General features: G+C 30.3%; 3 protein-coding genes across 3 annotated transcripts; 2 read left to right on the top strand and 1 right to left on the bottom strand.

Annotated features, from left to right (window-relative positions):
- Window positions 1-14,732: 14,732 nt before the first annotated feature.
- LOC136971484 (glutamate receptor ionotropic, delta-2-like) lies at window positions 14,733-15,409 on the top strand. The gene is made up of 4 exons (XM_067265943.1): window positions 14,733-14,744; window positions 14,809-14,967; window positions 15,034-15,181; window positions 15,246-15,409. The coding sequence occupies exons 1-4, from the start codon at window positions 14,733-14,735 to the stop codon at window positions 15,407-15,409; spliced, it is 483 nt and encodes a 160-aa protein (XP_067122044.1).
- A 19,694-nt stretch (window positions 15,410-35,103) lies between these two features.
- On the top strand, window positions 35,104-48,661 carry LOC136971483 (glutamate receptor ionotropic, delta-2-like). Its single transcript, XM_067265942.1, has 8 exons — window positions 35,104-35,189; window positions 35,269-35,359; window positions 37,690-37,848; window positions 37,913-38,060; window positions 38,129-38,358; window positions 42,688-42,944; window positions 43,014-43,136; window positions 48,292-48,661. The coding sequence occupies exons 1-8, from the start codon at window positions 35,104-35,106 to the stop codon at window positions 48,659-48,661; spliced, it is 1,464 nt and encodes a 487-aa protein (XP_067122043.1).
- A 1,734-nt stretch (window positions 48,662-50,395) lies between these two features.
- LOC136971482 (glutamate receptor U1-like) lies at window positions 50,396-65,078 on the bottom strand. The gene is made up of 7 exons (XM_067265941.1): window positions 64,999-65,078; window positions 63,879-63,969; window positions 63,263-63,421; window positions 63,033-63,180; window positions 62,739-62,968; window positions 51,681-51,943; window positions 50,396-50,591 (listed from the first exon to the last, which is right to left on the bottom strand). The coding sequence occupies exons 1-7, from the start codon at window positions 65,076-65,078 to the stop codon at window positions 50,396-50,398; spliced, it is 1,167 nt and encodes a 388-aa protein (XP_067122042.1).
- Between the last annotated feature and the right edge of the window lie 7,011 nt (window positions 65,079-72,089).

Raw genomic sequence — 72,089 nt, 5'->3', positions numbered from 1 at the left:
CACTTCTTTAATATTAAATTAAAATATTTTAAGTTATATTCTAGATTATATGACGAATTTTAATATCAGCTTATAATAAAAAATTTATATTTAATTCGTTTTTTTTCTCCTGTTAAAGTATTGTATGCTGTGTTATATATTTAAAAAATTGAGCTGTTATATCATAAACTATCGTATGTCGACCTTGGATTTTACCATTTTCTAAATCGAAATTTTATGACATATCTAATATTTGAAATGTTTATATCTATTTATACACAATTTTTGATTTTTTTTTTTAATTACAGAATTTACTATTAGAAAAATTTAGTTTAAAATAAATCATTATTAGCTTATTTATTTAAAATTTTGTAAAAATTCATTGTTTATCAGAAATAAATACCATTTATGCAATTTAGAAAATTAAAAGTAATGTAAGCAGAGTTTCTTTGGAAAACTGTAAAAAATAAGAATTTATTTTTAAATGTTTACTATTAAATGTATTTAAATGTTAAATGAATAATATTTAAGTAAAAAGAATAATTATTAATTCTCAAAATTAGTATTTTTAAAAATTTGTTTAAGATTTATCAAGAAAATATATTAAAAATCTTTAAGTTAGAAAAATAATTATTTGTACTTTACATTAATATTTATAAAATATAAAAGAATACGATAATTTTAATAAAATAAACTTATTTCCTAGTTTATTAAAACTATTAAATGCAGAAATAATTCTAAATAAATTGGAGTCGCAACTCGTAAAATAGAACAGCAATAAAACAAAAGTATTAAATATACATGAATGAATTAAATGAATTTTCAGTTAACAATAGAACAAATATTATATGCAAATTTACATCATTACATTTCAAAACGTCTTAAATTTAATATTTTAATTTATTTAGCCCATTTTTCAGGAAACAAGACTGCGCGAAGAGTCGATTTTGTGAAATTTATAAAAACTTTAATCTTAGTTTAACATGAAAGATAAAAGAAAAAGCTTTTGAGTTTTAAATTTGCTAACTTTCTTTGGTATATCATTTGTAAATTTTCTATAATATTTCAAGTTGTTTATGTAAAAATTAGACTAGAAAATAATTTTGTGATTAAATTAGAAAAAATCAGATAGAAATAAAAGTGTAACTTACAATTAAGTTTACACTTAATCTTATAATACCTTAACGGTACATAAATAATATTTAGACACCTAATTATAATCTATTAGTTACAAAAATTTACTATATACAACGAAAAAATATTTCTTTATTTAGCAAAACTTGTCGTAATGAAGCAATTTTAAATTTCAGAAAATAAAAAAAAAAGCATAATTTTATGTTGTATTATTTAATGTTTATTATCGGATATAAAAAATAAAATTTTCAAACCTTTTAAGATATGAATTCTTAATGTAAATATAGGGTAATTATATGTATTAATAATGTCACAAAGCATGCTTTAATTCAAAAGTCTGAATAAATTTCATATTAGTTAAAAATTAATTAAATATTTATAAATTATTACACGTAAATTACGAAAATTGAATAAATATTAATAATTCAACTATATTAAGATGTTTTTTATATCAGGTTTTTATTAATTAAATAATATTAAAATTTTTACTTATTGAATTCATTAAGCTTCCTAAATTAATTTTAAATAACATTACGACATCTGAATGCATTATCTAGTTTTTATTTAGCCTTATTTATTAGGCGAAGTTTCTTATTTAAGAGATATCACATAATTAATTAACTTTAATTAGTATTTCGGGCGTAGTAAATAATAGCTGATAATAAAGGAGAATAGAATATTGTCTACACTGAATTTATCTGTCAAAACATTTTTAAGTCAAAATGATTTCGAATAAGCATTCCATAGAATAAAATTCAAAGCATTTTAAAAACACGGAATTATATAAAAGCGAAGTCAGACATCGCTTTCTTACCTGTCTGTGTCGATCGCTACTGGATGCAACAATTGATTCTCAACCGAGTAAAATATCATGGGAGAGAAAGTAACTTTACTGGCAATTTTTCAAATGATCAGGCATTTAGACATGATGTTTCCATAGCAACGATGACGCTAGAGGAGAAAAAGTTACTTGGACTCATCATAAAAACCAACAGTTTATATTGAATAAAACTGCAATACTTAATAAATAGTAACGTTTATTACCGAGTTTCTTACTGTTAATAAATGTAATGCATTTATTTAAATTTAAAAAAATTTACAGTTAACATTTTCCCCGCTTAATTTAGACACAATATCACCTAATTTTAATATATATATATAGATATATTTATATGAGAATAATAATTTTGATTAATCGGATTCACTAAAAACATAAATTACTTTTTCCCGCTATTTCCTACTGATTTATACAGAGCAATTTTATCTATTCTTGTCTCGGCACAAAAGTAAATTTAAATTTATATATAAATTTAATTTGCTTCTTTAAAGCTTTATATATATTTATATTTATTATAACTTTTAAAGCAATGTTTAACTTATTCTTTATATTTTACGAAATATTTATATTTCCTAGTTTTTAAACAAAACATTATCCGTTTAAGCACATTTTTCAAATATAGAGAAATTTTAAAATTACAGAATGCTCTTCAAAAAATTGACGATAAAAATGGCAGGCAGTGAAGAGGGTTAGAAGAGCAACTCTACTTAGATATAATGATTGACTATAATAGCCCATTATGTTATTTCCATTTGCCATCCGATCTGTCGGTAGAATAGATGGCAATAAACTCATTTAACTCTGTTTACTATGTAGTTTCTTCCTTCCCCTTGAACTTTTCTGATGAAAGAAATAGATATCACATTATAAAATACTGTAGACTGGTTGAAATTATATAATTTGTTTTAACATTAGAATAACATATAATTCATAATTCTTAATAAAATTTTTTATTGATGTTCTAAACCTTTGTTAATTTGCAATGTATTATTTAATATAATATAACATAATTCAATAAAAGTGTAATTCTAATTTATGAAATTTCATATATTTTTCTGTTTATAAATTAAAAACGGACAGAATTTTAGCTGCTTTTTCTAAAAGGTTCACAATTTGTAGTATTACATTAATAGCATCCATGAAACCAAATGAAACTCTTAATAAACATTTGAGAAAAATTAAAAATTAAAATAACTAGTAATTAGATTTATGTCACTTAATTATATACAGTAAGTATGTTGGAAATATATTTATATTCAAATGCTATTATATTGAAAGTATATATGATTTTTTATATAACTTTTATATAAACTCGTAACAGAAAAATCAGGCGATGATGTTTTTGAAAAATATGATAAAATAATGTTTTTTACAGAAATCTTGAAATATTCATAAAAATTTTAAACGATTGATTTTTAAGTTTTAAGATATATTATTTCGACGCCAATATTATTTGGTTGCCTTTAATACATAAAAATAATACAATAGAATTTTATTTTAATGCGTAAAATACATGGAAAATATTAGGATTGAAGATTTTAAAACATCCAGAAATAGATTTAGAATCATTATTAGTCACAAATAATGTAGTTTTAAAAAATTTATAACGCGGGGAAAGAAAAGAAAGATCTATTATTTGCACCCACTGATTATTCATCATACAGGCCTATACACTATTCAACTAGTGGAATATAATGTTAGTAGGTGATTTTTCCATATCTGTTGTACGAAAAAAATATTTTATTAAATCTATTATGTTTTTTTGTAAGGTTAAATTATTATTTAATGCATAATCGATTATCAAATTCATGAAATTTATAATTGGTAAATTGACAATTAGAAAAACTAATTAAATTAAATTCACAAAGTAACCTAATAAAGAAAGGCTTATAATTTAAGATTATACGGATAACTATCAAACAAATGTATTTACTTAGTATATAATTTTGTTTTATTAGGATTATCGATCAAAAGAATACTTATTTCAAAACACAATTTTATCAGAATATCAAAATTATAACAACGATAAAAAGAAATAAAAATAGGAAAATAGCTTCTAAATGTAATTGCGAATATCAGAAGAAATTTATCGTTTTCATTAATGAAAATCGATTTTAAAAAACGAGCAATTATTTATTGTGACATGGTCACAATGCCGGGCTGCAATTTTTAATTATATTTTTAATTTATTTCATTTAAAATATACGCTCTCCACCTCAAATTAGTTACCTGTACATCATATTTTTCCTTTAATAATGAGTCGTGTCGGTCATCTACCTAACGCCTTTCAGGGGAAATTTTTGAATTAAAATAACGTGGCTTCTGGTTTTCATCGGAAGTTCATATATAGTTAATTTAATTGGAGCTTTCCACCCCTTAAGGTTTCCATATCTCTCTCTCATCTTTCATATTTCTAATCCCCATTCACGAGATTTAGAAAAGACAGCAAACAGACGAACGATAGTGAAATTTATAGGTTTACAATTTTTTCAAATAATTTTTTAAGTAGCTTTTGGATAAAAATAATATCGAGTAATCTGAAAGTATACTTAAATCAACTTTATGACTGTATTAAAAATATGATTTCTTTTGAGATTTTGCTCCTTATGCTTGTAATTGACACATTGGAATTAAATGTAGATTACTATTATTCTTCCGGCTGTTATGTATACACAATAAGGGAAAATAATAGTAATCTACATTTTTGCAAATCTCCATGTTTAGAGATTCCCTGAACCCAAAAAAGTTATTTAAAAAAAAAAACAGAAAAAAGTCCGTGGATGTGTGTGTGTGTGTGTGTGTGTATGCGTTGGCATCTATTTCGTCTAATATCTCACGATGGGATAATGATGAAGAAACAAAATTTGTCATAGTAGTGTAGTTTGTGTATAAGGGCATTAATGCTATTAAATTTGGGTGGTTAAAGGTTGAAGGGATGGAGAGATAGTGGGTTTAATGTGTCATGTCTCGAGAGAGATAGGACTTAATCAAGATTTTACTCGTTATTATCATTACAATTTTTTTAATATAAAACTCATCTCTATCCACAAAATTAAGAGTTTTGCCATTTTATAATAATTAATTAATAAATTTTTAAATAATATGTTTTAACAGCCGAGAAAGTTACGCAACTCGTTTTGCTGGAATTTGTTTTTATTTATAAAATGCTTTAAATTTATATTATTATAAATATTGTTTATCCTCTACTTTTAAATCAGTTTTCTTGTAATGATTATTAAAAAAGAAAAGGTTTTGATAGTAACATTAAGGCAGTAAACAAGGGAAAATAAGCAAATGGTGTTTCTAATGTGTGACAAAGGAATATGACAATAAAAACGTTGAGAAAATAGTAAGCCATTAAAATATTAGATATATATCCGATCAAAGTATTCAATTAGTTTATAAAAATTAGGCAAACCAAGGCAAAACAAAATGTGATATTTCCGGACAGTCTTTAGAAGGAAGATAAAAGTTTTCACTAGACTATAAATCATTATCTTAATGCCAGAGTGCTAGATTGGACATATACGGGAAATTATAGAAAAATATATAATCTTATAAAAACACATTTCAAATAATTTTAACATGGTCGGTGCTAAAGAAATTAGACGATAAGAATTGGACTCCCGTATTGGGACAACTGAAATGACAGACAGTGTCCACTGGGAAGGGATGTAACCAAGATCAAGGATCTGAAGGCGTAAATAAAGACCGATAGAGACCGATAAAAGCACCAACTTGTTATAAAAAATAGAAGGTACAGTACATTGTCTGGACTGTATGTAGATGAAGCCAATATATTCGTAGCGTCGCAAAGAGTAGAAAAATAAAATTAATGTCTAGAAGGAGTATAACAAGATAGGTTAATATTCTTATACCTTGAAATTAACGGTTTATACTGAGTATCGGGAAGTAAATCAAAATACCGTGATTTAATGTTATTAAATATATTATAATCATTATCAACATCAATCAGATGACGACGTTTTATTTTACTTTTAAAAAAATTTAGGAACAAATTGCTAAAAAGTTTAGCATCAGATGGGAAATTAGTAATATATATATATAATATATATATATATATATATATTTTTTGTAAATTTAAGTAGCGAAGATTACATTCCTTTTGGTAATGTTTAATAGAAACACGATATAGGTAAAGAGTTCTGGGATTTTCGTCTCTTTTCCATCGACGCCATATTCTTCTAGAATGATTTCGCAGCTTTTTCAAGAACCGAAAAGGCTATTTTTACTAGCGATATTAATTCTTTTATATGGTAAAAATTCTTTAGTGAAAATGAAAAAAAATATTATATGCCTTCTGCATTTAACGCTCTAAAAGTAGGGTCCGGCAGAAATGATCAATTGCAAGGACAAAGATAAGAGAAAAGTTTGTGCCATTTAACCGCTGACCAAATAGAGATATTAATACGTACAGTACAGTACATTATTGTACGAAGACGTAAATCTTAGAAATAATTATTTGGATAGCACAATGATCCGAAGGAAAATCCTTTTTCTTTTCATTCCCAAATTTTTACTTACTAAGAGTAGATAAAATTTGGGAGTGAAAAGAAAAAACCAAATCCAAAAAGCAGTACGGCGAGAAGGAAAATGAAAATGTTGTTTATAATGAAAGAAATAATAAATATTGTTAAAAAGAAATGTTTTCAGGCATCAAGAAGGGGCACATTATATTAATTATATTATAGTCTCCTCAAGAAATAGTTTCAGAATTTTGCTGACTGCTTTTAAACAAAATGAATCTATCATTACTTATTTACAAATAATAAACTTACTTCCAATGATAAAAATAATTGTAACTGAGATAGGATTAAATATGAGTTTTCTACATTAAATGACGTTGATGGTTAAATGTCAACTATTCATAACCTAATAATATGTCAACAATTACAGTTACGCTTCAAATTGTTTCAGAATAAATACTTATGTTATTAGCAGGAATAAAATATTTCTAAACTATTAATTATTAGTGCCTTTACCTTTCCTTGATAAAGAAAGGGCACTAATAATATTTTCAAACTTTGGTCGTCGGTGACATTATCTTGAAATGTATCTTGGCTCTCAAAAATACGTGTTCTACCCTATATATTTGCATTTTTCTCATTTTTACTAAACAATGCTGATGTTTTTAGTAATCGTTAAATTAATGTTATTAATTGCTAAATGGAAAAATGATGTGCACTTCTGCCATCTAGTGTTGAAAACTTGAAATCAACATTAGTGAAAATTTTAATACTGTATTAGTAATCCCATAGCGTATATGCAAATCATAAAATCTCATTTATATTTTTGACATGCGATAAGATTTCAAATTAATTAATGCAAACATTTTTCGTTTATTGATCTAAATTACACTACTCAAAAGTCAAATCGCAATACTACGATGGAATACCCATAGCCCATAGCCACATGAAAACTGCAGGACCGGTAAAGGGGACAGAGATATGCAAATGATGAAGTTTGCGTACGCGTCGGGTCATGTGATACCCCCAGTTTCAGGTTGTAAAACCCAGCAGCTGGCTCGAGCCGTGAATGTTGTCAGCGACTGTTCGCGACAGCCGAACATTCGAAGAAGCATAGGAAACGATAGACGAGATCGGGAACGAATCTCAGAGACGATAGCGAGCTGAATACCACCAGTTAGGGCTGGAAAACAACATCGTATCCTGCAGACAGAGAGACGATAGTGGGAAGTTATAGATCTACAATTTTTTTCAAATTGCAGCCCAATAAAATAATTTCTCATCTCACCCATCTGTAAAACAAGGGATATCGTATATATTTGATTGATATTTTATCGCGCATTCTACCGACTTGTTTTTTTAAAAAAAAAACATTGTTTTTCTCGTGAAATCTTTAATTTTCTTAAAAATTGTCTAGACAAATATGAAATTTTTCACATAAGAAATTATGATTAATGAAATAATTTGAAGCTGAATATTTTTGCTTTTACAACAATTTTCCTGAATTACACATTTTAAAGTTTATAATTATATTTTATAATTAGAAACTTATATTTTATAAAAAATATAATCATTTTTTAAACATAATTGCATAACATTATTTACGCTATACTTCCTGTTTATCTTATGCCGATGTTTTATCGATAAAATACACAAATTATTTAGACTTATACTGTATATCAATAACTCATATAACTTCTCTGGATCAATTTAAAATTTAATCAGTAAACTATCACGAAATTACCTAATTATATTTGATCTCCTTTTTATACTGAAGATTTTAATACCAGCGACATAATATATTCACAGAAGAAATCGTATAAGATCGAATTCATCTTGTTTATTTCAAGTTTATTACTGACTTGTCGAGTGGAAAGGTAGCGTATTTCTTGTTCGAAGAATTAAAGGTATCGAATTTTCATTGATAAAAAGCGTAACAAAATACATTTTGCTAAAATAATTTGTGTTTCTAATAACAGAAAAATTATATTTATAAATCGGTATAATTTTAATTCATTAAAATATTATTGATAAATGTTATTTTTTACAATAGTTGGGTTTAATGTAAATTAAATGATATATAAGTTGAATAAAGTTGGGCGAGGAGATAATAAACGAAATACGAGCAATTGCTTGTTGTGACATCTTCACAATATCGGGCTGCAATTTTTAATTATATTTTAATTTAAAAAATCACGTGACTTTCAATCCAGATAAGAAAATTGTATAGTTAATCGGGCCTTTATCTTTCCATATTTGGTCTCGATTTTTAACTATCTAACTCCATTCTTCAGATTAAAAATGGAAGGACAGACGAATGGACAAACAGTGGGAATCTATAAGTCTTCAATTTGAAAATTGTAGCTCGATAAGTGACAATCCAACTAATATACAATATATAAAAACTGAAATATTTATAAATAAACAGTTTTTATTTTCAGAATCATTTCTGAGATGATATACAAGATATTAAGAATATTTATAACTATTATAACTATTAAAACAGTGTTTGGTAAGAAACATATATATATATATTTATATTCATAAATTATTTGAATGATTAATTTAGTAAGATTTTGCCAATATTAAAATTTTCAAAACTTTCATTGAAATTTTAGGAAATGAAGTCAATGAAAATGTTTGGAAAATTGCTGTTTTTAATGTAACTATTTAATTTATTTTCCACATAAAAATGCGAAATTTAATATAAAATTGCTTTGTAAATACTAGATCTTCCTAGATTTTCTCAGAATATGATGTTGGGCTCATCTAGTAACCGTTTTCAATAAGATTTTCGAATATTCTTCGAAATATTTGATATTTTAAACCACAAATTTGACTTTCAGTAAATGTCTATTTTTATATGAATTTAGTTATATGTAAACTAAGAATTAAAATATAAATATTGTTTAAAAACAAAATTTATTTTTCTAGATTTGAAATTGTTTTTCCGAATATACCAATATTTGGTCGGAAGAATAAAAATGGTTCCTGGTCTGGAATGTTTGGATTAATAGCAGATAAAGTTAGCATATAATTATAACTCATTTTTAATTTTTAAATAATAACAAAAATACATTGACTGCAATACTGTGATGTTGTTATGATATTTTCTTAAACTATATACATTGGAACCTCACTTAACGAGCATAATTCGTTCCAGAATATTACTCGTAATGCGAGAAACAAGTTTTCCCATATGATAATGCGTTTCGTGCCGAAGAAAATACTCAAATATTTTATGTATAACGTTTATTCAAAGAAAATTATACAATGATGCTCCTTAACAATGTATAAATTCTTAAGAAGCGTGAATTATTATCATCTTTTCTTCTAGCGCGGAATGAACCAACCTGGAATGCGAATTCGATTTGCAGAAAAAATAAAATAAATCGAAATTTAATTTAGAATTGGTCATTAAATTTAATACGAGATTGGCAGCATAACTGCCTACCTCTAGTCAAGTTATTTAATTTCTACTATTTAATTATAACTTTTACATAGCCCAAGAATTTGGCATATCGCTTGGCGTGTTTATTATTGTTTGTTGATGTTTATTTGTAATATGTCTGAACACAAGTTTGGAAAAATGTGTGATTACAAGCAACACTAAGATGCTAGCCGAACGAGTGCTAAACACAAACTGATGTAACATGCTCACAGCCTGGGACTTCCCATCTCCTAGTCTCTCGTTAAGCGAATCATTTTTTACAATTTGTTTTGATCGTTAGGCGAATTGCTCGTTATGAGATGTGATCGTTAGGCGAATTGCTCGTTATGAGATGTGGCCGTTAAGCGAGGTTTCACAGTATTCTATCCTTATCTTTACACTATAATGAATAAGGAAGATGTTCAGGTGTGAAAGAAGTCTTGTAACATATAGAAGCCCCAGAATGTTATATAACACAGGTCTACAAGTAAAAAACTGCATAGGATTTTTATACATTTTCTTAAAGATTTCAACTTGGAAAAAACGAAAAAAATAGCAAAACAATTCCATCTCGTCAATTTTTTTGTTACACTCAGTTTTTGTTTGTATTTAGCGTAAAATTCCTAGTAAACTGAAAATTTAGTATTCTTTTTTTATTTAAAAAATGGCCTTAAAACGAAGACTTCTCACTTTGATTCTATCAATTATAGCTGGACTTGGCAATAAATAAATAAATAAATAAATGTTAATGGTTGAAGAGAGTAAAGTGACCAGATATGTTAGGTTGAAATGCGGACGCTTCTGTGTCGTGGGAGCTAAAAATGGGGTGGGCCTCCAACATATATATAATAATAATAACTAATTCATTAATAAATAATTCAGTAGGAAAATATATAAATACATAAATGCATAAATAAACTTAAAAATAACTCTTCATAGAAAAAAAAATTGTTTTTTTCACAACTTGATGGCGCTGTTTGCATATCTGTCATGGTATGTCTAGAACGGCCACTAGATATTATTTAAATTAATAATAAATTCAGTATATTATTATTGCAATAGGAATTTATTATTGAATTATTGATATGAATTTATTATTGAATTATTGATATGAATTTATTATTGAATTATTGATATGAATTTATTATTTATACCACGGAATGACACCGTTGCTGCTAGAACGCCCACTAGGGAGCGTCCCGGGCTACTAGTAGTAGAAGAAAGCGACAACTTTGTGCTTTTGACAACTTGCGAACGTGTTGAAAATGTTACATGACCAAATGCGGGACACTTTCCGGGACGGTATTCAATACGGGACTAACAATCCAAATTCGGGACAGTCCCGCACAATCCGGGACGTCTGGTCACCTAAGAGTAGTGGTAAGGGGGAGGTGGATTAAGTAGTTTTAGCGTTAGGAGGAAGCTTGCATGATCGCGTAGAAACAGCTTAAAAGTTGATAGTGAATAATATTACTGGTGAGGTTGAGCATGTTTCAACATGTTATCTGAGATACTAGGAATAAATATAAACAACCTGCTGTTGGATTAGATCATGTTTCAACAAGCTAAATGAGTTCAGTATCTCGCTGGTTATCTAATGCCACACTTAGTTTATATCCAGCATTCGAACGCTACTGTGCTTGTATTTTTATATCTGGAATATGGCTCGCGGAGGTTGTGTAATTACTCCCGACAGCTTCTGTTATGTTCGTGGTGAATACACTTTTACTGTGTATTCACCAAAAAAACATAAGTGAAACAAAGTCAACAAAGTCAACAAAGAAACATAAGTGAGTTTGTGAAGAAAGTTTATTTTGCGTATTTCAAATTGAAACTTGGAGATCAAGAAAAAGCATGGGCTCCGCATTAGATCTTCCTCGCATCTTCTTATGCGAGGAAGATCTTCGTTTGTGGTTTAAGGGTAAGAAAAACTCATTTCGTTTTGGCATTCCCATGATATGGCGTGAACAGAAAAATCACACAACCGACTGCTACTTCTGTTCGGTAGATGTTAAAGGATTTAATACAAAAAATAAAAATAAAATATTTTACCCTAATCTTGATTCAGCTATTCGTCCAGTGTCCCATGGTTCTGAAATACCAATTCCACAGCCATCTTCTAATTTAGATGACATCCTGAATGAGTCAAAGGACTCAGACACATTAGCTTCCCAGGACGAATCTAGCTCAGATTTTTCTGTTGACGAAGGACCTCAACTTTTTTCTCAGAATGAGCTCAACGACCTAGTAAGAGACTTAGGTCTTTCAAACGATGCAGCCGAAATGCTAGGATCAAGACTAAAAAACAAAAACCTACTATCATCTGGGACCTCATTTTCGTGGTACAGGCATCGAGAGAGAAAATTTACTCAGTTTTTCTTCAAAGAGGAAAATCTAGTTGATTGTAATGATATTCATGGGCTCATGAAGTGCACTGAAATAGAGTATGATTCATCAGAATGGTGCATATTCATTGATTCGTCTAAAACTAGCTTCAAAGCAGTCTTGCTGCATAATGTATTTGCATCTCTTCCTATGGGGCACTCGGTTCATATGGGAGAAAACTATACTGAATTGGCTACGATTCATGAGAAAATCAAATATCAAAAGCATCAATGAATGGTTTGTGGAGATTTCAAAATACTAACCATGTTGTTGGATCAGCAGGAAAGTTATACAAAGTATTCTTGCTTTCGTTGTTTATGGGATAGTAGAGCGAGACAGCTACACTGGACAAAAACTGACTGGCCACCACGAGACAGTTTAACTCCTAGCTAGAAAAACGTCATCAATACGACCTTGATTCCCCCCAAAAGTGTTATTATCACCTCTTCATATTAAATTGGGGCTCATAAAGCAGTTTGTCAAATCACTGCCAAGAGATGGGGATTGTTTCAGATATCTGTGTTCCAAGTTTCCGAAACTGCCTGAAGCCAAGTTAAAAGAGAGTTTTCACTGGCCCCGACATAAGAAAACTTTCATCTGATCCTCTCTTTTTGGAAACAGTGGGAGAAAAGGAAAAGGAAAAAGAAGCATGGGACTCTCTCAAGAATATAGGGCATAAGGTTTTGGGGAATACAAACTATCCTGACTACAAAACCATTGTACAACGCATGCTGGCAGCGAATAAAGCTCAAGGATGCAAGATGAGCTTAAAAGTTCATTTCTTACACTCCCATATTGACTATTTTCGCGAAAACTTGGGAGTCTACTAGCTAGGAGTTTTCCGGGTTTTTTCCTTGCAGATAACGCCTAAATAGGGACCAGCTCCCCATAAAAGTCCTCCCGGAAGGCATTCTATCTCCCCCGTACGTTAAGGCCGGATCGATCAACCAAGCTCGTCGGAGTATAGTGCCTAACTGTGCCATAAACACCCTGTCCAAAAAAGAAAGAATTAGAATAGAAAGAAAATGGGATGTCAATATGTTAGCTGACTACTGCTGGATGCTCAATCGAGAAATCAGAGGAAGAAATCGGAGATGAGTTCGAAGAAAAGGTTTCATAAGAAAAAAGAGTAGACCTAAAATTGTGTATAAATATAAGAAACAATTTTTTGATTAATTGTAAGAAAATATATATTTAGTTCATTGTAATAAATAAGAGTTTTATCAAAAACCAGCAAGTAGGCCCGGCGTTGCTCGGGCAAAAGTAACGATAGCGAAGATTATTACATTATAGTAAAAAAAAAAGAGTAATTTCATCAACGAACTAGGAGTTGAAAGTTGAAATTTGGTAGATAGTTAGGGTACGTCACGAGAACACACACTAAGAAGGGATTTTTCGAAATTCCTCTCCCACGGGGGAGAGGGACAGGATTAAGTCTTAACACTTCCATCAACGAATGGAAGTGTTAAGTAACAATGGAAGTTGTCGAAATGAACAATGTGTTACGTAACAATGGAAATGTTAAGAGCACAAACGGTTAGGAGTTGAAAGTTGAAATTTGGTAGATAGTTAGGGTACGTCACGAGAACACACACTAAGAAGGGATTTTTCGAAATTCCTCCCCACGTGGGAGAGGGACAGGAATAAGTCTTAACACTTCCATCAACGATGGAAGTGCAAGACGCAGATGCAGTTTTTTCGAAATCGAACATATTTTTAGACCTATCTAAAAATTCTCTAATTAGTCTGGAAACAGGGAGGACCAATTCTTGCATTCTGTGAAAACGGGTAAGGTTGACTATAACGTAATAATCTTAATATTCGCTAAAACGGTTAGGAGTTGAAAGTTGAAATTTGGTGCACAGTTAGGGTACCAGATATAAGTTACAAAGTGTTACCACTTTCATTGTTGATGGAAGTGTTAAGCCTTAATCCTGTCCTTCTCCCCGTGGGGAGGAATTTCGAAAAATTCCTTCTTAGTGTGTGTTCTCGTGACGTACCCTAACTATGTACCAAATTTCAACTTTCAACTCTTAACCGTTTAAGCACGTCTCGATAATGTATATAGAAGCTTTAATCCCGTCCCTCTCCCCCGTGGGGACGAATTTCGAAAAACCCCTTCTTAGTGTGCGTTCTCGTGACGTGCCCTAACTGTGTACCAAATTTCAACTTTCAACTCTTAACCGTTTGGGCTCTGCACTGATTAATATTATTATTATTATCAACTCGTCTCGATTATATATATAGATTTGCTTTTATTTTGCAAAAAACCTATTCGTGATGAGATGTTACGGAAGTCATTTTTAGCATCTCCGATCTTTAAAACATATAATTTAGCAAAAATATCTTATGCAGCTAGAAAAAAATTTTTTAGCAGATCTGTGTAATCTTTTGCCTGTTAAAATATTTGGAAGAAATTATGTAATAGAGTGTAATAGAGTTAATATATATTCTGATAATATTATTTATAAATTTCTAAATGAATGCCTATGTATTATATACTTTAAAATGTTAATAATATAAAATAGTTTTTATTTTTTCGTTTTATAATTTAGAAAGCTGATATTACGTTTTTTCCTCTTTCTATCACCTACGACCGATTTCTTGCTGCCGACTTTAATTTACCTACAATGTTCGATCAAATTGTATTTATAGTCAAATCTCCTTATCGCCATCCCAATTATTCAGCTATATACAAACCTTTTTCCTTAAAAGTAAGATAATCTGTGATAAATAAATATCTATTATGATAAAATTAATTTTATTTGTATTTAATTCAGTTATGGTTAGCAACAATGATCACTTCTATCGTTTTTGGATTAATTGCTTATTATATTCTGAACAAGGATTTGGCATTGCCAGGAAATAAGCAACAATGGTCGAGGAAGAAAGTATTTTGGTTTATCTTCGGGACGTTTACGGCTAAAGGTACTAGTTAATTTTTTCTTACGATAAAGTTTTCATAGTAACAGAAGACCTTTCTTTATTTTAGGAGACGACTTGTACATTTTTAAAAGATTTCCATCAAGGTTTTTACTGGGAATATGGATTTTAGGTATCATGATTCTTGTATGGAGTTACATGGGAAATTTGATATCTTTCATGTCGTGTCCGCTTATGAATCAAGTACCAAGAATTTTTTCACGAATTGATTAATTATGTCGAAAATGAAAAATACACCGTGGGGATTGATAAAAATCACGCTGCTTCATTGCAATTATTGCTCGTAAGTACTATCCGTCAGATAATCATTATCATGTTAAATTGTACTTTTTTACTTCTCAGATCTATCACAAAATTTGTTTAAAATTTAAGTCTGTATTTATTGGTAAAGAAAGACAAATTCTTTTTCCAGTAAAATAATAATTAATTATAAGTTTTATATTAAAACTTTTATACAAAAAAGACTGATTAAATAATATAATTTTTTCGTAAAAGTTCTTGATGCATTTATTGTTTATAAAAAAGAAAGTATTAATTTCAGGTAGTTTTATAATCAAATGAAATGTTATGATTTATATATGAAGATAATTTAACCATTTTTAAATTATTTCATAAGTAAAATATAGAAAAATGATTGAAATATAGCGATTACTTTAGAGATATTTTTCAAAATTTTTTAGGAAACTAAAACAAGCCGTCTACAGATACTCAGAGATGACATTACTACTCATAATAATTTTCTACCGGTTGAACAAGCGATGCTACGAATACAAAAAGATCCTCGTTTTGCGTTTATCGGTTCAAAAATAATCTTCCAGCACATCAAGTTTTCGATGAAATCAACAGTATTTTCTTATATCCAAAGACTCTGCAGGTATTTTTGCAACTGCATATGGAATGAGAAACGGGTTTCCGTACAAAAACAAAATTTCTGAAATGTAAGATATTTATTTATTTTTATCTTTAAACAAAATTTATATAATTTCAACTAAATTTTTAAAATTATTTTATAGATTAATTCGTGTGTTTGAATCAGGTATTATGTATAAACACATAGGTGTTGAATACTTTGAACAGCAAGAAAAGCATAAGGAATCAGCCGTGAAACCGTTAACATTAGAAGATCTCTTGAGTGCTTTAATGCTTCTTTGTATTGGATATATATTATCTACTGTAATATTTATAATTGAATTGTTATTATACCAAAGATTCGTAAAGAGAAATGTTGATTATACAGATGAAAAGATGTAGATCGTCACTGAAATAATAATTGTGTATATCTGTTTTCATGTAGTATAATTCATATAATTTTAAAATAATTTCCGGTGTTTGATTTATCAGATAAATCTAGTGATGAACTTTAAAAGCAATTATACTACATGTATGCCATGCCATTCTGAATAACGAATGTTATAATGATTAAATTATGAAACTAGTATATTTTTATAATATGCTAAATACTAAACTCTACTATACTTTACTAAATACTAAATATTTTGTTATTTATTTAAATATGCAAGTAGTAACGTATTTCTTTATGTTATTAAAGTAAAACATATGAAAGTCGGAATTGAACGAGAAACAAAACTTTCCGTCTTAAGCAGGTTTATCGTGTTAGGAAGACTGAAACAAGAAAATGGCCACTGCTTTAAAGTGTGAATTCATATTTTTTCAAGTTTCAATGAAGACATTGTATTTTCGACTGTCGTATGGCCGAAGCGTTTAAAGCATCAACCTCTCACTGGATTTTCCAAAAAAAAGGACTCGGACTCGTTGCAATCAAAATGAAATTATTTATTTATCAATAAAATTTATTTTAAATAGGAGAGAAAAAAAGGATAAAACTAAACAAATCTCGTAAGGCCAGTACAATTGGGTCAGTCGCTTGCTGTCTTTCTCTCTACCCCGGGTAATAATCGACCCGGGATGTATTCGGGTCCTGACGGCATCGGACTTCTCTTAAATCCGTGCTAAGGCAGCATTCGCTGGGGTTTGGCTGTAGCCCTCCTTCGGCATCCACTGGGTCGGCATCGACGCCGTTCCTAACTCGGCGACAGCATCCCAGATTGGCCAGAAACTCCCTGGGGATGGTTCTCCTACAGGGAAAAGCACGACCGCCTTCTGGCTCCCCAGCTCTCAGCCTGCCGAATGGCCTTCCACAGGTTTGCTCCCTGCATGGACCAGCCATCGTTGGTGGCTGCCACCTGGGGTGATGCCCGCAGTCTCTCCCACAGGTTCCTCTCATTATCATCTAATAGGGCGAGGATGCCGCGTCGCCTCCCCCTGGACTCGGGATTGTCCTTCAACTCTTCCCTGAATTCGAGAAGTCTTTCTGCTCTGGGTCTCCTCCTCCCACCAACTGGCCGAAGCAATATGGTCACCTCTAGTGCCTGGTCTTCATGTCCTACACCAACGCGAAGGGCAGACCCATGCAATCCCGGTGCTTAAAAGCACTATGGATGCTGCCTACTACCCACCGGGGCTCTTCTTCATAAAATATCCTTTAGCTTCCCTCTCCCAGACAAACCTGACATCTGAACCTTTTGGTCTCCTTTTTGGGACCGAGGAAATGGAGGAGGAAGTAGACCATAATATGGTTTGGTTCGTCCTTCTTCTCTTCCTTCACGACCTGGGCCAAAAACCGGCTATCCCCAAGCCAAACTTGCTACCCAGGAGCGCCGCCGGGATTGGTGCCATCCCAACAAGAACATCTGGAGGGAAGAGAATTCTCCTTCTCTGATGACAGAATGACACCCAGCCAGGTTTTCCACGTGTTTACGACGAAAATGGACTGTATACAAGCACACACAATAATTTCACTATTAACACAACTTTATTAATTTCAACAATCCAAAACACTGCGATAATACTGCCCGGACTCCTCTCGAATCCGTTCCACAGCCAAGATGGCGACCACGCACCACTAACCTCCCAAAAAACAAAAAGACGCGCCAAGAAGTAAAAAGCGCCCTCTCACAACATTAAAATTTCACAAAAAAATAATAAATAATAATTTAAACACCACGATTGCCACTCAGGAGCCCTCCCACCAGCAGCCCGGGTCCAAAACGGTGCAGGGGTAAGCTCGGAAGTGACAAATTTTTTCGTGGCCCACCCGGTCTCTCATGGGGAGAAACTCGCGGCACCCCTGATGGTGGTAGCGGCAGGGGTGGGCCAATGCCCCTACGACCTGTTCTAAGACGAGGCATCTACTACTGTTTAACAAGACCTGGGAGGTCAGACATCTCTCTACCTGGCCTCTATGCCTAGGGCACACTATGTGCTCATTAACACAAAGGGTGATGGGGGGTCACCCTCTCCCAACAGACCGGCAGTCCAAAAGCCTGACCAGGCTGATCGTCATCTCACCCAGGTCCACTGGTCGCCAGTAGCTTCTTGTAGGCTATCTTGTTCCGGTTTCCTTGGTTGCAACATTTTTTCCTCTCTTTCTCTTGAAAACAAATAAGGAAAAGAGAATGAAGTCAATCGGTCGCTCCTACACGAATCCCGCACTCGCGGCTTTATCAGGCCCCAAGCTCTGATCACGGCGGCCTGCCCGACTCGCGAGCATTCTATTTCAAATTTCCATTCCCCCCTCACGACCATTCCTAAGAAATTTCTAAACGTTCGTGTGCGATGCTCAACCCTTACAATTTATGACAAACACAAAGTCATCGTAACTGGACCACTGAATGGTATCGGCTATTGTATAAAAATGAATCCCTCTTCTGTCTGTGGAAGAATGACGGCCGTGGACAGATGTAGCGATTTCCCAGGAACGCTACGTGCCAGCCCTTTTCGTCGAGCGTTACACCGGCCCCACACCGGGCATCGTAGTTTGGGTAGGTATCATGTTTCATCAGGCCCTGGTGAAGATTTCCGGTACTCCTGACAGAGGACCAGTAGGTCACACAAATTGTGGGTGTGGCCACGGATTCAGGCCGCATCTGACACTGTATTTCAGCAAGACAATGTCCGACTGCAAGTCGCATGGCAAACTCTCACCAGCTTGAACGGAATTCTCCCGTTCCATGGTCGGCAGCTTCTGGATCTCTTTCCCATTGAGCATCTGTAAGACCTCGTTTGATGTGAGGTGCACCGGAGACCACCGCCCCATACTGTAGATGACATGCGACTGCACTGGACGCAGCTTGGAAAAGATACTCCAGGAAACATTAATCGCCTCATTGATGGCATGCCTCGCCGTATAATGGCCTGTATCGGTAGGCCTTATTCGTTATTGAATAAACAAGTGTCTCTTGCATATTTTTGTTTGTTATTTTAATCATTTGCATATCCGTCACCTTTACGATCTTGCAATGTCCATATGGCTACGCGCATTCCTTCGAGGTGTTGCGATTTCATTATTGAGTGTTTTTCCAGCAGATAATTTCAGTCCTGCACTAACGTTCTCGAACTAGAATCTTCTTGACTATTCGAATTTGCAACGGTAAAGACCCGAGGAAAACTTCTCGAGATAGTCAAAATTGTTAGTGCAGAACTGAAATTATCTGCTGGAAATTGTAATTAAAGTGAAATTTGAAAACAATTGGAAATTTGTAGGTTTGCAATGTCGTCCGCCGGTCTGTCTTTCCTTAATCTCGAACGGAATTAAATAGCTGAAAGACGAGACCAGATTTCGGGCCTACTGTCTTCAAGGTTTCCATATATAAACTTCTGATGAAAACCGGAAGTCGTGTTATTTCAATTCAAACATTTTCTCCTGAAAGGTGTTAGATAGACAACTGACACAACTCTATTGTTAAAGGCAAAGTATGATGTACAGGAGCAAGCCACTATTAATTTGAGGTGGAGAGCATATATTTTAAATGAAATAAATTAAAGAATTATTGCAGCCTGGCATTGTGATGATGTTACAATAAATATATGCTCGTTTTTGTATAATTATTACTAATGTTTCTCAAAATAGAGTGAAACCTTGAATGGAATATTTAGTCCTCTTCAAGGAGTACCAAGCAATGGTATAAATTAGTGCAGACCTTCCAAAACTTTGATAAATCTGATTTATTTATTGAATATAAGACAATAAAAATGTTCTTTTCTTCTGCAATATCATATTTCAGAAAAGGAAGTTTTTATTTTTAAATTATTAACCAAAATTGATATTTATAACAGTTGAAAAAACACTTGATAGAAGTTAGTTTGTATTTTCATCTTGAAAAAATTTAATTCGCCTCAGTAACAATTTCAATTTTAATTATTTACGTCATTCCTTAAGTTTTCTGCTCAAGACCAGGTTTATGGAGCAGGAACATCAGAGCACTGGAATGCATTTATCCACCTCTATCATTAGCTCTGAACCTGAGAGTTGTGTAACTTTGTCCATCTTTCAGATCGTTGAACAGTTTTATTCTTTATCTTCTTTACTGGGTTCACCTTACCTTCCAGCACTGTCCTCATTTATCATAGTTTAAAATTGAACTTTATCTGAAAACGAGCAATTATTGAGACGTCGTCACAATGTCTGGCTGCAATTTTTAATTTATTTAATTTAAGATAATGCTTTCCACCTCAAATTAGTACTGTACGTCATACTTTCCGTTAGCAATAGATCGTGTTGGTCAACTATCTAACTCCTTTCAGGGAAAAATTTTTAAATTGAAATAACATGACTTTCTGTTTACATCGAAAATTCACATATTGGGCCTCCTGTGCCTAAGCTTTCCATATCTGGTCTTGAATTTTATTTATCTAAAGCCGGATGCACACATGCGGCCCGGCAAGGAAAAGCGGTGACGCAAACGCGTCTTCGCCGCGCGGCAGCACGACCACACAAGCGGCAATCCGTTTACATTTTGGCGCATGCGTTCAGTATTCAAGATGGCGAACGATATTAACGCTCCGCTATCCACGTGTTTACAAATTTTGTTTTGTACGGCTCGTTTTATTTAGCTAGATTTCGTCGAAGATTCGAATGAATATTTTGGATTAGAGATATCGTATTGGCAAGAATCTTGCCGAGATATTTTGTTGGATCGATAAAGAACTGATGTACAAAATAGGCTTATTCTTCGATTAAGATCTCTCGATAAAGAATACTATTTCGAGTAAGATTCGGTTGTTTTGTTCTTTGAATTAAATAATATATGATTACTGTATCTGTGTAGAATTTGTGTTAAATTTATTATTCTTTCCTCTTTATTCTGATGTTAGTTATCTCGGTTAACCACGTCGAACTTTCCGCCAATAAAACACCACGTGATTGTATTTTCTCACGTGACTACCAGACGAAATGTTATTGGCTGATAGAAACGCGTCTTGGCGGCGGCTGCCGCGAAAGATAGAATTCGACCAACTTTCGCGGCATGAGAAAAGCGGCACGAAATAGACCTCTGCGGCGAAAAAAAGTGACGTCATTCTGCCGCTTTTCCTTGCCGCGCCGCATGTGTGCATCCGGCTGAACACGGATCTCAAGATTAAGGAAGGAAAGACAGAGAGACGATAGTGGGAAGTTATAGATCTACAATTCTTTCAAATTGCAGCCCAATAAAATAATTTCTCATCTCACCCATCTGTAAAACAAGGGATATCGTATATATTTGATTGATATTTTATCGCGCATTCTACCGACTTGTATTTTTTTAAAAAAACATTGTTTTTCTTGTGAAATCTTTAATTTTCTTAAAAATTGTCTAGACAAATATTTATGAAATTTTTCACATAAGAAATTATGATTAATGAAATAATTTGAAGCTGAATATTTTTGCTTTTACAACAATTGTCATGAATTACACATTTTAAAGTTTATAATTATATTTTATAATTAGAAACTTATATTTTATAAAAAATATAATCATTTTTTAAACATAATTGCATAACATTATTTACGCTATACTTCCTGTTTATCTTATGCCGATGTTTTATCGATAAAATACACAAATTATTTAGACTTATACTGTATATCAATAACTCATATAACTTCTCTGGATCAATTTAAAATTTAATCAGTAAACTATCACGAAATTACCTAATTATATTTGATCTCCTTTTTATACTGAAGATTTTAATACCAGCGACAATATATTCACAGAAGAAATCGTATAAGATCGAATTCATCTTGTTTATTTCAAGTTTATTACTGACTTGTCGAGTGGAAAGGTAGCGTATTTCTTGTTCGAAGAATTAAAGGTATCGAATTTTCATTGATAAAAAGCGTAACAAAATACATTTTGCTAAAATAATTTGTGTTTCTAATAACAGAAAAATTATATTTATAAATCGGTATAATTTTAATTCATTAAAATATTATTGATAAATGTTATTTTTTACAATAGTTGGGTTTAATGTAAATTAAATGATATATAAGTTGAATAAAGTTTGGCGAGGAGATAATAAATGAAATACGAGCAATTGCTTGTTGTGACATCTTCACAATATCGGGCTGCAATTTTTAATTATATTTTAATTTAAAAAATCACGTGACTTTCAATCCAGATAAGAAAATTGTATAGTTAATCGGGCCTTTATCTTTCCATATTTGGTCTCGATTTTTAACTATCTAACTCCATTCTTCAGATTAAAAATGGACGGACAGACGAATGGACAAACAGTGGGAATCTATAAGTCTTCAATTTGAAAATTGTAGCTCGATAAGTGACAATCCAACTAATATACAATATATAAAAACTGAAATATTTATAAATAAACAGTTTTTATTTTCAGAATCATTTCTGAGATGATATACAAGATATTAAGAATATTTATAACTATTATAACTATTAAAACAGTGTTTGGTAAGAAACATATATATATATATTTATATTCATGAATTATTTGAATGATTAATTTAGTAAGATTTTGCCAATATTAAAATTTTCAAAACTTTCATTGAAATTTTAGGAAATGAAGTCAATGAAAATGTTTGGAGAATTGCTATTATTAATGTAACTATTTAATTTATGTTATCATTTAATATTTTCCACATAAAAATGCGAAATTTAATATAAAATTGCTTTGCAGATACTAGATCTTCCTGAAGTTTCTCAGAATATGACGTTGGGCTCATCCAGACAACATTTTAAACAAGATTTTGAAATATTCTTCGAAGTATTTGAAATTTTAAACCACAAATTTGACTTTCAGTAAATGTTTATTTTTATATGAATTTAATTATATGTAAACTAAGAATTAAAATATTAATATTGTTTAAAAACAAAATTTATTTTTCTAGATTTGAAATTGTTTTTCCGGATATACCAATATTTGGTCGGAAGAATAAAAATGGTTCCTGGTCTGGATTATTCGGATTAGTAGCAGATAAAGTTAGCATATAATTATAACTCTTTTTTAATTTTTAAATAATAACAAAAATATATTGACTGTAATAATGTGATGTTGTTGTGATATTTTCTTAAACTATATACATTGGAACCTCACTTAACGAGCATAATTCGTTCCAGAATATTACTCGTAATGCGAACCATTCGTTAAGCAAAACAATTTTTCCCATATGATAATGAGTTTCGTGCCGAAGAAAACACTCAAATATTTTATATATAACATTTATTTAAAGAAAATTATACAATGATGATTCACGCTCCTTAAATATAAATTTCTAACATTTAATTATAGCATTTACACAGCCCAAGAATTTGGCATATCGTTTGGCGTGTTTATTATTGTTTGTTGATGTTTATATGTAAAATTTTTTAAAAATTTTACATATAAACATATAATATATACATAAACATATATATAATATATATATAAACATATATTTTACATATAATTTTTTTACAAAATTTTTTCCCGAAATTTTCCGATGTTTCATAGGTTTTTTCCAGGGTTTGGTTTTCTTTGCTATGGCCCTCATGATTAGGCCACACTAGGCTGTCGCAGTAATAGGGAAAAAAATTATGTTTAAACATAGTTTTGTGGGGGCCCCAATTTTGTGTGGGCCCTGGGCACCGGCCCCAAATATCCTTATGTAAATCCGGCCCTGTCTTTACACTATAACAAATAAGGAAGATATTCAGGTGTGAAAGGTCCCAGAATGTTATATAAACTTTTGCGTGTTGAAATATTTGGAAGAAATTATGTAACAGAGTGTAATAGAATTAATATTTATGAATTTTAAATATTAATAATATAAAATAATTTTTATTTCCGTTTTATAATTTAGAAAGCCGATATTACATTTTTTCCTATTCCTATCACCTACGACCGATTTCTTGCTGCCGACTTTAATTTTCCTACAGTCTTCGATCAAATTGTATTTATAGTCAAATCTCCTAATCGCCATCCCAATTATTCAGCTATATACAAACCTTTTTCATTAAAAGTAAGATAATCTGTGATAAATAAATATCTATTATGATAAAATTAATTTTATTTGTATTTAATTCAGTTATGGTTAACAACAATGATCACTTCTATCGTTTTTGGATTAATTGCTTATTATATTCTGAACAAGGATTTGGCATTGCCAGGAAATAGGCAACAATGGTCGAGGAAAAAAGTATTTTGGTTTATCTTCGGGACGTTTACGGCTAAAGGTACTAGTTAATTTTTTCTTACGATAAAGTTTTCATAGTAACAGAAGACCTTTCTTTATTTTAGGAGACGACTTGTACATTTTTAAAAGATTTCCATCAAGGTTTTTACTGGGAATATGGATTTTAGGTATCATGATTCTTGTATGGAGTTACATGGGAAATTTGATATCTTTCATGTCGTGTCCGCTTATGAATCAAGTACCAAGAACTTTTCACGAATTGATTAATTATGTCGAAAATGAAAAATACACCGTGGGGATTGATAAAAATCACGCTGCTTCATTGCAATTATTGCTCGTAAGTACTATCCGTCAGATAATCATTATCATGTTGTTAAATTGTACATTTTTGTTTCTCAGATATCTTTTTCAACTATCACAAAAGCTGTTTAAAATCTAAGAGTCTCTATTTATTGGTAAAGAAAGGCAAATTCTTCTTCCAGTAAAATAATAGTTAAGTATAATTTTTTACAAAGTGGCTAAAACTTTGTAAAAAACATACAGTATGTATACTCGATTGGCTATTTAACCCTTTTAAAGCCATGACGTAAAGATAACAGTTTCGATGTTATTTATAATTTAGGATATCCTAAATTTCGATTGTTGATATCCTAATTATATTTGATTATATAATTCATTTCCGTGAGTAACTCTGCACGAACGGCCATTTTGTTCTGTACTGTACATTTTGATCAAAACAAACTCAAGCACTTTTTTGACACAAGAAATATATAATAATATATGTATAAATAGAATGTATAGTATAGTATGTATGTATGTATGTATGTATGTATGTATGTATATTATGTATGTATATAAATTATATATATATGTTTTCAACCAGAATGATCTAGTAGCAATTCATTAACCGTGGCTGTTTCCGATGATGATGCTTTGGACTTATTGGACTTAGTGAATATTAATTAATTATACTAGTTGTGATGCCGCACCCAAAAACGTCTTTTTGGGTGCATCCTTGTACGCGAGAAAATGTCAATTAATCCAGCAAATTGTATGTTGAAATCTGTATCGTCTTTCGTGTTTACAATGAATTACTTGCTATTTGTGGTTAACGAAAATTAAAAACTAGAAAAAATTCAAAACAATTTTCTTTTGAACTAAATTTCTAGTAACAGCTGACAAAAATGGATCCTGCTGCAATCGTCTGACATAGAATGTATAGTAGAAATATATGTATAAATAGCCAATTGCGTATACATACTGTATGTATAAATAGCCACATCCTAATTTTTATATTAAAACTTTTATACAAAAAAAAGACTGATTATATAATATAATTTTTTCGTAAAAGTTCTTGATGCATTTATTGTTTATAAAAATGAAAATATTAATTTCAGGTTGTTTTATAATCAAATGAAATGTTATGATTTATATATGAAGATAATTTAACCATTTTTAAATTATTTCATAAGTAAAATATAGAAAAATGATTGAAATATAGCGATTACTTTAGAGATATTTTTCAAAATTTTTTAGGAAACTAAAACAAGCCGTCTACAGATACTCAGAGATGACATTACTACTCATAATAATTTTCTACCGGTTGAACAAGCGATGCTACGAATACAAAAAGATCCTCGTTTTGCGTTTATCGGTTCAAAAATAATCTTCCAGCACATCAAGTTTTCGATGAAACAACATTTTCTTATATCCAAAGACTCTGTAGGTATTTTTGCACTTGCACTTGGAATGAGAAAAGGGTTTCCGTATAAAAACAAAATTTCTGAAATGTAAGATATTTATTTATTTTTATCTTTAAACAAAATTTATATAATTTCAACTAAATTTTTAAAATTATTTTATAGATTAATTCGTGTGTTTGAATCAGGTATTATGTATAAACACATAGGTGTTGAATTCTTTGAACAGCAGGAAAAGCATGAAGAATCAGCCGTGAAACCGTTAACATTAGAAGATCTCTTGAGTGCTTTAATGCTTCTTTGTATTGGATATATATTATCTACTGTAATATTTATAATTGAATTGTTATTATACCAAAGATTCGTAAAGAGAAATGTTGATTATACAGATGAAAAGATATAGATCGTCACTGAAATAATAATTGTGTATATCTGTTTTTATATGGTATAATTCACATAATTTTAAAATAATTTCCGGTGTTTGATTTATCAGATAAATCTAGTGATGAACTTTAAAAGCAATTATGCTTGTATGCCATTTCATTCTGAATAACGAATGTTACAATGATTAAATTATAAAACTAGTATACTTTTATAATATGCTAAATACTAAACTCTACTAAACTTTACTAAATACTAAATATTTTGTTATTTATTTAAATATGTAAAGTTTCCATTGTGGGCAAAGCCGAACTGACGATGGTATGGATGAAAGACCTCCTTAGTGCTCACAGGTGAAGAGTCTAAAATGAAAAAAAAGTGTAATTATTCTATTTATTAAAATTATCTCAAAATAAAAAAAAATATATATTCATGCGTATATTCTCTACCGAAAAAAATTGCATGTCAAATACGCGTGTTTTAAGTGAACTTTCGCGACTTCTCACTGAAAATGTAGACTTTTAGATGCTATTTTGGGTGATTTACTTAGTCCATGCACTCTCTGAGATTGTCTTTATTGAATACTTCATCTTTAATTATAACTTTTTCGGTAATATAGTCTTTTAAAGTATGTCGATATATCGGAAAGGAGAGCAATCTTTTTACTCTTAAAAAAGTGAAAAGATTGAAATGAACTTAGTCCTGGAATACACATGAGTAAAATACAGCATAAATACTGACAAAAATAAAAAATATTCTTATGATTTATAATAATATACCCTGAAGTTTCTGCCAAAATCCATTTATATTCCAAAAACATTTTTATCGAAGCGCAGCCAATAGGAAAAAGATAATGTTCATTTTATCAATAGTTACGAGGTTCTATCTCGATTTGAATAATGACGAATACACTTTTCTGCAATATGGAATTTTATAGCTTGTCAAATTTTCACCTGGAGAAATTTTGATTAACGGGGATTTTAATCGTGTTGGGATTTCGAACGTCGGGATAATGATTTGTCGAGAGTTTGATTGTTAGGATTTTTTCAAAATCCTATCGAAAATAAACAGATGACGCTTAAAATCAATATTTTGGACGCAGTTTTCTTGTACTGATGTGAAAGGTTGAATTTTGTCTTCTGGTAGTGCTTAAACTACTTTATTGAGATCTCAGATTTTTCTGATAAGTACTCAACGTCTTCTTTATGTTTACCGCTTTATTTTTTGTAAGAAGCGTGTTTCTATTCAGAAATTTTACTTCAGTGTAGTCAATGCAATTTTATTATGTTATTGAATATTATTGCATGCACTGTACGTAATGTTTCGTGTCATAGAAATTTGAATTTATAGTTGTAAATAAATGTAAGAATATAAAATTTATAAGTTTGATTAATACAGGGTGGTTTACAATAAAAATTACGGTATTCAGATGAGCGGAGACGGGCTCTTCTGAACAAAATCGAATAAATCTTGATACACATGCAATGAGGATCATGAAATGAGATTTATTGAAGGGAAAAAATTGGTTGAAATATTCACCACCAAGAGTAAATGTGACGCTGCGATGGTGACAATTATGAGAAGTCGACAAAATTAAAGTTAAAGATATTATTAAATATAATCTACACAACACAAACCAAATACACATCAAAATGGATTTGTCAAAATGACTGTGACGCAATGAATAGCGAGATTGGTGCCGAAGTTTTAAACGCGAAAACGTGTACGTCGGACGTTCAGCACCACATTCCTGTAAGCCTATAGAAGTTTGACAATGGCGTTTGAAACGTCGAGCATGATTCCACTGACTTTCCAAACGCCATTGTCAAACTTCTAGGCTTACAGGAAAGCGGCGCTGAACGTCCGACGTACACGTTTTCGCGTTTAACACTTCGGCCTCAACTCGCTAATGAGTGTAACAGAAACGCTTGATCGCACTGCGAATTTACACTAAACTTCGTTTATTGCGTTTATAACGCCGCTTTTATAATTTTGCGAAACACCGGTTAAGAACCATTGTTTTAGTAGCGGCGTCGAACGTCGAGCGCCGCTTACAAGATAACGATGCTCGACGTTCGACGTTCACGTTTTAGAGATGGAAACTTCGGCCGCAACATCACTATTATCTCTGAAAATAGGATGCCTCTAACATTCTACGTAATACGCCATAATTAGCGACCTTCCGTGCCGGGAGTTTTATTTCCCCGTCAATAGAAGTCACTAATTCTATTGCGTTATTAATAATTGCGTTTAATAATTTTATCAGGCCAATATTCGTAATAACAAACATTTAAGAGATTAACTTAGCTCAATCTCATTAGTATATTACAATAAGGTTGTAAGTATTTGAATGAAAATTCCAGAAAAAGATGTGGAGTGTTGTTTCAAGAAATGATGCATTTCCAATGCTTTAAACGTTACTAGAGATGATTAGGTCTACTTATAGGAAGATGTTAGTATTGGAGCTAGTGTTGATTCAGAAGAGCCCAACACGAAGAGTGAGTGAAGAGGTTTCTGACTCTGTTACCAAGAAATGCAATGATATATAAGTTACTTTAGTGTGTAATAAAAATTGATTCAATTGATATATATTTGTCTCGAGTTGTATATTAAAAAAAGAAAAAAAATCCGACTTTGAGCTTGTAAAATTCGATGGCTTCTTAAAGTAAATCCGAGTAAATACGATAATGACGAAAAGTTGGAATTTTCTTAAAAATATTTTTCTGTTTTATTTATGTTTAAATATATATTATTATTATTTTAATAACATACAGAATAAAGCCGGTTGCTTTCTTTTTGTCAACATCAACCAATTTTCTCTCAAATAAATTTATAAAATTAATTAATTTAGTAAATCAATTGAAAAATTAACAGTTACAAACATTCACGATATTCTCGTGTAATTTGTAATTTTATGTTAAGTGAATTTACATCAATATTTACGAATTCTCTTTCGTTATTACAATCCATTATTTACAACTGCATTATATTTTTTAAATAAACGTGTAATATTTATGGTATATTATCGGAAATGCAACAGCAATTATTTTAGAGCTGAGTTTATGTATCAGACGAGTTACTAGAAGGATGTAGATTGAATTTTTTCTATAATTTGTCTATTCTCTGTTCGATTTTCTCTGGAGTGGTCATTTCTGTTTTTACGAATACTTTTACTAATTAATATTGGAGATATCAAAAATAAGAGTAAGAAACAATTTTAATAATATTTAGTTTGTACATTTATTTCATAACCAAATTCAGGATCCCTTTATTTACTAATACTTCTTTCACTTAACTATAATTTTATTATATTAGAAATTGTAATATTAAATTATAGGCTATAGTGGATATTTGGAATCTGCAAAATTATTTTATGAATTAGGGCTTTAAAAGTTTTAAATGTATAAATTTCATTTCAGGATATTTTTAATTTATTAAATAATCTAAATAAATTAATTAGCTTTTCTTTCATTATTAAAATTATTTTTTTACTTTCCTGGCTCTGTTATATATAACAGAAGAAATTCGTCAAAAATAACACTTTTGTATTCAGAAATCCTTGAAACGTCGAGAAATGGGGAGATAGTTTGAAGGTTTTCACAGAAAAGTAGGTATGGATATTAATGTGTGTTTAGAGGGGTACGATTTTGTTCTCCCTATTTGAAGTTTAATAACTCCTGTGATTTTTGTCGAAAATTTCTGAAAGTTTGTGTATTAGGAGGATTGATGCTGTTAAATTTTGGTGACTAAATATCGAGGGGTGGGGAGATAGAGGGGGTCGTGTGTCTTATCTCGAGTATGATCGAACTTAATGACGATTTTACTCGTTATTAGCATTTACAATTTTTAAAATAAAACTCATCCTTACCCTCAAAATTAATTCTTTTGCTGTTTTATCATAATAAAAAATATAAAAAGTTTTTAATAAAATATCATAACAAATTGCACCCTACGTAATTTTATATGTTGCCGGGAAAGTCAAGCAATTCCTTACTAGATTTTTTATGTTTTTATTCAAAACAAAATATATTTAAGATGAAAAATTTTAGCGGAACGCAATTTGAAACGATAATTTTCATAAAATAATCTCAAGAAATGAAAATTATCGTTTCGAACTTCGTTCATCACCGGTTTTTAATCATTTGAATAGCATCTCATGTATTCACGGGTGTTACTTAAGCTTTTCTTTTAATATTTATATCAATTTTGACAAAAGTTGAAAGAAGAGTAATTGGTAAAATATTTAAAATTATCACAATATTATGCACATTTGTTAATTACAATACAAAACGCTTGAGACTAATTTCATATAATTAAAAATTTTAAATAAGTTCCTAACTTAACTTAAACAATGCGGACTGCTTAAAGTTGTGACGGAAAGATATTTCTTTCACACTCCTCGTACATTATCAAAAGGTTAATTAACTATTTAATTAATCATTAATTAATTAACTTGAACAACTCAACTTTTGAGAACTTAACTTTAATCTAAAGACTTTAGTTTAGGAAACGCTTCAATTATTTATTCTGTAACACAAATACAAACTTAGGAAAGAGAAAAATTAGGAATTTTATGTAAGCTTACATTTTAAAAAATTAACACGAGGTATATTGTAAAATATAAAAATATTCTTAAACTAATATGAATTCAAAATTAACTTTATTAATTCCTTTAAATCAATCTATTTAAGAGAAAATGTTTATTAAAATTTGCATTTTAGAATAAAATTGATTTAACTTTAATTAATAAAGTTATTATTGTTTAAGAAACTTTTTAAAAAATTAATAGAATAAATATCACGCAATTAGAATTCGAAAAATAAGGTAAAAATTATGCATTATTTTTACTTTTTTCGCTGTTATATATATATAACAAAGGGAAAGCATGGCGATCGGTCGAAAAAAATGACCCCAAAGATTTTTATATTATTGGACTCAGGGAATCTTGAAACGTCGAGAAATGCAAATAATTTCGAGAATTTTGAGGGTAGAGATGGTTTTTTTTATAAAGCTTTTTGCCATTTTATAATAATTAAAAATATAAAAAGTTCTTAATAAAATATTGTAACACAGAGAGAATTTTAAGTGTTGCTGGATTTATTTTAAAGTAAGATGCAAATTTATATTTAAAGATTTCAATTAGTTTTTAACTATAAAGCATATTCTTAAATTTAAATTAAATGTCCGTATATTAAGTTATTATTTATCTTTAATTTTTATCCACACTTTTAAAAATATATAGTCCTATTGTATAAACGAAAATTGATAAATACAGTATATAACTATTACAGTATTTGTAATATTTTGTTTTACTCAAATATTAAACTCAATAAATCATTATGGATAGTATAATTATATTAATAACATATTTTAAATATTTGAAAATTATATTTTTTAATACTATAAAGTATGTTTAGATTTATATTATTTCGTGTATTTTAATCTGTATTATTAAATTACCCGCGAAAGCTTTTTAATTAAACAAGAAATGAAATTTAAATATTTTGATAACAAAACTGATTTTAATTAAAATAAAATTAATAAAATAAATAAATTTTTGGACTGCAATTTGAAAAAACTGTAGACCTATAAATTCTCACTGCTGTCCGTCTGTTTGTCTTTCCTTAATCTCGTGAACGTATTTGGATAGATGAAGGGCGAGACAAAATATGGAAATCTTAAGGAGCAGGAGGTCCCGATTAACTATATACTAACTTTCGGTGCAAACCGGAAGTCCCGTTATTTCAATTCAAACATTTTTCCTTGAAAAGTAAGACTGGCACGATCTAATGTTAAAGGAAAAGTATGATGTTCAGGGGCAAGATATACAATACTAATTTGAGGTAGAGAGCATATTTTAAATTAAACGAATTAAAAATACTGTATTATTAAAAATTGCAGTTCGGCATTGTGCCGATATCACAATAAATAATTGGTCGTTTATTGCTTAATTTTTTCGCTATATTAAAATAAAAACATTTAATAGTGTACAAAATAATTATATTATTTTTTATTAGCAATTTGTTAATTGTTTACAATAATAGATGTCACTCACTAATACATCTGTTTCGGATCATTTTATCAGATTGAACGATGAAGATGATATTTCGAATTGAAGTCCTATAGATTAAATGTAGTCACGGGAACGTTAAGGCTGATTGTAACCTCTTCAGTTAGGCACGCGATCTCTAGCAGATGGCGGTAAAAAGTTTGAAAATTAAATTCATTAATCTTCTACTAATTTTTAAAGCCGTAGAAAATTAACGACTTTAATTTTCAAAATTCTGAAACGCCCATTAATAAAAGAATTAAATAAGATCCTAATTCAAAAGTCCGTTTGGTTCTATCACAAATTATGGACCATACTGACTGGGCTGATAGAGGAGTGTATTGCTTGCGCTTTTACTCCGGAAGAACAGGAGGATGATCGCTCGGCGACCGAAGAGTCGGCATTATAGAAGACGGCCAATCCGGGAAGACAGAAGAGAGGTCACGGACGCGACCAAAGCCGGCCTTATAGGAGACGGCCACCGCGAGCAGGGGAGATAGAACTGCCTTCCGGGAGGACTTGGGGGGAATCTGGCCCCTATTCAGGCGTCATTGGCAAGGAGGAAAACCCGGTAAAAACTCCCGCTGCCAGCTCGTCCGAGTGAGGCGCGAACCCCCGATCGAACTCCGGTGTTTAGGGTCTGGTCACCGCCATTCTGAGCGGAGACGGAGTCCACTCGGCCACCGGTGGTCGACCATAGCTGATTCCCATAAACTCTGTGGTAGTCGGTCATAGCGCCCTCACCGGTAATAGGCGGAAACAGGCTATTCTATTAAAAGCGTTCGTTTCATTTAAAATTAATTCTATTAATTTTTAAACATTAAATTAGCCTTCAAATTCAATAATATTAATTGATGCATTTAAAAAAACTTTAATAACTAGTCGTATTTTTCTAAATAATTCACAGTTTTGTTATATTTTTATATAATGTAATAATTTGGATTTTGTAATGGTCGATAGTAAAACAAGCAAAACAGTATCCTTAATTAATTTGAAAATCATATGTAAGGGAGGGACATATTATTTTCTGTTAATAGGCTATAAGTAGAATGTACAGCATAGCTAATACGAATAATATTGACTTTAATATTTATAAAATTAAACATCTTTAATTCATTCGTTTCCTATAAATTATAAAAATGTCAAAATATATAATTTAATTATGAATAATAAAAGTTTATTATAATTTTAAAAAGGATATTTTTAAAATCAAGATGGGAGATTTCAAGTTACAGTCAATATTGTTTGTATTAACAATATCTTCTACTTATAACATATTAACAGAAAATATGTATCTACTTTATATACTTGAAAACCTATTTATTTATTAATCATAAAAATAAAGACAAAGGATTTATGTCTAGTCAAGTATTATTGTATGAGGATCATCCTCACTAAACGAACTCTCCAAACAAATGGTAAGGGCGCTACAAACACTTTTAAAGAGTGGGCTATCTGGTCTATAATCTGTGGGTTCTATCAAGAAATTCTGGAAACGAACTTTCGTTTCCAGAATTTCTGGGAAAAAATTTTCCTTTAAAAAAGGCAATATAATTTCACCATCCTCTGCTGGAAATCGCGTACAGTACATAACCAAAGAGGTTACAATCAGCCTTAAACTCAATCATAAAAGTTTATTATTGCTTAAATAATCATTATTTATCTTTTTTTACAGTAAAAAACGTAAAATGATTTTCAAAACAATAGAAATCTCACTGGTTATAATTTTATTTCCACGTATTCTAGGCGAGTATATTTTATTTTTTATAATACTGTATATATATTTTATATATTTAAAACAATTTCGAAACTTTTTAAAATTGGAAACCTAACATTTTGTTCATTGTGCAATATATATGATATATTTTTATAAGCTCCAATATTTTAAAATGTATTATTCAATTTTCAATTAAGAAAAATACAGTCGAACCTTCAATATAGGCCAAAACAGTGGCCATCTCTAAATGGCAAGCATTTTTTCAGGGACATTGAACAAAAATGCATGTAAATAATGTTCAAACAACTGCCAAGTTTGATGTTCTCATCAGTGGCCGTTGTTCAGATATTTTACTGTATTTATATTTATTAAAAATATCGTATAATCTATTATTTCTGCACTGTATTCATGTTTATTTAAGACAGTTATAACATTTTAGGATACAAAAACGAAGAAATTATATGGAAAATTGCCGGAATAAACGTAATATTTTTATATATTGTGATAATTACAAATGATACAATGTCTAATATTTGAGATTTAAATGGTTTAAATTAGACTATTTTTGTTTAGAACACTAAACTTATGACATTGGATGAATCTAGAAAATATATACTTGGAGGCCGCCAGTTCGAAACTTTTAAAACTCTTCAACAGAAATTAAAATTTAGGTAATAAACAAACTTGTTGAAAAGTTTCTTTTTACTTGAATTAAGCATCAAATATCAATTTTTAAATCATATATTTTAGATATGAATTAGTTACTCCTATAACTCAATGGTTTGGATCCAAGGATGGAAATGGCTCTTGGAAGGGAATGATTGGACAAATAGCAACAAAAGTAGGATAGAATCGTTTATTTAGTAATTTTATTGATTTACTAATATGAACTTCGGTGTTTTACATACTTCTGCTGTTGCTGAAAGAATCAATGAAAATTTTCGATCATTTGATGAGCGAACTTTTGCTTAATCTTTTATAGGAAAAAACATTACATTAAGGACTTTTTTCTAAAAGAGTTTATTCACTAAATTCATATTTTCGTGTTTAACACTTGGATAACAATATGCATCAAAAAGATTATACTCTTCTTTGAATATAAAAATATAGGATTGATGAATAAACTCTCTAGCAAGACACGCTATTTGGAGTTCGAGATTTAATACTTTAAAATATTTTAAATATATCAATAATTTTTTAAATTATTTATTTTATCAATATCTTTTGTTTGTATTTTACTTGGATCAAACATTTGGCTCATAAGCTTAGCCTACAGCAAAAAAGGGAAAAAAAGAGATGAAAAAATAGCCTACAACAGACTTATCATATTATAATTGTTGTAAAACTTAATTGTTAAATAAACATTGGCTAGCATATGATGAGTCTGTTGTAGGCTAGGTATAAGAGCCAAATGTTTAATTAAACAATAACTTTTTAATAAAGTCTCGCAATATTTTGTAAAAATATTATTATTTTTTTTTTTAAATCTAAAGTAGGCCCTCGATTTAACAAATTAATCGGAGAAAGGAGTGTCCACTGTTGTAAAAAAGTCCGTTAAAACATTCATAACGAACTTACAAAAGTACGGGATATACAGTAGAGAGTCGTTAATCGGAACACTGGTAATCGGAATCGCCGGTAATCGGCACGATTTTCAGTCGGACTGTGTCGTGCTGAATCGAACGTTTTTGATACTAAATTTACTTCTAAAGTATAATTTTCATGTTTTTATATTCTTCAATATATTTATTTTGTTTGTACAAAATGCAGAAATAATTTTTAACGATACGATAGACTCGATTATTATTATAAAAATTTTCGTTAGGCTTAAAATCGACGAAAATTCAACACGAAGCGACACGCAATGGAGAAAAATTTGAACATCGGACAGGTTAATATATTTATTTCGTACATAATGGGTAATCGGAACAAATGACTAATCGGAACAATCCCAGTCTCCAATTGATTCCGATTTTCGACTCTCTACTGTATTAAAATTGCTTCTCCCACTTCTTCCCAATATAGACTATTCTTAACGAATATGTATTCATGTGTCTAATTTCAAGTGAAGATTCCATAACGTAAACCAAATTCAGATCTGTTTCGAAATGCACCTCCACACTCAAATTAATTGGAAAAAAAACAAAACAGTTTTTATTCATTCACACAAAAAAACTTTCAGATATTTTCCATCAAATTAGAATGTAGAAGAACCTCCAGTTTCCAGAAAAAGTATTCTTTTTTGGAATCGGTCGAACGTCACAAAGTTTTTGAACGTTCCACAGAATAGCGGTCTAATTCCACGGCTTCGCTCACTCACCCGCGGACTTGGCTCGCTTGTTTCCGATATAGACTATTCATAAAAATTTTGTGACAATTTATCGATTCTCGGTGCCGCCGTTTTTCTTTTGTTCTTTCGTGACGCAAAGTGTCGTGACAATCTTAAGCTAAGTATTTTATATATAGAGAGTAGATAATCTAAATTCTTCCTTTAAGACAGAAATTCTTGTTCATTAAATTGAGAACCTACTTCACTTAAAAAAGGGATTACATTTTAATCTTTATCACTGAAGAGCATCTCATTACTATTGATGTCTAAAATGTAAGCAAATAAAAATTAAAAACAAAAAAAAAAAAAAATACTTAAATATAACTGTTAACATTTAATAAGACATCCGACCGGCTATCCCGAATATTTAGGGCATCGATCCCTTACACCAGGCCGCCCTTATTGTGGTCCTGGCCGAACCCGTGGTGGGTATGATTTGGAATGTTTTCTTGTGCCAACAGGGGGGAGAAAAGAAAGAAAACATAATATTAGATATAATAAAGGGGTACAGTGTTATCACATTGAAATTTTTAATGTCTATCGACTCGCTTTAACTATGTAGTAAACGTTACTAAATTTGATTACGTACTTAAAACAGTATTTAAATATTTTTATTGATTCATTTTGTAATCAATTACATTAAAATAAATAAATAATGCTTTATATTTTATAATCATTGTAAAATATGTACCAGTACATTATATTAAATATTTAAAAAACTAGTTTATAAAGTAAGTGAAACAAAGAAAAAACTTTTAATTTTATTTTAATTATCATAAATTGAATGAATTTTTATGAAAATCATAACATTTAGTGAGTTGTACATTTTTCATAACTTTTAGGAAGCAGATTTTTCATTTGTACCCGTTTTCATAACATACGATCGATTTGCTGTTGCTCATTATTCCTCACCTTTAATGTTTTCCCAAGGAGTATTCGTTTTGAGATCACCAAAACGAAAACCTAATTTGTCTGCTATATATAAACCTTTTTCCAAAGAGGTAAGCAATTTCGCATTGTAATAAATTTGTTTCAAATTTCATAATAAAAGCTTTAAAATTTCAGCTATGGATTATTATAATTATTGCTGCAATAGTATATGGCTTAACTGTATTCCATATCATAAATAAAGACCTATTACTGCACGGAAACGATAAACTGTGGTCTAAAAGAAAAATGTTTTGGTTTATTTTCAGAACTTTCACCAACCAAGGTAAGAGTTAATTGTATTGCTAACACCTAATGCAAATTAAACAATTTTGGTTTCATAATTTATTTTAGGAGACGATTTGACGTTGTTTTGTAGTTTTCCTTCTAGATTTGTAATAGGAATTTGGTTGTTAACTACTGTTACATTAGTTTGGAGTTATACAGGTGTTCTTATGTCATTCTTGAGTTGTCCTTTTGTAAATCCAGTTCCTAGAACTTTTTTTGAATTGTCAACTGCTATCGAAAACGGAGAATATGAAGTTGGAATTGAAAAACATGGCGCTATAACAAAGTTATTATTTGTAAGTAAACGTTGTATAAATTGAATAGCTGTATACAAACTTTGTTTTAGTATCTGATCTTTAATTATTAATATTGCAATCTTTGAAATTATAAAGTTGTAAGTAGGCCTATAATTCAATGTAACTGTGTGAAGTGATAAGTTTATATTTAAAGAAATATAGAACTAAGAAGCAATAGCATACGCTAAGACTTTCGATATAATGGACTAAGCGGACTAATAGGAAGAAACGATAGTTGATAATGCCGATCAGGGCCTATCCCTTAACTTTTCTAAAGTCTCTCTGTCCCTTCTGACGTGATAATTTAAGTTTATTACATTTCTTATTTTCTCCTTGAAATCTTCTCCTATTTGCACTGGAAATTATATAAGTTAACTTTTTAATTTTATTATATACGGGTTACGCCTCGGGCTCACATACAAGTTTTCTGAGACGGGAAACAATGGTTTGTTGTCAATTACGAAACAAACCTTAAATGACAGGATAAAACATACAAACAGCCAAACACTACACTTTCAAGTAGGGACATAAACAACACCCGAAGACATATCACATAGCAAATATTCACGAAAAAGAACTGACAGATTACAGAAACTCATTTTATTTGTTTTAGGAGAATAGATACAGTTATACGATTTTTCCCAATTAGTGGGAAAATTCGAAAAGATTTTTTATCTTTAAGAAATCTCGATATGCATTACATTTACAATGAAGACAATATTCAATTTCTCTTCAGGTGTTACGTAAGTGACAATTCACCTTCAAACCACCTCGGCCATCCGGCCGTCTAAATATTTTTCATTTAACATTCTATGCAACATTGTGTATATATTTTGTAATACAGGAAATCTTCGTTACTTCAAACTCAGATAGTTCTAAATTCCGCTACTTCGTAACTGTACTTCTGTCTAAGTCGGAAATATACAGATTTACATGTTATGGAATTCGGTTGTTTCGAAATACGGCTACTTCGAAATTCAAAATAAAAATTCTGTCCGAACTTTAATGTGCGTATGTTAATTCGTTCGTTTAGAACAGTATTTTTCAACCGTTTTTATCTTACAGCACACAAACCTATAATTAAATTTCTGCGGAAAAAAGTCACGTGATTTAGTGTTTGTAAACATTCTATCACCATATTACTTGCCACTTAACCTAATTCTTTTTGTCTATATTTTTTATGAATTAAATTAAACAGTATTGTTATTCCTTAAAATAGAACGATAGTTACTTAAATTACTAATTTTAATTTACATAAGAAAAGCCAGCTCATAAGTCTTAATTTTCATTTAAAAGTGAAATGATAATTGCCTTTAGAAACCTGCCCAATGTCCCGCTATTTCTAAGTTAAAATAATTTGAACTAACTATGGACAATCATAGATACATTTTTGATTTAAATAAAATTTCGTTTTAAATGAAATAATTTAGCGTTATGCATATATAATTATGTTTATGAATATAAATATTTTTTACTACATTATGTATGCGTTTATTTATTATAACAATGAAAAACTCGTATAATCAATTTAAAAAGGTTTTAATTTTGATATGTACATTTATTGTCCTTTGGACTTTTTTCGAAAATAATTTATTTAATAACTTTCAGAAATTTTCGCGGTACACCGACGATCCTCTCGCGGCATACCAGTTAAAAATTACTGGTTTAGATAGAAATACCTTTATGCTATAAAAGAACAATAGACAAAGAACAACTCTAATCTGATCAATATGGTTTTGCTTTTACAGTAACATATTTTCAGGTGTTACGAAGAAAAAACAAGGTAGTGGTATATACATGGGCTACCCTTTCCTCTCTTATCTCATAGAATACGGTTGGTTTTCGGGATTTCAAGATTGGGCTACAAATAGCAGATTGAGATATTTTTACTGCATTTTTGGGCCACTTTAAAATAATTGCTACATTTTGAGGAATTCTGCTTTACTTTTTATAAAACCTATCTGGAAATCTGTGAGATTGTCACTCGAAACATGCTGTTTACCTGCAGTTTATTTATATTATTATTATTTATTATTAATTAATGAAAATAGCTTTCTATATACGTAGCAGTAAATATATGCTTAATAAATTACATCAGTTACATGACATTTGACATATTGTATAGAAACATGTAAATCTCGGATAATTCGAACTCGCGATTATTTCGTTCCTTGTATTTCGACTAACGAGGATTTCCTGTAGTATACGGGCTGTCTGAATAAGACCTGGTGCATCATAAAAAGTATTATGTATGTACAGAAAACAAATCAATATATAAGGTCAAAGAAATTTTAAAAGTTTTTCCGCATTATAAAAATAGAGGGCACTACTATTGACTTTTGAATGACGTTTTCTTAACCGATGATTGCATGAGACTAATTCGGTTTACATTTAGCTTTCTTGACATAATCTCATAAGAAAAAGTCGAAATAAATTATGTAATAAACACGATTTATCAAATATTTGTTCCAGATATTAAAACGTTAAGTTTACCCCTTTCGGAATCCACGAATTTTTTGCGACTAGTCCTTCCTGTATGTATTGGACTCTGTTCCTCACCATCCGGTGCCACATTCTGGACCTGGCCAAATCCAAGATGGCTTGATAAAAGGCCCTGTTAGTAACCACAGCGGGAAGAGACAAAGCAGAGAAATCTTTGAAAAGCTATGAATTTGTTATCATTATTTGAAATTCGACGAGAGTGTAGAATAAACAGCGTTAAAGTAGTACGAATGTATTAAGCGGAATAGATAACACTTTAAAAGAAGTTTTCTTTACGACAAATCCAAAAGTAAAATCCGAAATACTGGTACAGTACTTTGAAATTTATAACAAACTTAACTGTGTGATACAGCATGGCGTGTGTGATGAATATAATCATTTGTAGTACAGTACAATAATACAAAATAAGGTAAATTAAAAATCATGGAAGTTTTACATCAATTTTTTCAAGAACTTTAGTAGAATGAGTAGTAAAGTTCAAAAAATTGGTGTAAAAACATCCATGGATTTAGATTACTTTAAAAAATTTGTAGAATTTTTTAAACATTACATTATATATAGATTTGAAAATACATTAATTGCATTTAAACTGTATAAGGAATTGAATGTATTGCCGGAGTTTAGAGTTTTCAAAAACTATTATAGAACAGGTAAACGCTTAATATGGATACAATGATCAATAAAATGATAAGTCTAAAGAATTATTTCGAACTGACTAGTTTTTTTAAAATAATGGCACTGCTTTTGTGAAAGGAACCGAGAATCAAATTTTTGTACTTGTATATGAAATTTACGATAATATTTTTTGGATTCTTATTGATATAGTAATTGATCAAAAATAAAGATAAACTAATTTCTTTTTCGGATATAAATGGCCTTAATTTGTGTGAAGAACTAAAATATTTTGTAAAACTGTTTCCCTGATGATGACAACGAAATGTTAAAAAATATATTTATTAAATTAAAAGTATACTAATGTCAGAAATATGTTTCAATAGTTTCCATGGACCTATTTTTCTCAGTTAAGAATAACAAAAAATTATTCAGATAAAAATAATTGTATGGCAGAGGTTTGCCATATCAAGAAAAATCCAATAACGAGTTGCTTAACTTTTCCGGCAGCATTTAAATATTCATGTGTGGTGCCATCTGTTATGATATTTTATTTTAAAAACTGTTTATATTTTTGATTATTATAAAACAGCAAAAAGCTTAATTTTGGGAGAAATGATGGATTTTATAAAAAGTTTTAGATGCTAATAACGAGGAAAATCGTCGTTAAATCTGACCCTACTCGAGATATGATACACGACACCCCTTTATATCCCCACCCCGTCGCCCTTTAACCACTAAAATTTAATAGCATCTATCATCTAATTCACAAAACTCCCTGCAAAATTTCAGAAATTTTCGACAAAACGCACAGGATTTATTAAACTTCAAAGAAGATGAACAAAATCGTGCCACCTACACCGGCACAGTAACATCCATACATACAGGGGGGAAAAAAAACCCAAATTTCTTTTTGCATCTCTTGACTTTTCAAGATCCCGAGTCTACAAATGTAAAAATCTTGGGAGTCATTTTTCAACTGATCGCCATACTTTCCCGCTTTATAAGTAAAATGATATTATAAAACACTTTGAGTAAATTTTTTAATATCATTTTTAGCGGTTTTTCTTTTCGGTCCCGCAAAATTTGTTTTTCACAGGCCTCGTAAAATCTCCAGTCATCATGCATATGTTACATTCTCCCTGAAATCCGTTATATCGAGGTCCTTAAAATCGATAGGAAACAATATTTAATTAGAAAGTTTTTACCTTCTAGGAATCGAAATCAAGACATATGAAAATCATGGCTGAAAACGTCATTTCTCGCAGTAACTTTTACACATACGACGTGGCAATGAAGCGAATGATGAAAGATAATTATTTTGCTTTTATTGGTGGAAGCAAAATTTTAAGATCTCTTATGGATAATTTAGGAGCTTCGCATTTTCGAATGTCTGAAGATATTATAGCTACTTACACAATGGCATATGCAATGAAGCTTGGTTTTCCATATAAAAATGAAGTTAACAAAATGTAAGAACTATTAATAAATCTTAATTATATTATATGTTTGTAAACTAATTTTCAGTTTTTATTTATTAGAATTGCTCGTCTATTTGAGTCGGGAATTAGTAATCGTCAGAATAATTTTAAACTTCCGGAAAATAATGAAGAACCAGCTATTCAGCCATTAGTCGTGGAAATTCTCTTAAGTCCTTTCTTACTGTTAGTTTCGGGCTATATTCTTTCTACTGTAATATTCGTCATCGAAATGATGCTTCGCAAAACCAATAAAAATAAGACTGGCAGCTTGAAGATATAACGTATTGTATGTACTGTACATTAAATAATAATAAGTTTTCCAAGTTTCAATTAACTTAAAACTCTTTCATGGGAAATTATTCTGAACGCTTATATAGTAATTTCAACATTATAGGACTAGCTGTATTTATTATTATATATACTGTACGTTACAGAACTATTTGTGTAATAAAATAACGAAATAAATTTGATGTAGGGTAAACGAGGATTAGATAATGAACACATGTAATTACTGTATAATCTAAAAAGTAGCGCCATGTATGCCTTTGACTGATCGCCATACTTTCCCTGTGTTATATACAGTATAACAGAACTGAAAAAGTAAAATTAAATTTATTTTATTTTATTTATACATTTGTAATCCATATACCTGTATAAGTCGATAAGACTGAAAGTTATTGATCTGACTTTATGGGGAGCCCGCCATGTTAATTTTTTGACACCGGACAGAACCTATTTGAAGAAATATTTAAAAAAAATAGAACTTAAAAATAATCTTTGTCAATTCAATTTCATTTTATTATAAAATGAGTTGAATTTATTATAAAAAATATATTCATATAATTATTGCTTTATAAAAATTATTTATTCATACTGTATAACAACTTGTATATTAAATTAAATTTATCACATAAAATACTAGAGCACAACGAATCATTTCTTTTTTCATACGATTTACTTAATCACAACAGAACAGAACTAAAATATTTAAAAGCAAAGATTCAGAATATATTTATGAAAATTATTGCAGTTTGATTCAGATCCTTAAAAAACACAAACGACATATTACTATGTGGTATTCATTGGGCCAACTATAACGTTAAAATTCATAATAAACGTATATTTTATAATTTACAATGTAGAATTCAATCTCCCATGGCATGATCTATATCTTTTAAATCTAAGATAGTAGAATGCATTAGGCATTGGCGACCTTAGGATGTTAGGCATGTTACAAGTTCGGAACTTATACATAGAAACACAAAAACTTGGAAAGGGAAAAATAACACATATTCGTAATTAATTAGTTTTAATTAGAAATTTTAATTTATTTTTATTCCTAATGTTATTTTTATCATACATTCTATTTACTGTACGACACTTTCTACATTCCTCTTATTAGGCTGAAATTTGAAAAAAATTGTAGGCCTATAAATTTCCACTATCGTCCGTCTGCTGTCTGTCCTTCCCTAATCTCGAGAATAGTGTAAGATAGATAATAGTGAAGACAAGGTACAGAAAGCGTAAGAACAGGAAGCACCGATTAATTATATACAGACTACAGGTAGAAAACGGATGTCACGTGATTTCAGTTCAAACATTTTCTCCCGAACTGAGTTACATGGATAACTGGCATGACTTTGTTGTTGTCAGGAAAAGTATTATGTATAGGGACAAAACACTACTACTTTGAGGTGGAGAGCATATATTTTAAATTAAATAATTTTGAAAAAATATGATTTAAAATTGCAGCTCGGCATTGTGACGACGTCACAATAACTTTTGCTCGCTGTATTTAGATTCACTTGAAATTTTCTCATACGTCATTCACAGATGAAGCTTCAAGCTTCAAAAAATCTATACATTTACGACAAGTAACATGCGCTTGTAGAACACAATAACTATAAGAATAATTTATAAGAATATCTCCATGACCAATTCATTACTTTGTGACGGGTAATAAAAAAGGTATGAAAATCAATAACTAAAATGTTTACAACATAAACATAAATATGAGTATTATTTTGCTTTATTTTGCCTACGATTAAATAATTAAAATATGCTACGCAATATTTGTTTTTTTTTTTTAAATTCTATACTTTCCTGCAAGAAAGTTTAATAATAACATTAATAATTCATAAAATTGAATTTATTCATTTATTTCTATGGTTTTAAAAATGCTTTAAAAATTAAGTTAAATGAGATTATTCTACATCCGAATACAGCACTTTTTCTTGACTTAGAAAATTACTCGTAGATCGTTTTTTTAAAATAAAACTGAGCCATTGACTTAATGTTAAAATAGTAATAAAATTTGAATGGTCCTGACATCTATAGGCCTAATTACTAATCAGTTTCTGAAAATAAGTATAACATTTAGATTTTGAAATATAATTGTTTAAATTCAGTATTAAAAACACACAATAATCTTTGTTTTTCTGTACGAATAAAGTATGTTGAAACACAATTATAAATTTTACAAATATAATGTCCCCTTGTAAACACACAAGAATTTTAAAATGCGTTGTTTAAAAAGGTAGCTGGATTAAAGTTCAAAATTTTTATTAATTTAAAATTTTCAAACTGTTTATGTATATCAAACATTACACTATGGGCCCTCTATGGTTTTTAAAATTTTTATTGCGCCCTTAGTAACAAAAAGGTTGCAGACTTTTCATGTATATAATTAAATTTATCGGTTTATTTAAAATCGATTTCGAGTTAAAAAAATTTTCCATTTTGAGTTGTAAATGTGTAATCGAATTTAATTAAATTAATTTGGCTTATTTCGTGTTTGATTATAACTACAGTATTTGATTATATTGTTCCTCCGTTATTTTAACGTAATTTTTAAAATTAAAAGTCATAAATAAATGTTAATCAATTTTAGTTATTTATGAACTTTAATTTTTAAACTTGTAATATCAATAATGGAAGAATTTTATTTCATTTTTTAAATATAGACGAAAATTACGGAAATTACTAGAGATAAAAATTATTAAAATTTTAAAAATGCGAGAAAATTCAAAATTAAAATCTAATTGTGAAATCCAAAATTACGTTGTATAAGTTATTACATTTTGACATTTATTGCTCAGTAACTGTCCACAAATAAGAAACATTTTTAATACATTTTATAATTTAATATTATAAATTCCATATTTGCATTAATAAATTTGTTAATTTATTGATATTCTTTGAAGTATAGATTTATATAATAACTGGAAGATAAGCACGACGTTGCTCGTGCAAAAATTAACGATAGCGAAGATTAAGATTATTGCATTATAGCCAATCTTACCCTTTTTCACAGAATACAAGAATTAGGTCCCCCTGTTTCCAGACTAATTAGAAAATTTTTAGAGATGGTCTAAAAATATGTTCGATTTCCCGCAAAAACGCAAAAAGCCGCATCTGTGCCTGTAAATCTTGCACGTCGCTTTCTCTTAATACTTCCATAGTTACTTAACACTTCCCCGCGGGGGGAATTTCGAAAAATCCCTTCTTAGTGTACGTAACCTATTAAAACGCAATCAAAAACGCAAAAAACCGCATCTAAAATAGTACAGTAGAAGCCGAGTTCTTCAGGTAAGCCTTAATCCTTTCCCTCTCCCACAGGGGAGAGGGAAATTTCGAAAAATCCCTTCTTACTGTACGTTCTCGTGACGTACCCTAACCTAACTGTGTACCAAATTTCGACTTTCAACTCCTAACCGGTCTGGGCTCTGCGCTTATTATAATTATTATTATCAACCCATCTCGATTATATATAATATAGATTTAACGTAAAAAGATAAAACTGATGCAGTCTTTTTTAAGAGAATATAAAAGTCAGAATTATAAATTTTATTATATTTTATTACATAGATTTTTATTTATTTAAATTTTAAAACAATTATTGACAGAAAAAGTCATAGCCACGAGTTTTTAAATTTATGCTTATTTGAAATCAATATCTATTTTTAAAATATTTAAAGTTTAAAGTTTAAAGTTTAATAATATAAAGTCAATAATAGTAAATTTTGTAAGTTTAATTGTACTGTACTGTACTGTACATAAGCAATCAAGTTATGCTATATTTAATTTGAATTTTGGAATAAAATTTAAGCTAACATAATTTTAGCGTTTTATAATATAACATTTACGTAATTTAAAGAAATATTGGAATTTGCCAGTTATATTTTAAGATCATTAAGCCTTATACTTTTACATTACTATTATACCAATAATTTAAGAATATTATTAACATTTTTTACACAATTTAAACTAATATTGTCATTAAACATACATTTTTGAAAGAAAAAAAAAATACTGAAAATCTGAAAAGTTAGTTATATAATTAACGATTATAACAATATGAAGCTTTTTAATTTATAAATTATTTTTATAAATTAAAAAGTTTAAAATTATACTAGCGTAAATTTTATTCAAAAATTCAAATTAAATATGGTATAAATTGATTTTTAGGTGATAACTCCTAAAATCATAGTTATGATGCATAAATTCCAGTTTTAATTGAATAATTTAAAACATTTTAAATTCATAATTATTGACATAATTTCTACATCAAGCTATTAGGATTTGAAAAAAAAATCAAATTTATACTTCAAGACTATTAAATTTATACACTACATGCATTTATTAATAAAATCATTTTCATAACATTTTTATAATATTTAATAATAGTATTATAAATTATAAATAGTAATATAAATAAATAGTAAATGAAAATTTTAATAATATTTAGTAATCATAATAGATATTTATGATATATATTTATTACACAATATTTTATAATAAATAATATCAGGACCGTCGAAAAAGACTAACAAAAGGAACGCTTTTGTTCTGGGCGTTATATGTTCTAGGGCCTGTCGAAATCTGGCCATACCAATTTTTTTTTTTTTTTTTAGAAAAACAAAAGAAACGAAATAAAATTATTACAGTATCGGAATGTAGGGTATGAAAAAATACACTGCATCTCTGAAAGAAACAGATTTTCATAAACGTTCTCTGAATTGGAGAAATCGTTGGTGTAGGTGAATTGAATGTCAAGGGAGTTATTTTCAAAAATATTAAACAAATTTCTTAATATCTCAATACAGGGTGGACCAAAAAGAATATACGTATTTCAAACTATATTTAGTAAACTATCGATAGTAGCGGTGTGCTGCGGGTATCGGAGGAACGAGTGCATTGTCTAGTTTGTGTCCATGTCCCCCAGATGTCAGTTGTGCTTGGTTACAATGACGTATTCACAGTTGTTGTAATTCTTTGATGGAAACACGGTTAACGGTCCGCAGTATCTTCATATGTTGCAAAACTGGTTGTTTCCGAGGCTGAACAAGGACAACCTCATTTTTCAACAAGACGGGGCACCCCCTCACTGGAATCGTCAAGTTCGTCAGTTTCTGAATGAAACTCTTCCGAACCGTTGGATTGGACGTCAAGGAGCTGACGATTTAGCACTTTTCAGCTGGCCTCCACGGTCACCGGATTTGACGCCGTGTGATTTCTTCCTGTGGGGTTTCATCAAGGACACCGTCTATGTTCCTCCACTACCACAGAACCTCGATGAGTTGAAGAACCGGATCCGTACTGCCATTACATCAGTGACACCGGACATGCTTAGTCGAGTATGGCAGGAATTTGAGTATCGGTGTGATATTGTTTGTGTCGCTGGTGGAGGACATATTGAACACCTGTAATCTAAACTAGAGAGTTTCATAAATATGTGTCCCAAGTTCCATAGTTGTATGTCTTACAGTTTATTAAATATATCAGTTTGAAATACGTATATTCTTTTTGGTCCACCCTGTATATTTCGACTCACTTCTGGAACTTTTTGTACACATAAATACAGATTACACACAAATTTAATAAATATTTTGTTTTTCTTTTCAAAGTTTCTTTTAATTTTTCTTTAATAATTAATGCTTCCTTATGATTAAATTTCTTTACTTTTACATATTCAACGGGTATTTATAATAGTACAATAAAATTTATTTTTTATAAATAAAAATAATAATAATTTTAATTATTATTATTATAACCTTATTAATAGAATCATTTTACTTTTTTTAGCTCACTGGAAAATTCTAACTAGAACTTATTAAAATCAGACGGAGACCTGTAACACTTTTTACTACACTATTTTAAAAATTAACGTCGATTTTGTACAGTAAACTTATTAAGTAATGGAATAATAAATATTAAGATAAGATAATTAAGATAGTCATAACAACAGCATTGTATGGGTACAGTATAAGAGGACCCAAAATATTTATCAGTCTAGGGCTCAATTATTTTACTTGATGGCAATGATACACATTTATTATATGTAACGTTTAACAGACTTGTAATTATATATCGATAAGTTATAATAATGAAACTTAAATATCACATACTTGTAATAAGTTAATGCCAATTTGGTTAATTTATATTAAAAAAAGTGATCAAATATAAATTTCATCTGCATCTCATCTCCAAATAAAATAAATAAATAAATAATAATAATCTACTGATACAATATTATACAAAATTTAATACAGAAAAACTTATTGAAGTATAGACTTATCTACTGAACATTGAATTACGTCATATAATTGAATTCGTGAATTAATATAGCTTAAAATCAAATTTTAATTGTAAGATAGTATAGTATATCAGTAAATTTTTCTAAGAATATTTAATTATATATACAGGTATCCCTCGTATAACACGGTAGTTACATTCCAAAAACGTGCCATGTCATGCAAATCCATGCTATATGAAACAAAGGATAAATGCAAAACATGGGGTACGGGTTTCAGAAGTTAGCAAAATTATACTATTCTTTTTTGTTACTAAGAGAAATATGTTTATTAAAGCAATCGATAACTTATCTCCAATCAATAATTAATTAATAATCACAATTAAAAGTACTGTATTACGTTTTAATATTAATTTTAGTTAAACCGGGGCGTTTTCTTTTTATAAAGTATCGTCTTCATCTCAGCTTTTTTGTCGGTCTTGATCGGAAGTATCAGCAACATTTTCATATTTTTTATTTTATTATAAAAAATTTGTATGGATGACGAAATAAAAATACGTTATTAATCAAAAATTTGTTCTAGTGTTTATTCAGTCGAGTACCGAGAGACTTTTTTTCCAGAATTTGTATTCGAATACCAATTGTTCGAGTACCGCGATACTGCTGTATTTCTTTCGTCATTTTTACGAAGGAAGTAATCATTCGTAGGTAAGTAATATCTACGGTTAGAAAAAGTTTAATAACATTTACCTAAAAATTTTTAAAATAAACTTTACTAAATAAGAAGATTAATCTATAAAAAGAAAACACAGTGACAGTCTTAAGGGCTAAAGTCTGAAAGCAACGACACAAGGAAGAAAAAATTGCACTATCAGTTTTCATTGTTTAATTGTTTATATTATATTTTAAATTAAAGTTTACTAATAAATAATTCTAGAATGAAACAGATGATAGATAAGACGTAACCAAGTATCAATAGAATGAAGGGGCTCATTAAATCTTCGATTATCAATGACCGAGCATCTGATGCTTGTATATCTTCCAGATTATTATTTTGAAAATAGTTTTCCTTGTTAACAATTCCAGCTGCATGCAAACGGGATATTCTGTAATAAAATAAAAAAAAGTATTGTTAAAAAAATTACATGGTGACAAAACTGACAAAGAATATTCTCATACTAATTTAATAAAATTATTATAAGTTATAATTAAAATTAATTATTATCAGTGAATTTAACAATTCAAGAAGCAAAGTTTAATATTGTGCAAAGATAAGTTTATTAATTAACATTATAATTATTAATAAAGAAAAAGTCATAAATGTAAAACTAGCTATAATAATGAGCTAACAAAGTATAAATTTATGTAAACAATAAATAACAATCTTGAAAATTTTAAAACTAGGTTAATATTGAAATAAATAAATAATTATATATTAGAGAAAAACAAAAATCTTAAATCTACAATATTGGAAACTTAATACAAAAAATAATTTTTAAAGTGTGACCTTTCTTTTCTTTGATCATCGACCTTTCTTTATAGGCTCGACTCCGCTTATTCATATGCAAATTGTTTAAAAGTTCCTGTGACGTCGGATATTTATAAAGGTTTCTTTATAAAATAAAGATTAAAAATCCACGAGAAATATATTTAAATATACAATTAAATAATTTGCATAAGTATAGGAGGAGGAGAACTTATAAATAAAGGTCGACTCCACTAGTGTTAATTTTACAACAGTATATTTGATATAGAAAAAATGGAAGTCTTGCAAACTAGCATTGTTTCTAGATTATATATTTGCTATGTATATAATCAGGAAGTCTTACAGATCAGCCTTCAGATGTTAATAAATTGCGATTTATTAATTAATGTGTGATTAATTACATATTTTTCATAATTATGTTAAAGTTTTTACATTAATAATTTTAAATTGCTTTTACTGATAAAAATATAATAAATTGTAAATATTATTGAATAAAAAATATTTGCTAACGATTGACAATTGTGGTGATAATAATTATAACACATAAGTTATAATTGTTATTATTAACAATATAATTTATCATACATTATGTTTATAATAAGTAGTTATCTAGAAACATAGTTAATAAAATATTATTAATATGTAATATAAATATAAATAGATAATAAAAATTTTTATACACAAAAAGCAATTCATGTTAATTACTTACATTACATTTATTTTTGCCTTGTAAGAAAAGTTTTTCTTTAATCCATATGCTTCGGAAAAAGTCACAAGAGAATCCTCTGATAGCAAAAATTTTTCTTGATCATAATTTTCGTATTTTATTAAATTTTCAAAATAGGGAAGTGAATCAATGAATGCGAAACGACTATTCATTATTCGGGATAAGATTTCGTTGTGTTCATTAATAAAATTATTATTGGATCTTATGTCATCTGCAAGAATTCGTGCAACACCCGACCGAGATTTCTGAAAATATATAATTAATTTGATAATTAACTTGTATACTGATGGAATATATTATATTATATGGACTACCGGTATATTTGGATTTTCGTTATCTGATAAAAATATTTTAAATTTTATTATTTATGTATAAAGTGTGTATTTCTACAGTCATACATTGAACACTCACTTTTACTTTCCCAGTTCTGTTACGAGTATAGGCTATACTATATAACAGGAAAAGTATGACGATTTGTCATAAATGACCCGAAAGATTCTATATTTTTGGACTCAAGAGTTGTTGAGAACGTTGAAAAATGTAAAAGAAACGTTGAAAAAATGTAAAAGAAATCGGGATATTTCTTGTATGTGTGAATGTTTGTTTGTGTTTGTGTGTGTGTGTGCGCGCGCGCGGAGGAGGACACGATTTTGTTCACCCTATTTGACGCTTAATACCTTCTGTGCTTTTTGTCGAAAATTTCTGAAATTTTGCATGGAGTTTGTGTATTAGGGGATTGATGCTATTAAACTTCGGCGGTTAAATTGTCGCGCGGTTTGTATCTTTGTATCGTTTATCGCGCATATCTATATTAGGCTTTGTAACCTCTTGTATCTTAGCTTAGAGATATTAAACTATTGTTATGTTTAAGTTAAACCTGTCTCTTCCTTGAGTACGACGACACCTTATCCCGATCTCACCAACCCCTTCCCACTCGATTTTCCCACTCATATAAAAGCCATCCTTGGAGAACAGAGAGCTAGTTTAATTAACTAGATGCCGAATAATCGGTAAGGAGTACAATTCCAACTCTCTACCCCCGGCCAGCACCTCACACAATTAGGTCTATTTCCAAACACGAACCAATCAGCAAAAGGTGGAAATTCGTTGTAGCGTTGAACTTCCCTTAAATCTATGTTTGTTTAGTGAAATTTTGGAAAAAATATACCATCATGGATGTCATAAGAAATATATCGACTTCGCTTGGCAAGAATTAACTGATAAATGCACGAACGGAGTGTGGAAGAAGTTATGGTTGACGGTATCCAAGAATTCTCATCGAGAAGAGCCTATCGCTGCATCGTTAGGTTGATAAAATTTTCAACTTAATCGGTACAGGAGGTGTAGACGAGCTGGATATTGGGGAGGTACTGACAGGCCCGGATCCAATAAGTGCGGGGCCCGATTGGATTTTTTTTTGTGGGGCCTCTATATATTAAATATTTAAATAAAATGCAAATTATATATATATTATAATTATTAATATATATATATAATGTCATGGATCATAAGATAGGTAAACTTCTACATACATTAAAAAATAAAAATGCACAAAATACAAAAACAATTACACTTTATTGAATATAAATTTACATATTTCTAAGTTTTTGTTCTGTAAATTCTTCTAAAATAGTTCGAAAATCCAGTTTCCTTGCTTCTTCACTTTCAATCGACATAATTGCTAAACTATTTAATCTATCCTGAGTCATTGTCGATCTCAGATAGTTTTTAATTAGTTTTAGCCTGGAAAATGATCTCTGTCCAGAAGCAACGCTCACTGGAATTGTTAAATATATTCGGAGAGCAATAAACAAGTTTGGAAATGCCGTTGCTCTGTCATTTTCCGATAAAAATTTGAACATTTTAAATGGATTTTCAAAAAATTCTGATGGAAGGATAGATTTTAAAGCTTCCGTTTCTTCAACTAACATTTTTCCATCTATATCAGCTTCCTTCACTATTGGTGCATCATTTTCTGTGAACCTAGAATCTGTTAGAGAAATTTCTAATTTAGCTGCATGTTTTTCAAGTGCTTCTTTTTCCGTATTTTGAAATTTTTCCAGAAACCCAAATAAGTCATTATGATTTTTCAATTGTTCAAAACGATCTTTTAGTGATTCTATAGCTTTATCAAAAACAAAATTTAAAAAAGATATCTTGTATGCGTTTATCGGATCTACAATAGGTTTATTATCGCCTTCAGAATTGAAATGTTTCTTTCTTTTCCGAAGCCTTTTATTTCAAATTCTGTAGATATTTCCAAATCTTCTGCAAGAGTTTTTGCTTGAACTAAAACTTGTTCGAATCCAGTATTTCTGTAGTCGCTTAACCATTTTAAAAGTTTTTCAAATGAAGAAAGTGCAATGGATACATCTACAGATTTACTTTGAAGTTCCTTGCTTACATAATTGACTTGGAACAGTAAATCGTACCAAAAAACCAGTGATACTAAAAATTTATAGTCTTTCGTTGCATTTCCAAGAGATTCTGCCTCGCTTTTAATCTGTGGATCTTCGGTAATTTCTGATATTTCGAAAAGAGCATCATAAAATTCACCTATTTGGTATCTCACTGCTTTTACGCTTTGAATCCGACATTCCCACCTGGTATCGCAAAGAGGCTTCGCAGTAAGTTCTTTTATATATTTGAGAAGTATTAACCATCTTTTTGAAGATGCCGAAAACAAAACATATAGGCGTTGGAGAATACCAAAGAAGGTTAAAGCTTCTGGACAAATTTTTGCTACATCTCCCGATACTAGATTATAATTGTGACAAACGCAAAGAGTAAAAAATGCCCTTGGATTTTCTTTTAAGAGTCTAGCTTGAACACCGGAGACTTTACCCTTCATATTCGAACCATTGTCATATCCTTGCCCTGTTATGTTGTTGATGTCAAGCCCTAAACTTCGAATTTCTTTCTTTAACACAAAAAATAGATTTTCTCCTGTGCTGCTCTCTACATGTATAAATTTGATAAATTGTTCATATATAGCGATATTCGAGCCTGGTAATGTTCCATCCGAAACATATCTGATGCTAAGAGACATTTGTTCTTGATGACTGATATCTGGAGTACAATCCAAATTTTATTTTTTAATTTGTTGCCTATTAAGTTTGTTATTTCATTTTGTACTGTTTTGCTTAAATAACTTTGGTGTATTTGTTTTGTGGCGATTCTTTGTATATGATCCTGCATTACTGGGTCAAATTTTCAAAGTAATTCAAGTATTCCTAGAAAAATTCCATTTCGTGCATCGCCTAGGTTTACGATGGATCCTCTAAACGCGATATTTCATTCAGCTAAAAACTGAACTACTGAAAATAATCTTTCAAATATATTATACAAACGAACTTTTTCTTGGTTCAACAACTTCTGTTGAACATTATCTATTGTTTGCTCAGCAGAAAGTCTTTTTTGAAGCTCTGTACATTTTAACATAGCTACCAAATGATTTTTTTGATTTTTTATGTGTGGCTAATCTATTATATATATTTGGCCAGTTATTAAATCCTACAGTAGCTAGTGCAATTGAGGCACCCATACTGAATAGCCGACAATAAAAACAAAATATTCTGTCTTCTGATTCAGAGTATATTATCCAAGGACGGCTTATTATTTCACCATTCGTAAGCTTTCTTTTCAGATGCACTTTTGAAAAGTGTGTTCCATCCTCTTGCCGCGGAAACTCATTTAAGATAATTTTTGTAGGACCTTTTTTAACTAAATAATCTCTTATTTGTTGAGTAATAATCCCGGGCCAAGAAGCGGGATCATCAGTTATATTCAGTTTTTCCATTTTCATTCCAATATTTGCTTCTTCCGGTTCCGGTCTGTGTAATTGTGTTTCTTGTTTATTTTTTCCTGTTATTCTGTATTTTTATCATCATTTTCTTCTTTACCTTTGTCATCATTATCTATTTTAAAAAATTTGTTCAAAGCACCTCTGAGTTTTTCACTTTCGATTTTCCTTTTTGCACTTAATTTCCTTTTTAGACTACCACTTTTATATTTTCTTCCCACATCTCTTTCTCGTTTTAGTGGATTCGACGTCTAATGAAAAAATTAAATGCATTTTTAATCACAAAATATACTTACATTTTTAATTTTAAATATAATTTCTTGTTAATAAATATTATGTAATACAATTAGTACTTACCTTTTTTAACAATAACAATTAGTAATTGTAGTCACAAAATACGACAATAATAATTAAAACGATTAGAAGAATAGAGAACTGCAAATGCAATAAACAATTGACATTTGATAGTAGCTACATCTACTTAATAGCGAGCGCAGCACAACGATGACTAATGCCAAAAAACGAATGTGAGTGCGCCGAGTAAGACGCATATAGAATAGAATAATTGAGAGAGAAGATAGTACTATCCGATTAATTAAACGTTAGTCAAAAACGACACTTACGGGTATCCGTTTTCTATATTATAATGTATATATATTATAATAAACACAATAATAAATCTAATCCATCAATGCGAACTTAAAATAAATATATTTTTAATTATTTGAATAATTTATAATTTATCTTTTATCGTCAAAAGCAATTTGCTTTAAATTTCGAAAAATAACTTTTTGTTAATTTTGGTGGTGATGCGGGGCCCCTTCAAGTGCGGGGCCCGATTGGGCCCAATCGCTCCAATCGCCTTAAATCATGGCCTGGGTAGCCTACTGCAGATTTCTGGTAAGAGCCTTACCAACGACGACCTTCAAGAACTGGCAGAACAAGTAATTCGTGTAGAACTGGAAAAATAGAGATTTTGAGAAACGAAGAACTCAAAGAACTTGCTACAGTTTTCCTTAGTAAAAGTTTGGTAACGATAACCAAAATCATTGATCAAATTGTACAGAATAATCCAGATTTTGATAGGAGTGCGAAAGCAAAACGAGGCGTTTTGGATTCGATCTTCTTCTACCGACATTTGCTTAAGGAAAGAAAAAGAAAGCGACCAATGAAACTATACGACTTCATCTCAAAAAAACAAGATTTTCAGAAGAGCCAGGATCTTAGTCACAAAAAATTAACTTTACATTTCTGTGTGCATAAGTTTATGTGTTATTTGACATATATTATTATGCAAAAATTTATATAAAAATAACTTAAAATTAAAGAAAAATTTGTTTATTTTTGGTCGCGTGTTCCCCTTTCCCTATTTACTCTATGTTAAAAAGACCTCGTTTAACGCTGTTTCATTTAGCGCTTTGTCTTCTAGGGACGTATCCCCCCCGCGTTAAGCAGGGTCATAATGCATTAATATTAATATATTCGATATATTACGTTTAAAACATGTACTCGTAATCATTGATATGTATAATTATTTAGGTTGATTTTTCATAAATTTCACGTATAACGCTTCGAAAATTTAATGCTGCACGTGGAAATTGGATATGGTCTTCCAATAAACCCATGAAATTTGATCACTTTTAATCAATAAAATCAGGAATAAATAATTCTACAATACTCCAATGTAAAGCAATGAAATGACAAATTTGAATGATTTATTTCAAATTGCAAATTATAACAAACAACATAAACTTCCCGCAAGACGTTTAATCCGAAATGAATTTCTCTTCTATGAACAAATCTGAAAAATTTGCTGGGTTATTCCGCGAGTAGACCCACTGTACTGCTTACCCACTTTAGTTTATCTGAAATTAAATTGATTTATCTATTTAAATATTCATGCAACTGACTGAATTGAATTCAAGGTTTTGTTCAGTGCTGTAACAGATGACGTAAGAATAACTCTCGCCAGTTAATAAGAGCTGCGTACTTCAGTATCCTACTCCCTTTAATTGAATAAGGTCTGCATGAATAGATCCATAGCTAAGTAATTTGAATTGCAATAATACGAATTTTAAAATCATGGAGATTTTACATTTTCTACAGAAGCTATCTCGTATAACAGCAATTCATTACGTCGAAGAAGACGAAGAAAAATTCAGCCGCAGATTCTATACATTTTACCAGAATATGGTAGAATTTTTTCTTTATTTTAACATGATCTTGACGTTATTTATGACGTTGCGAATCGACGTCATCTGTGACGAAATTATCTCACATTTTTCTGACACGGCCGAGTTTTTCATACCGACCATATTAATGACGTTCATTTTAGGCTGTTTCCAATTTAGTCTCTTTAAAAGGGTTAAATATCCGAATCCAATCGAAATTGCTGGCGATGTCAAACCGAAGTTGTATCAAAATATTCTCATTTCACTTGTTCTCAGTTCCATTTGCTCTATTTTCTACATAATGTCCTTAATTTTTTACATCGATTTATATATATTTCCTGTTTTGTCGAAAAAGTCTTTACTCGAAGGAGTTTTTTGTCATATCGATTTTACTGTTTTTATAATTTTCAATAATTATAATCTTTTCACTTTGGCATTCTCTCACATTATTCTATTATCTTTCGTATCTGACTACTTGAAGCGACTAAATTATACATTTCTACAGATGATTAAAGATCCTGAAAATGTTGAAAGTTTCGAAAATATCTTACGACGTCATTCCCGAATTTGGTTGTTTATCAAAGATATAAATGAAATTGGGAAGTATTTCTTTCCTTTAATGTATGGTTATGCCATTTATTATACCAGTTTTAGTATATGTCTTGTGATTTTCTTCGATTTAGATCCATATTTCAAAGGAGAATTTTTAATAGATTTCTTTTTTATGTTGTTTCTAAGCATCGTGGTTTTTTATGGATTATCAAGAATAAATGCTCAGGTGAGATATAAAATAATTAACGTAGGATATAATGAATGTCATTTCAATTATTTATTGTACTCGTTTATTAATTAGCTGTACGGCAATTTCTACGAATGCAACATTTTATCTTCGAGTCATTGTTCTCTTTTGTATAAACTCAAGGTAGTTCATATTGTCGTTTTCTTATACAATTATTATTAACACGACGAGTAATTTATACTTGTATATTTATTCTTGTTAGATCTTGGATTTCATGAAACGGTTTGGACGAACACCAATTGGTTTATCTGTCGGAGAAATTTTCTGTATAAAAAAGAATTCCGTCATCAGAGTATGTGGTATTTAAATTTTTATTTTTATATTATTTGAATTCCGCAACAATTTCAGATAAATGGAGAATGCAATATTCTAAAAATATTGCTGCGAACATAATGGATTTGTATTTTCAGGTGATTAGTGCCATTTACTCGCTTCTGTCGTCCCTCGTCGAACTGGCAACTACAAAGAATGACGCCTGCAAGACACAAATTACAAAACCTGGAAATCTGTCTTTTGCTGATTGAAATCGTTAAAAATCTACGTTGATCAAAACTTACCTAGGTTACACTTTGACAACTGAATTATGTTTTGTTAACGTTACACGTGTTAATTATTAGTTGCATAGGATTTTTCAAAATGTCTAGTTTATTAATAGAAGGCATTATTCTTTCCTAACTTAGATTATTAATTTTTACAATACGATACAGATGATATACAAAATAATTACATAATGCAGGCAGAGAAAAAAGTGAATCGAAATGAAAAACTATGCAACTATGCTGTATAGATGTTAAGATAGAGATGTTAATGTTAAGAAATAAACGCATGGTAAAACACTTCAAACCAGATACTGAACTTCATGAAATAAAATTATAGCTTTTATAATTTTCTCATGTTTAAATATGTAACATTACTATTGTTTAATATAAGCTTTTTTAAAATAAAAATTGATATCTTTTGTGTACGTACACGTATATATTGTATACTCAATTATTAAATTAAAAATCACTAGAGGCTATATGTGTTTGCTATGAAAAGCTAATTTAAATCTATCGATCATATGAACTCATTGCATTAACACATTTGGCGTGTAGTTAATGGAAGTTGTGGAAACGCTGCTTCCCTTGTATTTTCTAATATATAAATACATATTGCGCGATTATTTTCATATTTTAATGTACTTTGAATTAATTAAAATTAATATTTTGTTATAACCGCATTATATATTGTGATATTCTGTCCCCTTCTATTTTTTGGTTGTTTAAAACTATCGTTCACCTCCTAACCCTAGTAATTGTACAAAAAAAGGGATAGTTTACAATAACGATCGAAACTCTCTCCTCGGGTTAAATGTCACAGTCTATACCGATAAATTCGATCAACGATAAAGTCAGCAAGACGAGAGCGGAGCTTAAAACAAATTAACAAGCGGCGCTTCTCACCCCTTCTTTAGGTACTGTACATGTAGCACGTGTCTGTGGACACCTGCACGATAACCAAAACAACATAAAAATAAATTGTCTCGCTCGTCGACTAATACGATATTTATTATAAACGATCTAGAAACTGTTGTCAAATCTGAGAAGATATTGTCAACTACACAATAATGGGAGAGAACTGTCAAATTCGTAGGAATTTATATCATAAAATTTCATCTTCAAGACACCAACGTAAACAATTCGACCAAAACAATACCTCGGCAACGTTCCGTACCAGCTGGATTTAGCTCCGGCACAGCTAACAGGTGTCCGTATAAATCTTCAAATATGACAGTTCTCACCCCCTCAAAAAAGAGTATAAAAGGGGCTCGCACCCAAGTGTCGGGGGGCGTCCAACCAACAAGCAACGGCTGATCAACTATCAACTCCGTCTACTCTACGAAACGCAGGCAAGAACGAACTATGAAGTAAATCCATACTTATTTGCGTAAAATCTCTCTCTCTCTCCCGCAATTGACCGAGTTAGTTAAATTCATTAGGAATATAGAAAAGGGATTAGATCCCTTAGATGTCGCTAACGCCGACCTTAACCCTCCAACGGCCTGTCTTTGTATTTTTCTTTGAATTATAATATGTATCTATTTAGTTAATGTTTTTATTAAATATATTTGATTATTTAAGTGAGAGTGATTACTCGTACATCGCCGACATCTTATCAACTTATCCGCGAACTCCCACTCGATTTTTGCCCTCCTAAATTGTCATCCACTGACGCCGTGAGCGGGAATCACCTTCCCGTCGTCGGAAACGGTTTAAGCCTCGACGCTTAACCCCCGATTCTCACAATATTTTATTACAAACTTTTATACATGTGAAAAACAATACTAAGATTGCTATTGTATATTCGAATATAAATTCGTATGTGTAATTTCCCAGTGGAAATACTATTTTCGAGTACAGGACAGCTTCTATGGCGAAAATATTTGAATGATGTAAAGCAGCCAGATTATACGCAAGGGCTTTACAGAGCATCAACCTCTGGCGGTTTGCTGGTGGATGCCACACACCAAAATATCATTTAACGCTTCCAATAATTCTATCCATTAGCCACTTGCAGGTAGCTATTTGACTAAGTGCATTGTTTTAAGATTAAAAAAAGTAAAGAACATTCTATTATTTTTATGTTCGTTTCTTTACAAAGCTATATTTAATTATAATTTTCTTTTAATTAGAATTATATTGACAGATTTTCAGACATAAAATCTTTAGAATTTTTATCACTGTCAGATGGTAATAATTTTAAATATCACGAAAAACAATTTTCCCAAACGAGTTTTAATTTTTTAAATAAGGTAAATTGTATAGAGAATTTTTTAATTTTCTAAATTATGTAGTGAATTGCAATATTTATATTCGTGTCCAGATATTTCGGCAAGTCATTCTTAGACATAAAATTATTATAGTTAATAACGATGTAAACAAAGATTTTATAAAAGAATTATACGATTTAACATCATTAAAGATGAGGGGGTGGAGAGATAAAGGAAAACGTGTCATATCCGGCGTAGGGTTGGACTTAACGACAATTTTGCTCGTTATTAGCATTTAAAAATTTTTTATAAAACCCATTTCTACCTTCAAAATTACGTTTCTTGCCATTTTATAATAATTGAAAATATAAAAAAATTTTAATTAAAATATCATAACCGATGGCGCCACAAAATGTCGCCGAGAAAGTTAAGCAACTCGTTGCCGGATTTTTATAATTTAGTTGACACATACATAAAAAAGACGTTTAAAGTTAGAAAGCGTGTGTATACAGTTAATATCTTTTACAAATAGAAAACATACCCTACAAAAAGTATAGACGAGTACGAATAATGTTATAATTAAGGTTATATATAATATACTGTATATAACCTTAAGAAACCTCTGACGTATATGCGATCTGTCGTTAAGCGAAGCATCGTTAAAAGGCACGTATCCGTAATCATTTTCTGTAATAAATCTGTTTAGTTATTCCTTGATAGTGGTTAATAATATCCTCTTTAAAAATTGATTGTAAACATTTGCTTGTGTAGAAAATAAGATATCTAAATATTGATATTAATTTAAATATTTTATAAATTTAATAATTTATTAATAAAAAAAATTAATAAACAATTTAAGTCTATACAATAACGAGTCTTTCGATGCCGTTTCTCACACCTCAGAAAAACAACAGTCTTAACAACAGTCAGCAGAGTCGACCTTTTATTAGAGGCTGCTCATCCGCCTCACTATACAAAACGTTACAGGACTTCCTTCCGGCCACGGCACAAATCAAAAATATAATATACATTTGATAAAGTTGCTAGTGCTGTCAGTGGCGTAGCGAACATAACTGGCGCCCGGGGCATAACTGGCGCCCGACACTTTATTGGCGCCCCTCTTCCCCCTCCAGAAACACATATAGTTTGTCTTGGAGACCATTTGGGCGCCCCTCTGAGAGTGGCGCCCGGTGCATGATACACCCCTTGCACCCCCCTCGCTGCGCTACTGAGTGCTGTAACGTTTTGCATAGTGAAGCAGATGAGCAGCCTCTAATAAAAGGTCGACTTCGCCGTAAGACTGTAGTTTTCCGAGGTGTGAGAAAGGGCATCGAAAGACTCGTTATTGCATAGTCTTAAATTGTTTATTAATTTTACAATTATTGTCCTGGCAATTTTATCAAATTTATTAATAATTTTATAAATGCATTATATAGAAGGAAAAATTAACGAACTTTCTATGTAGAAAAAAATATAATTTAAATTTATGTTAATTTTTCATTTATATATTTCATCTTACCAAAATATAATCTGTAATTGCAGATCCATGCATAATACCACAAGAATACTCTTTTCTTCGAATTGCTATTGCTAATTTATGAAAAGTAGTAGGGACTCGTTCAAAATGAGGATACGCAAGAGATGATTTTAATGTCCCACTGTAACTAGAAACTAGAACAACCACGGATAACCACCATATTCCTATAATACATTTTGCCGAGAATCCGTTGATAGAATTCAAATTTTCTCCTAAAATAGAACGCAAAATTAATGTTACACTTTTACTGAACTTGATAGTATTTCATTTTATTACCTTTACATGTAAAAGTCCCAAAAAGAAACCAATACACTTTCATTATGCTCCAATTTTGCTTATTCTCTGTAAAATCGCTATCTAATCTTATTACTTCGTAAAGGATTAATCCAAATATAAAAGTCGATAAAATAATAGTCAGCCATGTCTATTTAAGTATTATATATTTATTTTTTAATTAAAATATAAAGTTTCAGATAATTTTTTAAAAAATTTTAAAAATGTCTTACTTGAAACGTGAATGGTCTTACAATGGAATCGAAACTAGATCTTTCTTTTGGTGCTTTAATTAAAAATTTAATTTGTGGAAATTTCAGAGGCGTAGAAAAATCTATATATTTTAATCGTTCAGCCGTCACGTATAATGGAACAAATCCAAAATCTGCTTCCTACGTAATTTACACTGGTTATTATTTTTAATTAATTCTTATTAGAATAAATAATTTAATATTATAATAAACTCTGTAGAAAATTCTACAAGAAATTTTTATGAAATAATAAAATTAAATACTGAATAATAAACATAAAATAACATAAAAAAATAATTAAGTTTTCTATACGAGAGAATTGAAACATAAATTGCTTATACCCTCACTAAAATACTTTAACAAACTGTATTCCTATTTAAAAATACTTTTAATTATAAATAATCTTCAAAAAATTTAAAATGTTTTAAAAATTTTTAATTATAACTTTTTAATGAATAAATAATAATATATTTTCCCCCAATAATTCAAAAAATAATCTGTTTTAGAAAATAGTATCTTAACTACATAGAGAACGATTAATTTCGCCGTATGGAATCATAAAATTTTTATTAATCATTCAGTGAAAAAATTTTTATACTTTTCTAGAAATTTGTCCAACCATTCCATTCCAAGAACCATTCTGATTTTTAGTTCCAAAAACATTATCTACTGGAGAAATCAGTTTATACCTAAAAAATGTACATATATTAATAATATTGGCTATAAATTAAACAAATTTTTAAAATAGTTTGTTAAATACACAGATATTCGAATTATTTATTAAAATATATAATTATTTAAGTATCCCATTAATGTAATATTTATTGTTATTAAATATAACAGTTATATCTGATCTAGATAATTATTCGTATTACGGCCGCTAATTTAAATAACATTCTTTTCGAACTGAAAATATCAAAATTATTCTTATAAAATCTAAGTAAAAATATGCATTACATATGTAATATCTCTGAGAGAACGTTTAGTATTAGAGAGAATAGTTAAGTATTATGCAAAATAAATAAATTTAAGAAAATTACTCATAAATATTTTTAATACGTCGTTTCTCTTTATTAAATCTCTATATTAATGTGAAATAAAATAATTTATTCCCAGAAATCCGGAACCTCTTTCTTGGATGATCACTCAAGTGTGCATTGCCTTATTCCATTAATCCAATCCAATACTGTTTCTTTCTTTTTCTTTTTAATTTATGATCTTGTAATTGATATATTTAAAAAAATGAATATCAGACATTTTTCAGATTCAGTTAATAAAATACTTCTAAGAAACTATTCTTGGGATGCAATTTGAAAAAAACTGTAGACCTATAAATTCCCACTGTCTTCTCTTAGGATAAGGAAGCCTTAGAGGTAGGACACCCCCCGATTAACTATATACGAACTTCCCGATGCAACCGGAAGTCATGTTATTTTAATTCAAAAATTTTCCCTGAAGGGAGTGCGATAGGTTACCGGCATGACTCTACTGTTAAAGGAAAAGTATGATGTACAGGGGCAAGCCACTACTAATTTGAGGTGGAGAGCATATATTTTAAATGAAATAAATTAAAAATATGATTAAAAATTGCAGCCCGGCATTATGACGATGTCACAATAAATAATTGCTCTTTTCAGGTAATAAATTTATTTAATATCATAAGATTATGACGACTTTGATGATTAAACTATATTGATTTTTGACAATTGAATAAATACTTAGAATTTGATTTTTCTTGAATTATTTTGAATATATCGAAATATATTCCATTAATAATTTGCTTCTCCTCTTTGTCCATTTCCATATAATGTTTTGTCTAAAAAAAAAGAAATTATTGGACATTTACTATTTCTTAATATATGTTCAATATTATTTAATATTTCTGTTGTTAACGTTACCTTCAATCCAGAGATTTTCCAAACATTCTCAGAAATATGACTTCCTGCAAATAGGCTTTGTGTAATTTTATTATTTCATGATTATCTATACAACTTTTATAAACTATATTTTTTTAAAGAATTATTTAAAATACAATACGAAATACAGTAAATTTTAAAAATGGCTATATATCCTTTGTTTCTTTTTTATAACTTATCAAAAATATTAAACCGTTGTTAATCATTTAATGTTTGTTAACTGAAAATCACTAAGACATGTTATAATTTGTGATTAATTATTGATATTATCGATTTAATTTCAAACTGTTTTTCCAGACCAGAATTCTGTTTCTGTTGAATATAGTTTCATACTGAAAACCATCTTAGGGTCTATTTTTCTCTTATAATGATGTTATTCGTGGTATTTTATTAAAATTGTTAGTTTAAATTCATTCATAATTTTTTATACAGATTACATTATAAACACTTTAATAATGGATAAGTTGTACATTTAAGAAATATTTTGTTTCTTAAGATAACAAAAAGAAATTAAAAATGTAATTTATTTCTATAAGATGGTTATTTTTATTTGCATTAATTTTTAAAGTAATGAAAAATTTAATTTTTAAATTGATCAAATTATACGAGAAATTTATAATTGGATTTTTCTAACGAAAATTAAAGCAAATAACTGCCGATATCATTCAAACGGTTTTAACATTTTTTTCAAGTATTCTAATACAAATAATCAATATTAATTTCTTTATTTTTATTATTTAAACTAGTACCGTTTTAGGCCTTGTTGCCTTTAAATTTTTCGGTTTATTATATTTGAAGAAGTTAGAGAGTGAGAGTTTAAATATTTTTTCAGATGTAAACGTTTAATTTTACAAGTTGATAAAACAAATATGAATTTATGTAGTTAGTTACTTGAGCGATAATATCTTCTAAATAATAAGCTCGTTAGATCATTACTTTCGATTGGATAATAGAACGTCACGTGGTCACTACAGAAAGACTTTTTTAAAACATTTGTTATAGAACTGACGCGATACGGCTATTTTGAAGTTTAAATTTTAAATTTATTGAAGAAAGTGTTAAAAACGTCATTTACCAAAATACAGTGGTACCTCGTATAACGTACTTAATCCGTTCCAGGTGCACGTCCGTTAAGTGAAACGTCCGTTATACGAAACGCATTTTCCCATAGAAATACATGTTAAAACATCTAATTCGTTCCGCAGCATAAAATAACCGTACTGTATCATAAAAATGAACATGGGGTGCGTTCTTTTATTCCTCCGCGTAACTCTGCGCGAGCGACATCCGTTAAAAAATTCCTGCGGAACGCGTTCCCAAATTCCGGTGAGAGTGCACGCCGTCAAACGGCAAAAACGGCCGCTTGTAGCAGTAGTTTACGGTGGAAAGTAACATGGCGTCCTCCATGGCTAAGATAGTTTCGTTTCCGGTCCATTATGTGATTTTATGAATGAGAATTTAGAAATTGTGAAAGCGCGAGTTAGCGCACGCGGTGATGTAAGTGTCTTTACGAATTTTTTTTTCGAGGCTATTTTGAATGCTCTTTCAACAAATAATCCATTTTATGGTTAAATTGGGACCCTTCTTTTGCCTTTTAAAGCTCATAGTTTAAAATTATAGATTCCTCCATCACGATACTATCGATAGTGCGGGCGCCGCCATCTTTCTTTCTTTCACCGTCGTTCCTAAATGCCTACAAACAGCAGCGCACTCCCGTAGTAGCGGAGAAGCAGAGCGACTGCTATTAAAGAACGCACCCATGGAGCAATCACCAATTAAGCTGGAAAGTCCGTTGTTCGCAGCCAGTCCGTTGCTCGAGTCCCGTAACGGCCAAACAGAAAGTCCGTTTGAGTAAATATAAAATATAAAACATGGCCGACGGTAATACATTTAATTCTTGTAAAAATAAATATATAAAACAACCAGGGCCGTTCCGACCCGGGGGTGCAGAGGGTGCGGGGCACCCGGGCGGCAAGCCTAAGGGGCGGCGCGAGCCGCCTTAAAAAAAAAAAGAAAAATTAATTTATCATTAAATTAATATAATACATAAATATTATTCTAAATATTATCATTATCAAATACTACTATTCTAATATTATTTGAATATATGTACTATTCTAAATATTATTAATTATATTTCAAATTCAAATTTTATATACACAACTTCTTTATTACATTACAAATAAGTTGTAACATTATATTCTATTAAATAAACTGTGTATATTTGTACAATTTTTTTTAACTTAAATTTACTTTATTTTTTTTATTTGTAAATTTTTAACAACTTTGGGGGAAGGGGCGGCAAAATTATTTTCGCACCCGGGCGGCAGATACCCTAGGAACGGCCCTGAAAACAACGTTTTAACAAAATACTTCGTTTACGTTTATCATCCGTCATTCGCAACCAGCCGCCAAGTCCTCAACTTCACATCCACGGAGGCGACCTTTCTTTGTAGGCTGCTACCACCGTAATAAAATGCAAAACAGGTAAAAAAGCGGTGGTATTACGGTAGTATTACGGTGGTATTACGGTGGTAGCAGCCTACAAAGAAAGGTCGCCTCCGTGGATGTGAAGTTGAGGACTTGTCGGCTGGTTGCGAACGACGGATGATAAACGTAAACGAAGTATTTTGTTAAAATGTTGTTTTATATATTTATTTTTACAAGAATTAGAAAGTCCGTTGTTCGCAGCGTCCGTTATTCGAGGCGTACGTTATACGAGATACCACTGTATTTAAAAATGCAAATTTCGTCGTCAAGCGCGAACTAAATGAAGTTACTGACGTCACTGCAACGTAAGTGCGATTACCGATCCGAAATCGATAAAACGTTTATTCTATAGCTAATATTTCCGCAAAATAAATAGCCTATACTTTCTGTCAGAACGTAAAACAAATATAACCAAAATTTCATCTCAATTGGACAAAAAATTGCAGGAGTTATAAAGAATTCGCATACACACACAGATGACGGCTTTTTATATCATCATAAAGGGCCTACTACATTGACTTTTCCAAAACTTTTTATTTCTTTTAATGCAAGATCGCCTCACAGCAAAGCATCAGCTTTTCAATACTTTATGGCAATTCTAATCCGAGTCGAACTTCCATACTTTATTATGGATATTTCGAATCGGAAAGTTGATACCCCGCCGAAACAAGAGAAAATTCAGCCTATCTTTAAAGCTTATTGTAAGTTTAGAGGTGTGCGCTAAACAACAACAATAGACCTGATCGTATGCTTTTTAAAACCTATAATATTATATAATTTTACATATTACAATTAAATAAACACACTATTTTATCTTCTCTATGTGAAACCGTGCCAATCATCTTATTTGTTTATTTCTCACAATGAAATGTAATATAAATGACAAAAGATGTAAAGAAAGCCTTGTGTCATTTATATTAAACTTCATTGTGAGAAATAATCAAACACTATTTTATATAAAAATAATTAGAAATGATAATGTTACTTACGTTTTTCATCTAATTTCGCTCGGCAAAAAGTGATGAAAGTAAGGATAATAAAATAATTTCTATTCATATTTTTCTTAAATATTAAAAACACTTATATAAAAAAATTGCTGCATTACAAATTCAATGCTTTTGTAATACAAGAATTCAGTTTATAAAGCTTGATATTTATATAATAATGATTTTACTTATGGCAAGTTTGAACATTTTTCAACCGTAATGGACAGATAATCTCTAAGAATCGAAAATAAAAAATATAACATGTGTAAATATTTTCATTCCTGGAAGCAATAAATGAGATGTTTGTCATTGCCTAGAAACATTTATTCATTCTGATATGAAGTAAATGTTTTTCCATAAAAATATATTTAAAAATAATTTTACTAGTGATGGCAATAACAGTTTTGTGAATAAATATACTGTACTATACTTTGCTCTAAAAATTAACTCTTTAACAAATTATAGATTCGAAAAATTTTGCTTTGGAAAAAGGAAAGTATGTTGCTTACAGCGTCGGACTAGCAACAAATTTCTGTTTGAGAATACTCGTATATAATAAACATGAAACTATATATACACTATACACGATAAACACTTTTTAAGACGACAAAGGCCAAAACTTAGGAAACGTGAACATCTCAAATGTGTGATCTTATCAAAGGGATTGACGAAAATATAATGAATACTGTGTACTATTTATAGTACTATGTCCAACAGTAATACATAGTATTTACAGTACTTAGGTAGTATTCTAGCGTAACACTAGAAACAATAAAACTATTTTAAAATCCAGCAAAGAGCTTCGTATCTTTCTCGGTAAGAGTTAAAATTGTATGTGGCCCCATTTCTTATGAGATTTTATTTAAAAATTTTTATATTTATTAATTCTTATAAAATGGCAAAAAGCTTAATTTTGAGGATAGGAATGGGTTTTATAAAAAGTTGTAAATTTTAATAACATGTGTGAGGCCCGGAAATAGCCCCCCTCAGAAGGGAAATGTACAAGTTTGTTAAGTCAAACCGCAAGATTATAACTTGTATAAGTGTCGAGTCGGCGACACCTGACTTTGATGTCGACGCTCATAAAGAGTAACGGGAAAAACAAAATTTTAGGTAAAGAAAATTTAGAAAGAAAAATATTAAAAATTTAAGACGCAGTTTAGAAAGCAAAACGAAACTGGAAAGAAAAAAAATATCAAAATGAGCGTAGGTGTCATAGTCAACAATTAAACGCGATCATAGTCTAAAAGACGGTGTCGGGTAAACCTTCTCTTGTCGACCTTTCCTGCGACCTAACGAAGCTCCATTTACACCTGGAGACAGGTGGGATACCAATTGGGAAGCGAGGAGGAGAAGAGTTAGCCAATTAGCGATGATTCGATCCCGAGAAAATTATAAAGCCTCCGATGTCAAGGACAGAAGAGCTTCCTCTAGACTACCTGTTGTGTTCATTTACCTCCAATAGTGGTGTTTTCGTTCATCTTTTGTGCACTGTCTCTTCAGAATTTCGAACTTTTAACTCGACGTTGCTACGGGGCCCCTCCAGCGTAGGACCAGACCGAAACCGAAAACAACCTAAAGCTCTGAACTCAAGGACCATTGCTAAATTTATGTAAGCATTTTCGACTAAAATAAACGGTTTCTATGTGAAACGCTTGTTTTTCTGCCTCCTCAAAACCGCCACCCACATGCGTATAGCCCTTAGCCATCCCGACGGTTGGGAATAAAAACTCCCCCCATTTCGGCGAACTTACACAAGTAAAATCGTTATTAAGTTTTACTATATTGAAGATACAAACGATCCTCTTTATCTCCCCGCCCTTTACAATACCCTCCCTGCAAAATTTCAGAAATTTTCGACAAAAAGCACAGGAGTTATTAAGCTTCAAAAAGGGTGAACAAAATCGTGTCTCCCACACAGACTAACATCGATACATACAGAAAAATCCCCGAACTTTTTGCATTTCTTGACTTTGCAAGGTGTTCTGAGTCCAAAAAATGTAAAAATATTGGAGATCATTTTATGAATGATCGCCATACTTTCCCTCTATTACATGTAACAATGGGTAAAATGAAATGCTATGTATTGCACTATACTGCAAGAAAATTTATCTATTAATATGCGGTATCACATATAAGTCTATTATTGTACATGAAAATGTGGTGAATAGGTCTACAGTCTTAAACGTTTGATTTGAAGTAAGCTGAAATGAGTATTTGTCTTTTCTATTTTAACTTTTTTGATAAAATTATGCTTCAATATTTCTTTTCTTTTTGTTCAAACTGACCTTTCTTTCAAGTCAAACGAATTTCAAATTCTACACAAATATGTCGTCATCGTTAATGAAAAATCAAATTTGTAGTTTTTATTATATTATTTAATTTAAAAGAATAAATATAACTTTAGTATAAAGCATGTGCTAACTTGTTGAAGATATTAACAACAAACGAGCAATTATTTATTGTGACATCGTCACAAGCCGGGCTGAAATTTTTAATTTATTTAATTTAAAATATATGCTCTCCACCTCAAATTAGTACTGTAGTGGCTTGCCCCTGTACATCATACTTTTCCTTTAACGATAGAATAGTGCCGGTCATATATCTAATACATTTCAGGGAAAAATTTTGAATTAAAATAACGTGATTTTCGGTTTGCATCGGAAGTTCGTACATAGTTAATAGGGACTCCAGCTCCTAAGGTTTCTATATCTGGCATTGATTTTCATCTATCTAAGTCCATTCTCGAGATTAAGGAAGGAAAGGCAGAGAGACGATAGTGGGAATTTATAGGTCTACAATTTTTTTCAAATTGCTGCCCAAGTATTCCATATTCTCCACGATAGGACTAAGCAGGAGAAAATAGAGACATTGGAGTTGGAAAAAATAGGCAAATTTTTACACCTAATGCAACAGTGCAACATACTCAGCATTGTACAGTACATTGTTCATAACTATGGATTTGATTTTATTATTTTATTATTACTCTCTTAAGAGTATTACAAACAAATCTCAAAGAGAGTATTACACGCAAGTGGTCGACGGTAGGATGATCGAGCGATTACTATATAAGCCCTAAGGGAGTTCGGAAACGAATCTAGGCAGACGAAAAACCGCAGGAATTTTTCGGGAGGTAGTTTATCCCGGATATGTCGGACCCCATCCCTCACCACCCGTCTGCTCCATTGTAGGTCTAGCCTCACTTACGATGGACTTGAAAAAGGCCCTCTTAGTGCCTACAGAACAGAAAAAGTCTAACAAAGTAAAATCATAGATCATGACGGTCTATGGTCCGAGTTCAGTTATTTTTAAAGTAAGAAGTTACAAAATGCCAAAAGTCAGTTTGCATGAGCCGGCGGATGACGTCCAAATCAAGTCTAGCCATTTGAAAATTTGAAATAATAAATACCACGTTCG

This window comes from Centruroides vittatus, unplaced genomic scaffold, assembly GCF_030686945.1.
Source record: "Centruroides vittatus isolate TY-2023 unplaced genomic scaffold, ASM3068694v2 contig_2568, whole genome shotgun sequence".
Taxonomy (NCBI): Eukaryota; Metazoa; Arthropoda; class Arachnida; order Scorpiones; family Buthidae; genus Centruroides; species Centruroides vittatus.
The sequence above is the reverse complement of the archived record's forward strand: the minus strand, read 5'-3'. Positions and strand labels throughout refer to the sequence as shown.

Coding starts and splice junctions, on each gene's coding strand:
- LOC136971482 (XM_067265941.1), bottom strand. CDS start 65,078: ATGGACAAAGAGGAGAAGCAAATTATTAATGGAATATATTTCGATATA. Junction 63,422..63,878: donor TTGGACAAATTTCTAGAAAA/GTATAAAAATTT, acceptor TAAATTACGTAG/GAAGCAGATTTTGGATTTGT. Junction 63,181..63,262: donor TAAGACCATTCACGTTTCAA/GTAAGACATTTT, acceptor ATACTTAAATAG/ACATGGCTGACTATTATTTT.
- LOC136971483 (XM_067265942.1), top strand. CDS start 35,104: ATGACATTGGATGAATCTAGAAAATATATACTTGGAGGCCGCCAGTTC. Junction 37,849..37,912: donor ATAAACCTTTTTCCAAAGAG/GTAAGCAATTTC, acceptor TTAAAATTTCAG/CTATGGATTATTATAATTAT. Junction 43,137..48,291: donor CTCTTAAGTCCTTTCTTACT/GTTAGTTTCGGG, acceptor GTTGTTTCCGAG/GCTGAACAAGGACAACCTCA.
- LOC136971484 (XM_067265943.1), top strand. Junction 14,968..15,033: donor ACAAACCTTTTTCCTTAAAA/GTAAGATAATCT, acceptor TATTTAATTCAG/TTATGGTTAGCAACAATGAT. Junction 15,182..15,245: donor CGGGACGTTTACGGCTAAAG/GTACTAGTTAAT, acceptor TCTTTATTTTAG/GAGACGACTTGTACATTTTT.